The 72,089-nt window shown below is 34.9% G+C and overlaps 6 protein-coding genes, 3 non-coding genes and 1 pseudogene across 9 annotated transcripts; 3 read left to right on the plus strand and 7 right to left on the minus strand.

Annotated features, from left to right (window-relative positions):
- Window positions 1-11,286: 11,286 nt before the first annotated feature.
- On the minus strand, window positions 11,287-12,203 carry LOC140007285 (uncharacterized). Its single transcript, XM_072049999.1, has 3 exons — window positions 12,199-12,203; window positions 11,821-12,106; window positions 11,287-11,664 (listed from the first exon to the last, which is right to left on the minus strand). Exons 1-3 carry the CDS (start codon window positions 12,201-12,203, stop codon window positions 11,287-11,289), a joined length of 669 nt encoding a protein of 222 aa, XP_071906100.1.
- Window positions 12,204-14,071: 1,868 nt separating this feature from the next.
- On the minus strand, window positions 14,072-15,413 carry LOC140007286 (uncharacterized). Its single transcript, XM_072050000.1, has 2 exons — window positions 14,988-15,413; window positions 14,072-14,581 (listed from the first exon to the last, which is right to left on the minus strand). Exons 1-2 carry the CDS (start codon window positions 15,411-15,413, stop codon window positions 14,072-14,074), a joined length of 936 nt encoding a protein of 311 aa, XP_071906101.1.
- A 3,689-nt stretch (window positions 15,414-19,102) lies between these two features.
- LOC113690380 (probable disease resistance protein At1g61300) lies at window positions 19,103-27,595 on the minus strand (annotated as a pseudogene).
- On the minus strand, window positions 19,752-20,442 carry LOC113690381 (uncharacterized). The gene is made up of 2 exons (XM_027208245.2): window positions 20,397-20,442; window positions 19,752-20,083 (listed from the first exon to the last, which is right to left on the minus strand). Exons 1-2 carry the CDS (start codon window positions 20,440-20,442, stop codon window positions 19,752-19,754), a joined length of 378 nt encoding a protein of 125 aa, XP_027064046.1.
- A 9,881-nt stretch (window positions 27,596-37,476) lies between the features above and the next one.
- LOC140007287 (uncharacterized) lies at window positions 37,477-38,094 on the minus strand. Its single transcript, XM_072050001.1, has one exon. It carries the CDS (start codon window positions 38,092-38,094, stop codon window positions 37,477-37,479), a length of 618 nt encoding a protein of 205 aa, XP_071906102.1.
- Window positions 38,095-38,892: 798 nt separating this feature from the next.
- LOC140007288 (uncharacterized) lies at window positions 38,893-39,565 on the minus strand. Its single transcript, XM_072050002.1, has 2 exons — window positions 39,016-39,565; window positions 38,893-38,918 (listed from the first exon to the last, which is right to left on the minus strand). The coding sequence occupies exons 1-2, from the start codon at window positions 39,563-39,565 to the stop codon at window positions 38,893-38,895; spliced, it is 576 nt and encodes a 191-aa protein (XP_071906103.1).
- A 3,522-nt stretch (window positions 39,566-43,087) lies between these two features.
- On the plus strand, window positions 43,088-43,152 carry LOC113691191 (small nucleolar RNA U49). The gene has a single exon (XR_003448603.1). It is a non-coding gene; the product is annotated as a small nucleolar RNA U49 (small nucleolar RNA).
- Window positions 43,153-43,383: 231 nt separating this feature from the next.
- On the plus strand, window positions 43,384-43,543 carry LOC113691190 (small nucleolar RNA snoR2/U65). The gene has a single exon (XR_003448602.1). It is a non-coding gene; the product is annotated as a small nucleolar RNA snoR2/U65 (small nucleolar RNA).
- A 92-nt stretch (window positions 43,544-43,635) lies between these two features.
- Window positions 43,636-43,721, plus strand: LOC113691181 (small nucleolar RNA snoR77Y). Its single transcript, XR_003448594.1, has one exon. It is a non-coding gene; the product is annotated as a small nucleolar RNA snoR77Y (small nucleolar RNA).
- A 1,865-nt stretch (window positions 43,722-45,586) lies between these two features.
- On the minus strand, window positions 45,587-49,845 carry LOC113689327 (uncharacterized). The gene is made up of 6 exons (XM_072050799.1): window positions 49,682-49,845; window positions 46,727-48,656; window positions 46,442-46,646; window positions 46,199-46,359; window positions 45,980-46,070; window positions 45,587-45,832 (listed from the first exon to the last, which is right to left on the minus strand). Exons 2-6 carry the CDS (start codon window positions 48,318-48,320, stop codon window positions 45,823-45,825), a joined length of 2,061 nt encoding a protein of 686 aa, XP_071906900.1. The 5' UTR covers window positions 48,321-48,656; window positions 49,682-49,845; the 3' UTR covers window positions 45,587-45,822.
- Window positions 49,846-72,089: the final 22,244 nt, after the last annotated feature.

A 72,089-nucleotide genomic window follows, 5' to 3' on the forward strand; every position in this document is an offset into this window, starting at 1 on the left:
ATGATTCTATAATAAATTAGACTAATTGAATATTTATTATGCCATAAAAAATTATGAGACAAAATATTTAAATATATTTAGTGACCCACCTTAGACCACTCACCCACTGGTTAAACCAGTAACCCGTTGACCCACCACTTCCACCGGGTTCCTCCCCGGGCCGGGTTTAATAACTATGATTAGAATAAAAAGATCCAATTCATAATTGTTAATGGGCTAAAGCAAAAATAATTATTTTATTGGCCCATATACAAATATATAACTTAGCCCAATGGATAAAAGATTTAAAAAATTATTTTATCAACTGCAACTACAGAGCGGTTGATTAGACTTGATCTTACTCTTCCTGTATCAACTGCAACTACAAAACGGGCATTTTCAATTATGAAAATAATCAAGACAAAGCTCCGAAACAAGATGGAAGATAATTTCTTGAATGATTGTTTAACTGTGTATATAGAAAAGGAAGTTGCTGAAAAATTTAGCAGTGATTCAATCATAGATGAATTTAGTTCTATGAAAAAGCGTAGAGCTCAATTTACTTCTAAGAAAAGATGTTGAAATTTCAAAGTATGTTAACATGACTTTTATCTTTTTTCAATTGAAAATAGTTACATTTATAGTACATAGTTATATATATATATATATACATAGTTACATTTATATATAGTTACATTTATATATACATAGTTATATATTTATATTGCATAGGTGACATATTGGAGAGCATCTTCTCATAATGTGCAAATTGGATGGTTTGTGATGTTATAAGATATTTAATCAAAGGTTAACTTTTTTGTTAATTTTTGTTATGACTGTATCGCATATTTATGAATAGACATACATTTATAATTAAATTTAATATCTGATATTTTTAGATGTCATATATTTAAATAGAAAAAATTTATTTTGAATATAATATATGAAGATAATTTTATTAGGAAAAAATTCCCCACCCTCCCAAAAAAAATCCTAGCTCCGTCACTGAATTCTAGGTGGAACTCAAGTCACTGGAAGCTTACCATACTTCAACTGTAGTGCCTCATTTGTGTTACGGAACTTAGATCTCACTTGCACAAAATTTTCTGGACAACTTCCCAACACCTTTGACTGCTTGAAGTCCTTGAACGTCTTGTTGCTCGATGGACGTCAGTTCACTGGTCGCCTTCCTGAGTCAATTGGAAACTTTTTTGTGCTCCATACAATGTCTCTGACTCAAAAGAAAACAGTTTCAAGGGCCCTCTTCCATCCCTGATCTCAAATCTTGGCCAACTGGAACTTTTAGACCTTACAACCAACCAAGTGCAAGGCCAAATACCAGATTGTTTCACATTGTAGGCAATGGAATTTCAATTAAATTGGAAAATTACCATTAGTCTATAAATTATTTGTATGATTTATTTCTATCCAACAGGATGTTGCCATATGTCATACACAATTGGAAAATTGGTTGTTAAATGGCCAATTATACTCCACCACATGTCAAGTTGAGGTGTCTCGACTAATTAAAATTACTGAAATGTCTCTGTCAATCAAATTATGTCATGTCACATGTCTCTATGGCTTGGCAAAATTATGGATAAATATTTAAATATTTATTTCTTATTATAGAGGTAATATTTAGAGTTATTTGATCCATATATATGTCTTATATACTGCAAAGGTTCGTCTAATTAAATGGTGCCACGTCATATATCCTTATAAGTTTGGCCAATCAAGGAAATATTCATTAATATTATCTCTTTATTAATAAATATAAAATGAAGAGACAATATTTAAAGTGATGCAATCTTTATATGACTGCATGTCCTGTAAGACAAGTAAAGTGTTATATATGTCTTCAGATTCTACCGTATTCTATAGCATAAATAGGGAGTTTTTCCTCCAAAATCCAGACACCATATATCTCATACGCTCAAGTCTTCCGAGACTCCAAATTACAAAGGCTCTACATCTTCAAATTCTTCAAATCTTCCTCATATCAAGAATTGAATCTTCAAATATTCGAGTTTATCAAGTTCTTCAAATCTTCTATATCAAAATTTAAAGGAATCGACGATCGATCCAAGAAGAAGCTGTGAATTCCTTGGATTAGCGTTTGAAGAGAAGAATCGAAGGAATCTCCCTACAAATTTAAGAAAATCCTGGAAATTGTACTCATATCTTTCTCAAATTTATATATTGCATATTTATCATATGTTTTTCTTGTTTTTTTGCAAACTTAAAATTTTATCGCGTACACACGTGTAAAAATTGACTCAATTGTCATTACCAGACAACAGCTTGGTTGGCCCTTTCCCACCTGCCATTGCGAACCTTACCAATCTCGAAACATCACATTTACAATCCAATTCAATAACTGGTCCTATTCCATCAAATGTGAGTGCCCTTCACGGAATGCCTTTTTTGTTGTTGTCAAAACACTTACTCCATGGCACAATTACCAGTACAGTTATACAGGCAGTCACAATACAAATGAAAGAGCTCAATAGAATGTTTGTGACGAAATTGATTTGTGTAATTACCAATTACATGGTCAAATTCCTAATCAATTTCATCAGTGCTGTACTGGACTTGAATTTCATCCGTTTCATCGGACAAATCCCTGCTGGGATGTCACATCTGGTGCAACTCCATAACTTGGATCTTTCCCACTATCAACTTGGATGCCACATTCCAGATGATTCTTTCTCTAACCTCAAAAGATTGAATCATTTGTTACTGTTATATAATATTTTGTGTATGCAGTTGGTTGAATAGCTCTATGACAAGTGGTAGAATCCCGTGGTAACATCTGGCATTCCAGCTCAAACAGGCGTAAAACGTAAGTTGACATATGGAGCTTCAGCGCATGGACGCTTAATGACATGCAATAACAAGAGTTAGAAACATTTTTCAATGGCAACATAAGTTGATTCAATTAATAAGAACGGATCACTTTCTGTGTGTTCGAATTCCACAATCAATGTAAGGGTTGCATTAATGGATAATTTGTAAGAACCTTTATAGGCAACCTATGATCCTGAAAATATGTCTTAGGGTTTGTTTGATAACATAAAAAAATGCCGAATCTGAATTTTTTTAGACATTCAGATGTTTTGAGTGTTTGATAAATGAAAATCTATTGGCTGAACTTGTTAAGCAGTGCTAAACTTTTGTGTATTTTTTTCAGCACAAGAATCCTAACTGAATGTTTAATTCTGATAAAAATCAATAGAATTACTTCAACTACCTTATCTTATCTACCAAATCTACTATTGTTTGTTAATTATGTTCAAAATTCTTATCTAATTAAACAACCTAATATTCTCTATCTAACGATTTTTAGTTTCTCTTTTCTCCCTTTTTAATAACTTTCACATCTTCTTCATACTCCTCATATAATATATTTCATCTTTTATATTAATTTGATTTAACAATAAATATTGTCATTTTCATACCTTACAATTTTAAACTAATTAAATCATAATTCTATTTCTTTTTTGAATGAAAGGATATAAGGGCAAAATTTTCAAATTAAACTTATTAAGCATTTAGCTATAAATATTTATCAAACAGTATAAATAGGTTTAGCATTAAAATTCAGACATTCATATATTTTTTTCAGTGCTTAAAATTTAGCAAATTAATTGTTTCAGTAGTCAGATTTCAGAATTCAGATTTAGTTTTATCAAACGAAACCTTAACCCGTAGTGGTGATTGGAAACGAATCCACCCAAACTTTTTATTACCAAAACAAAAAGGAAATATTTTTCAGTGGGAGTAATAATAACATTATAAGATTAACTCGTGCTTACATTACATGACAAGTAATAAGAACAATATATGAATCTGGTAAATACAATAATACAACTAATACAATTAAATTCATTCATAAACTTTTTTTCCGTTATAATTGCTTATAGGGACTCTTTAACTCTACGTTAGATAATCTAAATTAGTCTCCAAGAAATTTTCTTATGGTTGTTTTTGTCATCACCAAAATTTTTGGCTTGCTTAATATTAGATGTCTCCTTTTTGTTTTTATCTTCCTCTACAACATGTAATTAATTGAATAGATGCTAAACAAGTTAGACAAATAAATAGAAAACTATATCAAGCAACCTATATAGAAAACTAAATACTAACAGGGTATCTACTTTTTCACAATTAAATCAATTGAAACTTTCTAATCATTAATTTTTTAAATGACAAAAACAAAAATTAAGTTCTTATCACAAAACTATTATAAATTCCAGATATTACAAACAATAACAAAAGAAGTTTAAAACAATTTTAATATTAAACTATAATAAACTCGAACTTGATTTGGTATTGATAACTCAGGGTCAATTAAGAAATGTAATTATGGGCCGCAAAATGAAAGTTTGCTTGCCACTGGAAATCTAGATATCTAATACATTTCTTCATGCATTGTTTTATCTACTTTTGTCTAATCAGGATAATAGCCATAGCACATACAACTTGTCACATAATCTCAGGAGAGGCACAAGTAGTAATTTCTAAGAAATCACAACTGGGTTTTGTATTTATATGCTACAGTGAGTCAGTCTGAAATATTAGGCCAGCAAAGGATGAAACATGGACGGACAAATATGGATCAAGACTTCTACAATGGCTATTAGCAATTTCACTGTAGATACTGTCAACAGGTATCTTGGGAGGAAAACATCTAGTCACCATATTATGAGTGACCAACTAGTATTTATAGGAGTACAACCCTAATAAACTATTTACAAAAATACCCTTACTAATTTATTATCTACAAGAATACTTATATTCTCTTAACACTCCCCCTCAAGTTGGAGCATATATATCATAAGCACCCAACTTGTTACAAAGGTATTTCACCCTAGAGCCCCCTAAGCTCTTGGTAAACACATCAGCCAATTGATCTACAGACGATACATGAGATGTCTTGATGACCCCGTCAAGCAATTTCTCTCGAATGAAATGACAATCAACTTCAATATGTTTTGTCCTTTCATGAAACACTGGATTAGACGCAATATGAACAGCCGCCTGATTATCACACACTAAATTCATAGGCTGTTTATGCTCAAACCCAAGTTCAAGTAACATGCTCTTCAACCAAACCAACTCACACACAGTGTGAGCCATAGCGCGGTATTCAGATTCTGCACTTGATCTGGATACAACTGTTTGCTTCTTACTCTTCCACGACACTAAATTACCACCGACAAACACACAATATCCTGTAGTCGATCTTCGATCTGAGGCAGAACCAGCCCAATCTGCATCACTATATCCTTCAATATCAGTGTGTCCATGATTTTGATACAGCAACCCTTTTCCAGGAGCACTCTTAAGATACCTGAGAATCCGTATAACAGCATCCCAATGACTAGTACGAGGGGTATCAAGAAATTGACTCACAACACTCACTGCAAACGAAATGTCAGGTCTCGTTACAGTGAGATAATTTAATTTACCCACAAGTCTTCGATATTGCTTAGGATCATCAAGTAATGCACCTTGATCTCCTGCTAATTTCACATTGGGATCCATAGGAGTATCCACAGGTCGGCAACCTAACATCCCAACTTCACTCAACATATCGAGTACATATTTCCTTTGACATAAATAAATCCCATATTTAGACCGAGCTACCTCAATACCCAGAAAATACTGTAGATGACCTAAATCCTTTGTCTGAAAGTTTGCCTGCATATTGGATTTAAGCTTCTGGATCCCCACAACATCATCACCTGTAATCACAATGTCATCCACATAAACAACTAATAAAATTTTACCAGCATTAGAATGCCGATAAAATACAGAATGATCTACTCCACATCTTGTCAGACCGAACTCCATGACAACACTACTAAACCGGCCAAACCAAGCTCTCGGAGACTGTTTCAATCCATATAAGGATTTTTTCAAACGACAAACCAACCGCGGATTCTCCCCCTGAACAACAAATCCAGGAGGTTGTTCCATATATACCTCTTCTTCCAAATCTCCATGCAGAAATGCATTTTTCACATCCAACTGATGCAATGGCCAATTATAAGTGGCTGCCAAAGAGATAAGAAGACGAACAGAGGTAATCTTTGCAACAGGAGAAAATGTTTCTAAGTAGTCCACTCCATACACCTGAGTAAATCCTCTAGCTACCAGACGAGCCTTTAATCTATCAATAGAACCATTAGGCTGCACTTTTATAGTGTACACCCATTTACAACCAACAACAGGCTTACCTGAAGGACAAGGGACAAGATCCCAAGTACCATTTTGTTCCAAAGCAGACATCTCTTCTTGCATGGCTAATCTCCAACCAGGATGATTAAGAGCATAGGTAATAGACTTAGGAATGGAGATAGAATCAAGGGAAGCAACAAAAGAAGAATATGACATAGAGAGATGAGAATAAGAAATAAAATTAGAAATAGGATGAGAAGTACAATGTCTCTTACCTTTGCGTAAAGCAATAGGAAGATCTAACTCAGAGGAGGGCGTCATACCTGGATTTGAAGAGTGAGAGTTAATTGGTGAAGTGCGTGGCATATCAGGAACTTTCTCAACCATGGAACGACGAGAGTAAACTTGAAGATGAGGACGAGATAATCGAGCTATGGAATCTGGTGGATTAGATAACTCAGGTAATAAAGGGGAAGGGACTGGTAAAACAGGAGAGGAAAAAGAGTGACACTGGTCTAACTCACAAGACATACTTTGTTTGAGAAAATATGGAGTGGATTCAAAGAAAGAAACATCAGCACAAGTAAAAAATCGATTTAAAACTGGACTGTAACATCTATACCCTTTTTGCGCTCGTGCGTATCCTAAGAAAATACACTTAATAGCACGAGAATCTAATTTATCCACCCCGGGAGCAAGCTGATGAACAAAGCACACACATCCAAAAATACGAGGAGGCAATTTAAACACAGGTTCATGAGGAAAAAGAATGGAGTGAGGTAATTGGCCTCCAAGAATAGTAGATGGCATGCGATTAATTAAATAACATGCAGTTAGAACTGCATCACTCCAAAATTGTTTGGGTACATTCATGTGCAACATAAGTGTCCGAGCAATCTCGATTAAGTGTCCAATCTTTCTTTCAGCAACTCCATTCTGTTGTGGAGTGTGAGGACAAGAGGACTGATGAATAATACCGGACTTAGTCATGAAGGTATTAAAAGGAGTGGAAAAATATACTTTCGCATTATCACTGCGAAGTATACGTACAGATACACCAAATTGATTCTTTATTTCTGTAACAAATGCACAAAAAATGGAATATAGTTCTGAACGATCTTTCATTAAATAAAGCCATGTAACTCTTGAAAAATCATCAACAAAGATTACAAAATATTTAAAACCTAACTTTGAAGTGACTCGACTAGGACCCCAAACATCAGAATAAACTAACAAAAAGGGTTCCGAAACCCGTTTATTGACCCTAGGAGCAAAAGAAACACGATGATGCTTTCCTAATTGACAAGACTCACATTCTAATGAAGACAACTGACTCAAGGTAGGAACCAACTTCTTCAAATTTTGTAGAGACGGATGACCCAAACGACAGTGAATTTCAAGAGGAGAAACAGTAGCAGGACATGCAATCGGACCATTAGAGTTGAGAAAATAAAGACCATTATGCTCGCGTCCTCCACCAATCGTCCTCTTTGTCTTCAAATCCTGAATAACAACAAAATCAGGAGAAAAAATAACTGAACACTGTAGAAATTTGGTAAGCTTACTAACGGACATTAGATTAAAAGGTAAATTTGGTACGTAAAGAACAGAAGGCAGCGGAAGAGATGGGTTAATTTCTACAGTGCCTAGTCCTTTAACTTTAGTTGTAGATCCATCAGCTAAAGTAACATGAGGGAAGGAAGTAGACTCTTGAAAATTAGAAAAATTTCTAGAGGTACCTGACATATGATCAGTAGCTCCGGAATCAATGATCCATGTGTCAAAATTTTTGGAAGTGGAGAGACAAGCCATAGCATTACCTTTTTGTGCTAAAGAAGCAGAGGGAAGCGATGCTTGATTTGCAGTTTGGTACTGCAGAAATTTGACATAATCTTCCTCGGATATGGTAAAAGTTTTCTGGGACCCTTGTGCTGAAGAACTTGATTCAGCTTGGTCAATGGTAACCGCATTAGCAAACCGAGGTGGTTTTCCATGTAAATCCCAACAAGTATCATGAGTGTGATTCTTCAAACCACAATGAGTGCACTCACGGGTGCCTCGACCTCCACGACCCCCACGACCTCCTCTACTTCTTCCTCCACGAGAGCCACGTCCCAAGTTGAGTTGCTCTATCCGACCATTTTTAGCAACTAAAGCAGATTTGTCATTAATTAGAGTACCATCACCATGTGTAGTGTCCTTAGATGCAGAACGTAAGACCCGAGCATACGCCTCTGCAAAAGATGGTAATTGTTCACCTGCTAAAATTTGAGATTTGATTGGTTCAAATTCTGGCTTGAGACCGGCCAAGAATTTGAGCACAAGCATTTGTTCTCTTTGCCTCTGCATAACTGTAATATCACTTGAGAGAGGCATTACAGCATTTAATTCTTCTGAAACTCACTTAAGATCAGCAAAGTATTCAGTTACTGTCTTGTTTTCTTGTTGCAACTGAAAATACTCCAAAGAAATATCATACATCCGTGAAAGATTACTACAGTATAATAACCGGACATAATCCCAAACTTCTTTTGTTGTCTCACAATGAGAACACATGTAAGCAATTCGTGGCTCCATAGAATTCCATATTGCTCCAAGAATTTGGGCATCCTCTTGAATCCACATTAGTTTCTTGTTGTCCTCCGTAGGAGAGTCATCTGTGAGATATCGTTGCTTTCCTAAGCCTGTCAGATAAATCTTAACGGCTTTTGACCACTGTTGATAATTAGTGTCATTCAACTTCCAATTTGTGATTTGAGGCATCACCATTGGCATAATATTAGTAGACGTTACAATACCTTTTGATAGACTTTCAGCCATAACGAATAGCACTCCAAACCAAACGAAGGGTCAAAACTGAACCGCGCGTGAACAGTGCCGTGAACAGTAACGGCGACGCGTGAACAGTGCCGTGAACAGTAACGGCGTCTCGTGAACAGTGCCGTGAACAGTAACGGCGCCCCCGTGAACAGTGTCGCGTGAACAGTCGCGATGACCAAAACTTTTGCTAGATGTTTAACCCTAACCCTAGGACTTTTGCTCTGATACCATGTCAACAGGTATCTTGGGAGGAAAACATCTAGTCACCATATTATGAGTGACCAACTAGTATTTATAGGAGTACAACCCTATTAAACTATTTACAAAAATACCCTTACTAATTTATTATCTACAAGAATACTTATATTCTCTTAACAGATACTAATAGAAGAAATGTATACACTAAAAGCACAAAAAGTAGACATTAAACACAATAACATGCAAAAAGACACAAATTTTCTTAGGGTCTGTTTGATAACATCAAAAAGTGCTGAATTTGAACTTTTTCAAACATTCAGATATTTTGAGTGTTTGATAAATGAAAATCCATTTGTTGAACTTGTTAAATAGCGTTGAACTTCTATGTATTTTTTTCAGCACAAGAATCCTAACTAAATGCTTAATTTTGATAAGAATGAATAGAATTACTTTAACTACCTTATCTTATCTACCAAATCTACCCTTGTTTGTTAATTATGTTCAAAATTCTTATCTAATTAAACAACCTAATATTCTCTATCTAATGATTTTATATTTCTTTTTTCTCCCTTTTTAATGACTTTCACATCTTCTCCATACTCGTCATATAATATATTTCATCTTTTATATTAATTTGATTTAAAAATAAATATTATCATTTTCATACCTAACAATTTTAAACTAATTAAATCACAGGTTCTATTTCTTTTTGGATGAAAAGATATAAAGGCAAAATTATCAAATTTAACTTATTAAGCATTCGGTTATAAATGTTTATTAAACTGTATAAATAGGTTTAGTATTAAAACTCAGACATTCATATATTTCTTTTCGATGCTTAAAATTCAACAAATTAATTGTTTCAGTATTCAGATTTCAGGATTCAGATTCAGTTTTATTAAACGGAACCTTACTTGTAAAAGCTTGTACTAAACATTGTATTAGTGTCTAAAACTTACTGTTTTAATGTCTACATTTGTTCTGATAATCTCGACACTGTACGGTCCAATTGCTATTAACAATTGTAGAGGTCCTTGATCCTATAAACAGAAAAACCGGGAATGGAAAGAGAGATTTGATGTAGATAATACGAATATCAATTTTCTCCCATCTCTTTAACCTATTTAAATCTGGGGATCAAGCACCGCGCTAATTATTGTTGTAGAATTAAACCTCTTTTATTGTGATGATCGCTCAGGTCTGCAATCAACATCGTTCAAATTGCAACATCCCACTAACAATTTAATGGCAACTTCCCACAAACTCTCACTTGTCAATTGTGAACTTCACAGCATTTGAGAAATTAAATATACTAGATCAGTGGCAATTTTATCATTCAAGACTGGTGCCCTGACCAATAATCAACTATATAGTTCAATTCCTAAGTCAATCTCGACCTTTCTAAACCTAAGTGGGCTCTTGCGTTAACTGTTTGTGTCGCATAGTTGGGCAAACATGTTTTCCAATTCGATAGATATTCACTTCGATTAGAGATTATTAGACTCATTTGTCTTTCATGGAATTGTGTTTTGGATACTAAGATCTATTATTTTCTAGACTAACTTATTGTAAAAGATGAAAGAAAAGTCAACACAAAAACTTCCTGTAAAGGCAATGGTCGTCTAAATTTAAGTCTTAATGAATGACATTCACTTCAATTAGGGATTGTTGGGTAAGAAAAGTAGGATCCTTGATTTTCTTTCAGCAACAGAGCCTTTGGATTGCTACCAAAGAAAATTATTCATAATTTTACTACATCATCAGTTATGCACAAGATTGATTATATAATAGTTAATTTTAAAATTTATTTATTTTTATATTACTTAACCTTTTTCTCTTGCAAACCCTTTTTATTGCTCAATTGTGCCGATAAATCTTTTATTTATTAACATTTGTAACAACATTATCTAACACGTACTTTAACGTGTTGTGATAATTTTTGTTTAATAAAGGACCATTTAAGAAATATTTCAAGTAATTGCTATCTGGTTGATTTCCAGAAAAAGAAATAGTTCAAAAAAGTTTTTATTAAATCGATTCAAGCATCTCACTATTCTTTTTTTTTTTCCAAACGATAACAGATTCATTAATCATGAACAAAGATTACAAAGCTGGAGCACATGCTCCTACATCATTTCTAGCTAAACTCTTCAGCCATTCAGGAAAAGATTCCTGCAACTCCAAGTCGTTCATCAGGTTAATGGCAAATTTTGCCAAGTGGTGAGCTACAAAGTTACCTTCTCTTTTGATAAAGGAGAAGGAACATTCCGTGAAAACTTGTCTGAGTTTCAAGATATAAAAAAGAATGACTCCAATATTTGGATCCTCTGCCTTTCTCGCATTAATTTTGTCAATTATACCTTTGCAATCAGATTGTATCAGGACCTTTCTCCAACCCTTTTGCTTTGCAAAGTTCAAAGCCTGCCTGATAGCTAGAGCTTCCTCCACAGCCGGTTCCCCCAGTTTGTCATCACTATCTGCCTATGCCCCAATCAAACCTTTATCATCCTTTCTGGCCACAATCCCCCTCCCCACTCTCTATTTTTGTATGTTCAGACTGGCATCAGTATTCATGATTATAAAGCCTTTAGGTGCTAATGACCACCTACCACCTTTCATAGCTTTGTCCCCCCCTACTTTTCTGTTAAAGTCATCCTCACTCCCTATGTTCTTATACTCTAACCATTCCAGCATTGCCTTATTCACAGTCTCTCCAGGACACCTTCCCTCTCTGTTAAACTGGATACTATTCCTGGACTTCCACACCTGCCAAAGAATATTTATAGTAAGAACTATGTGATCCCTCCCCTCAACTCTCTCTTTGGCTTCCATAAGACTATTCCACCAAAGCCAAAAGTTGTGTCTGAAGTCCAACAATCCATCCCATCTAACAGGAGCAGCTTTCCAGATCAATTCTGCATGTCTGCAAAAAAATAACATATGTTCCAGAGTTTCTATATTCTTTCCACAGCAAACACATCTGTCATCTCCTTTTCCAGTACTCCTCTTCAGCACCTCATTTACTGGCAGTATTCTTTGTAAACATTTCCATATAAAATGTTTCAGTTTATGTTTGGTGTTTAGACTCCATAAGAATTTCCATGCTCCAAAGTTTCCTTCATTTCTGCTGCGATTCCCTTTCCCATACTTAGTCTGCTCCTGCCTGTTCTTATCTCCTTAGCCATTACATAACCAATTTTAACTGTGTATTGTCCAGAGATAGACCTTGGCCAAACCAGTCTATCCTTGCTTCCACATGTACTCAGTGGGATACTCCCTATTCTAGCACAATCTTCCTCACTAAACAATGTCTGCATCAAATCCTTTCTCCATCTACCATTGCTGATCAATTCCTGCACCTTTGAAGTCTGGCATCCTTCTGGTTTCTTGGATTGAACCATTCCATTTCCACTATTCATTATCCATTTGTCCTTCCAAATATTAATAGTGCTTCCATCACCAACTCTCTTCCTTACTCCTTTTTCTAGTAGGTCCCTAGAACTAAGGATACTATTCCACATCCAGGAATCTCCACCTCTTTCCTTTGTCTTCCAGATAGAGGTTCCTTTAAAATATCTACCCTTGATAACCCTGCTAACTAGAAGACTTGGATTTGTCAACACTCTTCAAAGCTGTTTAGCTAACATAGCCTTATTAAAGCACTGAAGATCCCTGAACCCCAAACCCCCTTTCCCTTTCACTTCAGACAACTTATCCCAGCCAATCCAGTGTATTCTCTTTGCCTCCTCACTATCCCCCCACCAGAACTTTGCCATTTGTCTACATATATCCTTACATAAAGTTTTGGGCAATTTGCAGCAGCTCATTGCATAGGTAGGAAGTGCCAAAATAACTGACTTCAACATGATTTCTTTCCCAGCCTGACTTAGAACTTTCTCCTTCCATCCTCCCAATCTGCTGACAACTTTTTCCTTGATATAACTAAACACCTGTCTCTTAGATCTTCTTATGACCATTGGGAGACCCAAATATCTGCTTTGTTTTACTAGTTTCATCCCCCCTAACATACCCAGTATCTCTTGTTTCCTACCCTCTGCTGTATTCCTACCAAAAAAGACCGAAGATTTCTCCACATTAACAATCTGACCAGAAGCTTCCCCATATTGTTTGAGTATCTGCATTACTTCTCCAGCCTCTTCCTTATTAGCTTTACAAAAAATGAGTGTGTCATCTGCAAAAAAATAGGTGAGATAGAGCAGGACAAGAATGTGCTACTTTGAGCCCAGTCAACCTGTGTCCCTACATTGCTTTTCTCAACAAGTTAGAGAATCCTTCAGTAACCAGAAGAAAAAGGTAAGGAGATAAGGGATCTCCTTGCCTAAGTCCTCTGGAAGGTTTAACAAAGTCTCTCCTCTCACCATTAATGTTAAAAGAATAAGCCACAGAAGACATGCATGTTAAGATCCACTTGATCCAAGTTTGGCAGAACCCCATCTTATCCATCATTTTCACCACAAATTGCCATTCCACTCTATCGTAAGCCTTGGACATATCCAACTTTTAATTTAGAGCCATAAAAGCATTCGGACCTCTCCTCATATTATTCAAACAATGAATTGACTCATGTGCAACTATGATGTTATCAATAATCTGTCTTCCAGGAATAAAGGCAGATTGGTTCATACTAATGCAAGACTTTAACAAAGGTTTTAGCCTATTAACTAGAATTTTCGAAATGATCCTATAAACGACATTACATAGGCTGATTGGTCTGAATTGGGACACATAGACAGGGTGGTCAATTTTAGGGATGAGAGTTATCATCGTATCATTTATAGCACTTAACAGGTTCCCTGAGTGAAAGAAACTGGAAATGGCATTAAGAAGATCATCTTTGATGATCATCTGGTCCAGGTGCTTTATAAGGTTATAAGGAGAACACAGCTTTTCTGATTTCCACTTCAGACACAGGCCTCACGAGCTTTGCATTCATCTGCCCTGTAATCACTTGAGGGATTCCATCCAAAATGGAGTCAAAGTTCTGAGGATTAGAAGAAGTGAAAAGTTCCTTAAAATACCCCTCAATCTCACCCTCCACCTCCTCCATAGAATTGCACCAGTTTCCATCACTTTTCTGCAAGTTTGAGATAGTATTCCTTCTCCTTCTCCCCTCAACAATGGCATGAAAATACTTTGTATTTTTATCGCCTTCTTTTAGCCAACTGCTTCTAGCCTTTTGAGCCCAGTACACTTCCTCTTTTCTGTATGCATCAGCCAAATCCTTTCTCAATGCAGCTCTTCTTTCACCCTTATTTGCCAGATTACTCTTTTGCAGATCCACCAGCTCCTGTTTTACCCTTTGGATTTGCCTCTTAGCATTTTTATTTTTCTGTCTATTCCATTCCAATAAAGCTATCCTGCACTCTTTGATCTTATGCTGAAGTTTATAAAATCTTGAACCATTCTGCTCTTTACTCCAAGCCTTGCTGATTATGTCCCCCACATCTGGACTTTTGAGCTAGTTTCTGTCAAAATAAAATCTTTTCTTCCATTTTTTACATCTCGGTTCAGTATCAAGCAACAACATGCAATGGTCAGATGCTTCATTCTGTATGTGTAAACATTTTGCCTTTCTGTATTCTTTTCTCCATCCTCTACTCCCCAGGATTCTATCTAGTCTCTCTTTAATCTCCCCTTCCTCCTTCCAGTTATTACACCAGGTCCAAGGAGCCCTCTCAAAGCTAAGTCTATCAGCTCATTAATTCTAATAAAGTCCCTGAATTTCCTGAAGCTACTCTCAAGTCTCCTAACACCCCCCCCCCCCACTTCTCATCATTATTTACCAAATCATTCATATCCCCAGCCAACACCCAATTCCTTCCCCATAAAACCTTTCTTTCTGAGATGATTTTCCATTGTTTTTCTCGTGCTGCCTCATTACTACTGGCATAAACACATATGAGCCACCACTGAGCCTTCCCACCTGTCCCATTGATCTGCAATTCTATAGTAAATTCAGTAAATGAAACTTTTCCTACTGCAAGCTCTTGCTTCCACATAACTGTCAACCCTCCTGATTTACCAATTGGATCCACAACAAAAAGCTTATCATACCTCAGTTTCATCATTACTTTGTTCATAAAGCATTTCCTATTTTTAGTTTCTGACAGAAAAACCACCTCTGGGAAGTGAAGATTTATAATCTCCTTGAGTTGAGGAACTGTCAAGGGGCTCCCAACACCTCGACAATTCCACACCAGAGCCTTCATAAAGACTTTGGAGCTCCATTTAGGTTGGGTTCCATCACCTTCAACATTGTAATATCCTCAGATTCCATAGCCATTATTTTACCCCTTTTCTGACCACCCTCCAACACCCCCTCATTTTCCTTCCCAGCATTACCTTCTTGCTTCCTCTTAGTAATCCTTTTTTGGAGCTCTCCTCCAGTATTTTGCTCACTGAGAGGCTTCCTTTTGCCTATCTCTTGAACCAAGCTTTTCCAACCTCACTATTCTTATATAGTGAAAGTTTTTATTAAATCGATTTAAGCATCTCACCATTGTTATATAGTACTTGAGAAGCATTTATCTCCATAATTCTTTGAACAGTTTCCCCGAAATTGGGAGACAAATGAAAGGATAGTTTCGATATTGTGCATATTATATACATCTTTTTAGCTTTTGAATTGTACTTCTCAATTGCTCTAATCTGGACAAGAGAACAAGAATAGCAAGTCTTGAAGAAACAATGGCTCAAACACTCTGCAAAAGTGTTTAAGTCATCGTTATTTTATCATTATCTAGAAAAGTAAGGAGGATAAATTGAAATCGACCACTTTTTATCTAATAATTGACTCCATTTTGTGAAGAGTCGAGACAACGCTATGACAAGTTCAATTGCTCACCTATAAATACTCAACAAATATTTTGTATTATATGATACATATTTAAGCAATTTTTATCAAACAAACATGCACATAGAAATTTTTTTGATAGCACTTTACTTTTCCTCTTTGTGTCGAAACTTCAGTTTCTTTGAAGAACACTTGTCCCATCATGAAAGGCCAATGCAGCAAATTGGTGTTTTCTGTTTTTTGAATTTCAGGGTCAGTTTTCTTATCCAAAGATGTTATCTTGGAAAATTAGTACACATTGTTGCAAGTAGGACTAAAACAATTGAATTTCCTGTCAGTTTTAGGGAATCTTGTATACGGTTTTAACAGAAAAGATTTTGTAAGGAGATTTATTTTTCTTTGACTAAAAAGGTACCGAGACTCTGAGCAAAAGGGATTCGTCAGCTTGAGGTAGGCTACAGATTTTTGGACAATAAAGCGTCTTCAAATAGTGATTAAGCCCAGAATTATGCAAACACAAATTTGCAAAATCACTGCTTACATAATCCGATTGACTTCAACATTCAAGCTCAAACATGAATCAACGTTTGAGAGCCATATGACATATTTATGTAAGAAAAAATCTTTTATGTAAGACAAGCACATCAGACTCACCAATGTCCAAAGTCGGTCTTACCGGAAACATGGTAGAATTTTGAGATAATAAAAAAATTAAAAAGACTAGCGGGTCATTCACTAAATTGGTTGAAACTGGTGTGAAATTAAGCTGTATAAAAGATTTGTTTTCGCACTTCTAAATCTGATCAAACAAACCAAAATGGAGAAGCCATATTGGATCTTGGAACCACAGTACAGATTGTTGTTTTGCTTGGGATGGAGTCACATGCCATGAGATTAATACTCACGTAATCTTGGGTGCCACCGGGCTAGCTCAAGGGGTAAGACTTTGTCTCACATTCCAAGCATCCTGCCATTGGCACAACTGATGTGGGATAAATTAAACGTATAATTGGTTTAGACCTCAATTACAGCTTACTGTTTGGATTGTTGTTTTCTAAAGTTTTTATAGAAAAATGTTCTATAGCGATTTGATTTGATGCATATAAGATAAAGAGATGATTGGGAAATGTATTTATAAAAAACGTAAAAATCTTTTGAAGAAAAATGGCGATACAAAAAAGGCAGTTAACCATTCATGAATTTCTAGACCGCAAAGTGGATTAACACAACTAACACGCCTCAAACTCTCAAGTACAAATTTTAGTAGCCAATTTGCATCTGAAAATTTTCGCTTGTCCAAGTTAGTTTTTGCTCTCTCTCTCTCTCTCAACATAATCCAAGCTTTTCACAAGTTTATAATACAATAAGTTAATCTACACGAACAAAAGTTACACATACATCGAAGTTAAAGTGACATACAACAAATCCTATATGAACTAAAACTAAAACAACTGCACAATTGCACCAAAATCTAAACTTGACTATCTCCAAACCCATAATTGATATCTTGAACAATTAATATATTATTCAAATTTATAGTTTAGTTTTTGACAGTAATAATGTGATAGGCATGTTTTAAGAGGCAAGATCTGGATCATAGGCCTCCATTGTTACACCTGCAATAGCAAAGTGCAGTTAATTGTTCACATAGAGCCAGCCCAACTTGGTCAGATTCAATTTAATTTTTTTATTTTAAAAATCAAATGGGGTTGACACAGCCTTCCACATTCCACGAGAACTTGATCAACTAGCTTTGAGCAAGTATAGTATGAAAACATTGGCAATCCCATCCTGCCTGATGACTCAGCTATCATGAGGAACAGTCCCAATATTGTGAATTACAAGAGATGCATCTTCTGCTGCTATCTGCCTATATGGCTTTCCTGGTAAACTTTGATAATTCATCCAAATGCCATAAAAAGTTACATGAGCAGAGCTTTATTGCAGTAATACATCTTGATGCAAAACCATGGAAAGAATATGGAGCTCAACTGAACAATAATACATCTTGATCCACTGCCATGGAAAGTCACATGATCAGAGCTTTATTACAAACTTGAAGGCTGTAAACTGAGCTTCCTTGCTTGGTATGAAGGCGCAGAGCGCTGACATATCCATCAATGCGTATAACATCTGTCATATCATGCTGAAGGACTTGTCACCTCAAAGTCCACATTCAAAGTAGATTTATTGCCGAATTCTTAAGTTTCCTTGAGAAAATGTCAGAAAAAAAAGTCCACGTTCACTTGTATCTCTTAATATTTGCCACTTTAGGTTACTTTTCCTAACATTACTGATTGCAATTTTTTCATTTCATATATTTGTTAATCATCATGTGTGCTGTCTGCTGAGAACCGATTTCATTCACCAATTGACTCAAAAGGTGATCATTTGAACAGATACTGCATGGTTGTAAAATTTATTTTTTTATCTTTTTTTTTATCTGATGATCTATTCCCTCTGTAAGACGTCATTTCTACAGGAATACACGCGCATGCGCGCGCACACACACACAGAAACAGAAACAAATACCTCAACTAGTTATAGTTGACAGGATAACCAAGTCTTGAATAGCTCGAGGAGTTAGAAAGTTTACAGTCTCTACAGAATTTGGCTTTTTTCCCCCTTTTGTAAGTGCCCTTATTTTATTGATATCAGAAGTAGGCGTACACAATTGCAGGAAATGTTAAGAAAAACAGTCTGTACAAGTGCCAGAGTATATATTCCATTAACAAACATGGACTGTGGCCGAGCATAATGCAGTCATTAGAATTAGCCTTTGAAATCTCCCATCCAGCCCCCATATCAGCCATAATTCTTTCAGTAATCATAGCAGGTGGGAATAGGATATTCAGGAATACCTTTAAATTCCTATAATGCCACAGCTCATAAACAACAGCAGCAAAAGCTATTTTTCTCACTGAACATTCATAGGATTCATCTGAACCATTTCTAACCATCCACTGTGGATGATACTATCAACCTTAGCTTGCTGGATACAGCTAAATAACTGCACGATACACATGGAATAAGTCAGTAAGAGAAGCCCCTAAGGATTCCACCAATCATGCCACAAGTACATATTTCTTCCATTGCCAACAATCATTTGTATACACTGTCTAGCTACAGGTCTTAACTTCAGCAGTTCGGTCCAATTCCAAAAGCCACAAGCCTAAGCGTCAATAGCCCAAAAAGAATAATCCCTCAGCATGCATGTATATGAACCAACCTTATCCCTAGGGAATCTTTCTTGTGAAAGATATCCCAATTGTGCCTGAGCACCAAGGCTTTATTCCAAACCACCTTCTTCAATGGTAGACAGGATTCCCTCCAGCCAACTTTAGTTTTAGAATGCTTGAGCTCAAAACCTGACCATAAAAAAGAATTCAGCAAGCTCTCTAATTTCTTTACAAAAGCAGAGGATAATATGAATATACTGCCCCAGTTTACAAATATGCTGTTAAGCACAGTTCTAATAAGAGTGAGTCTTCCTCCATAAGATGGCTTCCTGACTGCCCAGTTCTGGATTCTTTCCATCATTTTGTCAAGAAAGGTTGACACTCCTGCATAGTTAATCTAGTAGAAATAAGGGGGACCCCCAATTACTTTACAGCTAGAGTTACAATACGTATAGCCAGATCTTCACCAATCCTCTTCTGAAGCTCCTCCCCCACTCCAGCTAAAAATATTTCAGATTTAGACAGGTTTGGAATAAGGACAGGCATGTCTGAAAATTCTGCTATGGTCTTCTTAATCATTCGAATGATTTAGGAGCAGCAGAGGCCATAACAAATAGATCATCTGCAAAGGAAATATGTGAAATCCCAAGCTCAGCACATCTAGGATAAAAATCACATGCATCTGCAGTGATGTAATCATCAAACAACTGAGAGAACACCTCCATGACAATAAGAAATAGGTAAGGGGAGATGGGATCCCCCGGTCTCAACCCTTTACTGCTTGAAAAATCACCGACCAGAACGCCTTTGAGATTGATTGAAAATTTTGCAGTTGTCACACAGCATCTGGCCCAGCTGATAAACGGAAAATGCAGAACCTCTAGAACGCAGAATAAAGAAGTCCCATCTGACAGAATCATAAGCTTTCACCATGTCAATTTTAACCACACATCAAGCTTTACCCATTTTCAATCATAATTCCTCACCAGTTGATGCATCAAGAGGATATTTTCTGTGATAAATCTCCCTTTGAGATTGGCTTAAATTCTTGCTTTTAGTACTTTGAAATTCTAGGGCTTTGATTCTTGATCCACAATGAACGTCAATTTAGTCTTATCTTTGACTAGTTTACTACTTATGTATTCTCTAGATTCTGCTTTTCTCATGCCTAACTTGCCATTGGGTGTAACATTTGATAAAATTTCAGGCATTGGATTTACCAGCGATCTCAATGACAATGTTGCAGCACCTTGGCCTTCTGGTCATTTTGTTTCTGCTTCTTCATGCAACAAAACTAGATCAATTGCACCATCCACTTCTTCACTTCCTTTGACAGATAATATTACTAAACGTCCTCTAGGCTGTCATCTTGAGACTTCAGCCAGCTATTTTACAAGTTCTGATATTCTTTTCCTGTTTAGGCTCAAATTACACTCAATTGATTATAAGCTGGAAACTAATTACTGATTAGGATAGTTTCTTAACCAAAAGTTACTGACCTCAAATTTTGCTTCTTCGTATATTGCATGACTGTGCATTAGCTAGTTGCCATCTCAAACATACTCTGCTTTTTTGTTACAGAAGTCAACACCATATAAGATGACATACAATTGCATTGTCTTTTGCAAGAGGAAACTCCATCTGAGGTTTTTCTTCCATCCGTTTTTTTAAAAGAAAAATATCATTCCATACAGGTCTGATATGTTCATAGATGACTGCTGCCAAAGAACAGATAGAAAAGCTCAAGTCACATAGAGAAGTTCATGTAAGATTTTGTTATGTCAATTAATTTTAAATCTAAACGCTTAACTCCGGAAAGGATTCAAATGTTATTCTGATCACTCTTCAACATGCATGTACAATCCTATTCCCAATCAAAAGAATTCAGATAATGAATTATCAGTGCAATTGATGTTATAGTTTCTCGAAATGGAAAACCGGAAAAATCTTAGATAATGAAAGGGTTTGAATTGATAGAGTGAAATCACAAAGTTGGAGTAGAATCTAACTCCAAAACTTTTGGCATTATACCCCAAAACAGTTTCACTAATATTCCGGGTATAGTCAGAAGTAGTATGACTACTCCAATTCCAAGCAAGTATAGGAAAAACATCAACTAGCTAGGAATAGAATGCTAGACATGACACAAAACCGCAACTGTAATACAGCTAAGGAAGAAGCATATAATGAAAGTATATTTGATGCTGGTAGATAAGGCTTCAAGTTATACTTTTTTTTTTGGCAACTTCACCTCTATTGCAGCAGCAATTTTTTTTCCTTTCTACCTAGAAATAGCAAGCTTTAACCTACGAAAAATTGACAGTAACAGTTCATTACAACAGTCAGACATACAAAGGAAATTTATACATGGCAGTATCGAAATTATTACAATCATGTAAATTACTTAGCATTCTATTTCCGGCTCGGGCCCCCCAGAAGGAGGCCTTCTTCGCCTTTCTCCGTTGAAAGCTTTCTTCCAACACTCCCTGAACATGTCTAGAACTTCAATCCGCATAGGAAATTAGGAAAAAAGCTAGCCTTTTAACTTATTTGGTTTTCAGTAAAACATTTGGAATACAGGCATTGGTAAACATATATACCTTACAGCTTTATCTGGAAAGCCTCTTCAGAGAAAGGGGAAAACAAGACAACCTTCAATTGCAGGGAATGAAAAAAAAGAAAAGAAAAGAACACAAAATTCAGCTCATTCACTTTACAATTTAATAATGACATTGAATTCAAAAAACAAGAAAAAAAATAATTAGATTCACAGAAATCAAAAGGCATTAAAAAGAGAAGTAAAACAATATACGTAATAAATTACATTACTTAATTTAAAAAAGGGTGTAAGCAGCTAAGCACCTAAAGAAAGGTAGTTGGCAGAGAAAAAGTTGAACTCAATAAGAGAAGAGTTAGCATTGATTCCTAGACAAGCAATTCATTTTGGGGGAGCTAAAAGAAAAGGGGATGCTTTGGTAACACTAGAGGAAGGGGATAAAAACACTTACATGTCAACCAGTGAAGAATTTGATCAAACAGAGGGTCTTCCAATTCATTCTTCATTTTCTTTTGAAAAAATTGGTTTAAGGGAAACTTTGTCATTGGGATTTTCCCAGACTAACGATTGCCACCATCCTTGGTCACAATAGATTTCTATAAGAGGGTTGGAGGAGATGGCAGTGCAGTGGTAGTGGGAAGAAACAAAGGCAGCCTCCTTACCTTCGGACAGTCACGTACATTAATATACTGAAGTGATTTGCAAATCTTGGCTGCATTCCAGATGTGCTTCAGTTCTGGAAGCCGATTCAGATACAAACGCCTTAACTTCAGGAGTATGACAGTGGTGGTGGCTTCACTTTGAATTCCTTCTCCTCCACGTCCTACTCCGTCGTCATCCTCTGCTATCTCTTCCAGTCCTTCACAATCATCAACATATAAGTCATCAAGATTTTGAAGGCCTTGCAGCAACTGCACAGTGAACAGCTGCTTCAACTTGTGACATTTTGAAATCATGATACAGGCAAGGGAAGAAAAGGTGGCAGGTGGCAGAAAAGATGATTCTGATTCCCAATATAAGAGATCAACCAGATTCGGCAAGTCTACGAGTTTTAGCTCTTGTAGATTTTGTAGTGGATTAAAACAGGAGACTACCAACTGATCATGAAGAGGAGGCGGAGGAGAGGGCAACTCGATGTCATCTACATCAATAATGCTCAAATAAGACAAGTCTTTCAAACTTGTAAAGTTCTTAAAAACATCTGACAGGCACCTATTGCCCAAGCTAACACATTTCACAAGTCTTAGATGCTTGACATTATGTGGCAGAAGTAGAACAGGATTATTCGATCCTCTCCAGAAGTGACACTGACGGAAAGCCAACAGCTCTTGAGAATGACCATTAATGTATTCATCATCATGATCAAAGTACCCATCCTCAGGTAAAAACTCATTGAATTCAACAGTATAATGTTTTGGCCACCTAGAGATTTCATAGAAGTCATTAAATGGTAAGCATCCAGTAAATACTTCTAATTGGTTTGACACTTCTGGATCATTGACTTGTACAAAATAGTAGGGATCCAATACTAGCTGTTGGAGACAACTCAATTCAGAAAATGTCCCTTTTGGTATTATCACCCTGTGAAGATTTTGGCATTTGAGCATGTCCAGCCTTTCCAGGTTGACCAATGATTTCAAGCCTTGGGGTAAATCCTCAATTCCAGACCCAGACAGGTCCAATTCCTTCAATTGTGTAAGATTTCCTAATGGTGGCACAGATTGGAGGTGGATACAATTCTGTAACACCAAAGCAGTGAGACTCACCAGGTTTGAAACACAGTCAGGCAGCTCTTTTATTAATCTATTGTGTCTTAGATCTAGAACCTTAAGTCCAGACATGTGCTTAAAGAATGTATTTGGAATTCTTCCTATGTGTAGCGAACGAAGAAGCAAGGTTGAGAGCTTGGGACACTTTGGTGACATGCCTGGTGGAATTTCTATTGCACTTCCAATTGAATAGATGGAAAATGCATGGAGATCTTCTGTCCATTCTTTTTCTTCGAATGCCACTCTGGAATTTCCGATTCGTATGCTCTTCACCAAGAACCTCGGTACATCTCCGCTGATCTTTAGAGTAGAGTTTCCACTGGTGATCCTTAATGCCATACCTCTTATCAAATCATGCATTCTTACACACTCATTGCCCCTGTCATCTGTAGTTTCTTCCAGCAAGCAAACTTTTACTAGTTTGTTTAATATCTTATGACCTTGATCAAATTCTGCTAACCTTGAGCTTCGTTTAGGCATCAACTCTTCCCTAATGAAGAGATTTATTAATCCCTCTCTTGCTATCCTGCAATCTTCTGGATAAAGACAGCAATACAGGAAACATTTCTGTTCATATTTGCTTAATCGGTCAAAACTCCACTCAAGAATGGAAAAAACATCGCGTTGCATCTCATCATGCCCTATTGAACATGAATTCAATTGTTCCAATGCATTTCTCCACTCACATATGTCAGTAACACCTCTCATGCTCCCAGCCACAGTGACGATACCAAGGGGCAAACCGGCACACCTTTTGGCAACAGACTTGGCAATCTCTTCCACATCTATATGAAGCACTTTCTTGTCTCCTAGTGTATACATGAACAATTCCCAAGCTTCATTTGAATCCAGAATTTTCACTTCAAATATTCTCTGACACTGCATCCTGTCACACACTTCTAGTGAGCGAGTAGTCAATATCAACCTGCACTTGTTTGCATCAAGAGAAATCCCTGCCCTGTGTGAACAAAACTATTGCCAAACATCATCCAATATGAGCACTGTTAATTTCTCCAATCTCCTTAATGCCCCATACAATACATATGCCCTTACTACTTCATCGTCCTTATCTGATAAACAAACACCTAAGACATTGGCAATCTTTTCTTGCAAACTCTTAATACTGAACTCTTGAGAAATTGTCACCCAAAGAACTTGATAACCTTTTTGTAGAAGATAGTAATTGATGTGCTTCACCAATGTGGTCTTGCCAACTCCTCCCATCCCATAAATTCCAATGTTTGATATGTCATCGGTCACCAAGCATGGCCAAATTCTCTCCAAATTTTGTTTGACCTTTTCTCCAAACAATTTGGTTGGCAAGCATGACTCCACAATGTTGTCATAAGTATGGAGCACAAGCCCATTGAAGTGACGGCTCTGATCAATAAGTTCTTTCACCTGAAATTGCAGCTTCCGCACAGGATCCTCCTTCAATGGAAGCCTCCAAGATGATCTTCTTGTTTCCAGTGCATCGATTTCAGGATTTAAATATTTAACCTCCTTTAACCAATTGTCAACTTCAATTTTCCTTTTCGTTTTACCTGACATTTCTTCTCTCTTCACTTCCTCTTCGACATCTGATGCTTTGCAGCTCAACTCTTGCCAATTTCTTTTCAGCGTTTGCATGTTGTCCACATTGCTCCCTCCCATGCAATCTTCTACTACAATCTCCATGGTCTTTTTGGCGAGAGCTTTTCCAAATGATTGTATCATCTAGTAGGATTTGAGAATGCAAGAATGTGTCAAGCTTAGATTCACAAGGCAAATTAAAGCATATCCAAATCTTAAAATGGAAGAGGACATCAAAGTTAGCATGAAACTGAACTCAGTCTGCACATTGTTTTGTAAAGTTAATAACACAATCATGATAGATTTAGTAGGAAAATATATGTTCTTCAGTCAATCCAAAATTTATGCACCTATAAGCTTATCTAGAGTTCTTCCAACTGCCAAAAGTAGAATAGGTCATTCAATATTTGAAGAAATGTCAAAACTGTATCAAGATCAATCTTGTAAAACTTAGAAGAACATGAACTGTAAAACACTGAATTAATCAAGCATTTTTAGATCCTTAATTCAACAATTTCACTGAACATGACTTTAATACATTACCCTACTAATCATCCCACACCCTGTCTCCATTTTTCTCTTTATCTTTGTAAACTAGTTTTTCTTTTGATTTGATTAATGCCAAACATAATCAGAATCTGAAGAACAGTCAATGCAAATAAAGAAATCTCTGAGAAGCACTGGTTTTGTACTTGGTAGTGTAAATTTAATCCAATTGATGTAGCTAACTGTTGTCATTTTTCTTAAATGCAATGCGATGAAAATTTCATCAATCAAATATAAGTTCTTTCTTTCTCCCCCAAAAAAAATTTCTTTGCACGAGAACCACCTCTATCAGTCTTTCAGATAGACACTTTTTGTAGTATTCCTAAATATTACTAGGAAAAAGCACGTGTGATGCATGTGCATCTGGTGGTGAGCTATCAAAAAATTTTCAATTGAGAGGTCATGCATTTGAACTAATTTAGTCATCAAGAACCAAAAATCACATTCAACTTGTGGAAGATGGAAGACGTGAGGCCCCAAGGGCTGCAAATTAAGGCGGGGCTGAAATTTCTATCCAATTACACAAACGACATCCTGCAACCACAATTGAATAACAAGAACAGAATATCAGATGGAAAAGGATTTAAAAGTCCAATTCACATCTTTCTTCTCAAACTCAATTCAACCTCCTTGGCTCCAAAACAAAAATCATATTTGAGAAAGGTTCAGCACTTTAGTAATGTCAAAACCAGAAAACTTCAGCACTTTAATACAATAATTCAGACAAAAAATGTTCTTTGGTGAGATTTTTCATGTCGGCAAATCAATCTGTAACAATAATTCAGACAAAAAATGTTCTTTGATGAGATGTTTATGTCAGCAAACCAATCTGTACTGTGATTTTAATTTGATACGAATTTTCTTTACAACACCACTCAACTTGCACATAATCGTGAATGATGAACTAAACCCAACATGTCCAAAATCATTCCACATCATTCTTCAACTCCCAAACAACTTGAAAATCGCTTCTCTTCCTTTCTTTTCTCTCATAATTTAAACTTTCTCTACAAACTCCCAAACTAAGCCTTAGCTTATTCTCCTAATCCCATATGTACATACAGTGATCTAATACATTCTAGTTTGGGCAGATCTATGTAAAATGTCAATCATGTGAAAAGCTTAAAAAGAGCACTCCCAGTTGAAAGATAAAAGAATTGATGAAGATCTTTGTGCCTCGTAAAGCTAAAGTCACCACGAAGACAATATGAAACAACTAAAAAACTTGCAAAATTAAGTTCGAGTTTGACATAATTGTAGCTTGAAATCTTGGACAAGCAAAATTTTCAAGCCAAGAAGTCTTGAAGAAGCTGAGAACCGCAAGACTCAGCCAATAGACAAAAGTGTGTTCTATATTTTCGTTTAGCTTTCACTACTACAAGAAGCATGATTTTTGAGTGTTGGTGAACGGATGATTATCGAATTAAGATATCCTTGACACGTAAAGCTATTATAACATGATGAAGCAAGAAACAACTCCAAAAATTACACAATTCAGATGGAGTATGATCTACTTTTACCTTGAAATTGCAAGCAAACTTGAAGAAGCCGAAAACCTTGAGACTCTGCCAAATGTATGTATTTTGTTAATAAGTTCCCTTTTCTATCTTTGAATTTCCACTAATTCTAGGAGTACGATTAGATGGAAACAGTTGAAGTAACGGGACAGCACCATTGAATTACAGGCGAGAAGGAATTGTAATGTCTAAGCAGCCTATATTGATTGGGACAATCATGCGTGGCTCGATTCCTTGCAAACTGTTTTAAATTCAACTCTTTTCAAGCAATGATGGAGATTGGAGAGGGGCAGGGGAGAAGGGGAAACCTTTATGGCCTTTGACCATTCCTGTCGGTCGTAGGCAGCCACTCAGAGCATGCCACTCAGAGCATGACACGTGTTGGAGTTGAACGGAGTATAAACGGAGATGTTAAATTCTGGAAGAGCACGTGAAGAGCAAACATTAAATTTTAGTCTGTGGATACAAGCAAAAAAGCACACGTTCGGACTTCCATTTTCCAATATAGTAGGTTAGGCCAGAAAAGGGTAATTGCAAGTCAGAACCACCGGTATTTATGCATTTGCAAATGTACCCGTTAGCAGCGAAAAAATACTGCAAATGCCTTCGACAAAAAAATATGTGTAAAGAAGGTACTGAAGTTTTAACAATTAATAAATATAAATGTTACACGTGTCGGGGATAATAACTTGAAAGAAGGAAAATTGGAGCAGAGGTAAACATAGTAATTCCACGGCAACGCGAAACACAAAGAGATTGAAACCTTCATTATATTTATATACATATATAAATTTAGTACTCAAGTGTTCAGCTTAAGCATTCGGGAAAATGGTCCCATAACTATCGTTACGGTAAACAAAACAGTTTTAGACATGATATAATAGGTTCTAAAAATTTTAGTGACCATTTGATTACCTGTTAGACCTATCCACTTAAATAGGATTATGGGTAAAAATAAGGAAGTAAATTTCTCATCTAAAATAGTAAATTAACGTAATAAATTAGTAACTTTTGCAGTCCAAAAGGTAAATTGTAAGTAATATGAAATATACTTTTTAAAAAGATAAATTACAATAGTATATCCCAAATATACTTTTGAGAAAATAAGTTTATTTCAAGTAAAAGTATGTTTTTATACATAATTAGTGATTTTTACTTATAACATAGTAAATTTGATTAATAACAAAAACACACTAATTTATGGCCAAAATATTGTATAATGCTTAAAAAACTTATACGAAGCCCATATTTTAGTGTTATTTGAAATAACACTAAAATGTATTGTTAATGATTAAAACTGAGTACGTTACTTAGTAAGTACTGTTAATATACTTGTATTCATACTTGATCGTATGTGAATAAACAAGTATTTTTTAAATTTATAGGGAAATTAATTTTTTCTTTTGCAGTTTAAAAAAAAAAAGTAAGTGAAAATCTTTTTTCTGGGAGTACAAAAAATCACAAGTCAAAGTAGTTGGTCTAAAAGGGAAAGAAACATTTTGAATATCATTGTTTACGGTACTAAGTAAATTAGATGTAAAATGCTCGTTAAAAGCAGGTGTGTTGACATATAATAAAGGAAAGCCATAAAGAGCAGGCCATTTGCGGGAAAAGTTATCATTCATAAAAATAGCAACGCTTCACGGTTTTCTTATCAGTCTTATAACATATGAGCAAAGTGGCAATAATTAAAATAGTATTTTTTTTATTTATACATATTTCATTAATTTTTTTTGCATTTAAAAAAATGAATGAAAATGTTTTATGAGAAAGCACATGAGTCAAAAGGAATGGTCTAAAAGAGAAAAGAATAGCAGATACGTACAGTACTTGTAGTTCATGTTCGAAGGACTATAGGGTTGTTATTGAAAAATATCCCGAAAAATATGTAATCCATACGGAACCGATTCTTTACTATTTAAAATGTCAAATCTGTGATTGTGTTTTAACTGTTATTCATTGGTATCTTAAAGTATCATGATCCCATCAAATGCCACCTCTTTAAAGATGTTTTCCCATAAACAAATTTATTTAGCGGATAAAATACATAAAAATTCGTTTTCAATAAAACACTAACTCTTTATAGCTTTTTTCTATTATAAAAACAGAGTACCCATTTTTCTATAAACAAATTTATTTATCGACTGAAATAAAAATAAATCCATTTTTCAATAAAACACTAACTTTTTATGGTTTTCTTCTATTATAAAAATAGAGTACTCATTTTACCCCCTCTAGAAAAATTTTAGCCCCAGTGTAGAAAAATAATCTTGGCTTTGTCACTGACTGAAATGTTTGTGATTGAGATTTATCCATGGTGAATGTATGATACATAATTTTTTCGCTATATTCAATTTATAGGATGACAAATTAAATGGGTCAATTGGATTAGTGAGCATCAATTTTGTGAATGATTATGAGAATAAACTATATTATGACAATAAAATACATTGAATTGTGAAAATTATAATTTAAACATGCTCCTAAATTTTGGATATGTGACTTTCGTAGTTGCGAATTTCTTAAATTAACAGTTAGTTATTACTATGAGTAATGTGGTAAGTGTGAGATATAAATGTCAGTAATAACTGTTAGTTATTACTATCTGTAAAGTCAGCAGTAAATATGAGACATTAATTGAAATTTGCATATATCATTTCACATAGGTGGTTATTATCTGTTAGTTAAAATTTAGGAGTTTTAATTTTATGGGTTAGTGGGGAAAACGTGAGGGAAATGTGGAAAAAATATGAGCATGAGTATAGGATTTGTACGAGCAGTTAAAGGATTAGTTGTGACATAAACATTTATTAATTTTAGAAATGTAAAATTGTAATAAAATAGTATTCAGACTTTTGACAATTTGGAAAGCTCCTTATCCAAAATTCCATCTGCAATACATATAGATAGATATAGATGTCTTTTTTTTAGTGGTTCAATCTCATATTCGTGAACTATCTACACAAAAAAATAAAATTCTAGACTATACTAATTTTGTTATACCAACTCTATTATTCTTATTATTGTATTAATTGTTATGATATTTCTCTCATTTTGTTAGGTCTACATTAATACAAGTTTAATTCTTATTATATCTCGTGTTCCAGAAAATACAAATTATCCTATTTAGGTGGATATATCCAATAGATAATCAAATTGATGCTAAAAATTTAGAATGAATAAGTTGCTTTTGCATAACGGTTGTAAAGGTTTCTTGAGATTTTATGAATTAGGTGTATTGCATTTGCAAAAAGAATTTCTAGCATATTTTTGTAATGGAAATGGACTTAAAACTTGCTATAGGTTATTTTCCTGTATTTCAATTTTATCGTAAAAAGTAATTTGCTGTCAACCTAATTTTATTCTAATTTTATCCAACTAATAAATTAACTTATGAAAATAGATAATTTATGGAGGAAAGCCATAAGTAGCTGGTGCTTTATTGAAAAATGAATTATTTTTATTTTATCCAATAAATAAATTTGTTTATAAAAAATGGGTACTCTGTTCTTATAATGTAGGAAAGCCATAAAGAGTTAGCGTTTTATAGAAAAACGGGTTTATTTTATTTTGTCCGACAAATAAATTTTTTAATGAAAAAATGGGTACTCTGTTGTTATAATGGAGAAAAGTCATAAAAAGCTAGTGTTTTATTGAAAAACGGGTTTCTTTTTATTTTTATTTTATCCGATAAATAAATTCTTTTATGAAAAAATGGGTACTCTGTTCTTATAATGGAGAAAAGTCATAAAGAGCTAGTGTTTTATGAGAAAATTGATTTATTTTTATTTTATCCGATAAATAAATTGGTTTATGGAAATACGGGTACTGTGTTCTTATAATTAGGCCTGTCAATGGGTCAGGTCCGGGCCGAAATTCATTATTCCAGACCCGGACCCGGCACACTATCGGATCCGGATCCAACCCGTTTACCCGACGGGTCTTTTACTTTATGTTCCGGATCCGGATCCGACGGGTCCCAGATCTGGATTCAGGTCTATATAAAAAAAAACTAACAAAATTTATAATTCCTGAGAAAAAAACATATATTTATAAACTAATTTCTAACTAATACAAAAAAAAAATCAAATAAGAAAAGAAATCAAATTAACCTTATTCAAATACATCACCCTAATCAAATTATATTGATTAGGATCTGGGTCCAATTATATTGATTACTTAAATACATCATCCTAATCAAATTATATTAATAAATATTTTTTTTTTAAATTATTAATCCATTTATATTCGGATCCAGGTCCAATACGGGCCGGAATACTATATTCCTACCCGACCCGTTTTTTTGTTTGACAAAACGGATCCGGATCTGTTTCCGGGTAACGGAACTAAATCCCTACCCATGTCCGGATAAATTTGACGGATCCGGGCCCTACTTATAATGGAGAAAAGCCATAAAGAATTAGTGTTTTATTGAAAAATGGGTTTATTTTTATTTTATCCGATAAATAAATTCTTTTATAAAAAAATGGGTAATCTGTTCTTATAATGGAGGAAAGTCATAAAGAACTAGTGTTTTATTCGAAAATGGATTTATTTTTATTTTATCCGATAAATAAATTGGTTTATGAAAATATGGGTACTCTGTTCTTATAATACAGGAAAGCCATAAAGATGTAGTGTTTTATTGAAAAACAAATTTATTTTTATTTTATTCGATAAATACATTTTTCTATGCAAAAATGGATACTCTGTTCTTATAATGCAGGAAAGCCATAAAGAGTTAGTATTTTATTGGAAAACGAATTTATTTTTATTTTATCAGATAAATAAATTTTTTAATGAAAAAATGGGTACTCTATTCTTATAATGGAGGGAAACTATAAAGAGCTAGTATTTTATTACAAAACCGGTTTATTTTTATTTTATCCAATAAATAAATTTTTTACGGGAAAATGGGTGTTAAAGAGGTGGTATTTGATGGAAACATGATACTTTAGAATACCAATGGATAACAGTTAAAACACAATCACAGATTTGGTATTTTAAATAATAAAGAATCGGTTCCGCTTGGATTACATATTTTTCGAGGTATTTTTCAAAAATAGCACTGTAGTACATATTTGCTATTCCTTTCCCTTATAGACAAATTCATTTGACTTATGTGCTTTTGATAAAAAATTTTCATTATTTTTTTTAAAATGCAAGAAACAATTTAATTCTGTATAAATCGAAAAATTTACTATGTCAACTATTGGTACTTTGCTCATTCTTTGGAGGTCTTGTAAGAAAGCCGTGAAGAGTTGGTATTTTTATTAATGAGAACTTTTTCCATAAATAGCCTGCTTTTTATGACTTTCCTTTATTATATGTCAAAGTACCAGTTTTTAACCAATATTTTACATCTATTTGTTTAGCACTTTAAACAATGATATTCAGCTATATCTTTCCCTTTCAAACCAACTATTTTGACTTGTGGATTTTTGTGTTCTGCGTAAAAAAAATTTCGCTTACTTTTTTTAAAACTGCAACACAAAAAATTTAATTATGTATAAATTTCAAAAATATTAATTTATTCACATATGATCAAGTATTTATACAAGTATATAAATAGTACTTACCAAGTAAGGTACTCAGTTTTAATCATTAATAAAACATTTTAGTGTTATTTCAAATAACAATAAAATATGGCCTTGGCATAAGTTTTTTAAGCATAATAGAATATTTTTGCCACAAATTAGCATGTTTTTGTCATTAATCAAATTTACTATGTTATAAGTAAAAATGATTATTTATGTATAAAAACATACTATTACTTTGAATAAACTTACTCCCTCAAAACTATATTCAGGATAAAAATTGTAATTTATCTTTTTAAAAAGTATGTTTCATAATACTTTCAATTCACCTTTTGGGCTGCAAAAGTTACTAGTTTATTACGTTAACTTTCTATTTTAGATGACAAACTTACTTCCTTATTTTTACGCATAATCCTATTCAAGTGAATAAGTTCAACAGGTAATCAAATGGTTGATAAAATTATTATAACCTATTATATCATGTCTAAAACTATTTTTTTACCATAACGCTAGTTACTACTCCATTTTCCCACATGCTTAAGCTCAACACTTGGTACTAAATTTATATATGTATATAAATTTAATGAAGGCTTGAATCCTTTCATTTATCTCCACCTTTCCTTCTTCCAAATTATTATCCCCCACGCGTGTGCGATAATCATTTATTATTTTTTAAAATTTCGATACCTTCTTTACACACATTTTTTGTCCAAGGCATTTGCAGCATTTTTCCATTGGTAATGGGTACATTTGCAAATATATAAATGCCTCTGGTTTTAACTTGCAATAACATTTCCTGGCCCAACTCGTACGGAAGTCAGTGTGCTTTTTGGTTGTATCCACAAACGATTCTATCTAATTTCCTCTTCACGCGCTATGCAACAATTTAACGTCTCCGTTTAGACTGTATGCACCCCAACACGTGTCGCTCTTTGCCGGCCTTCCTACCATAGGTAGGTTCCTACCATAAAGGTATCCCTGTTTTCTCCTAATTGCTAAGCAGATCATACGAGAAAAAGGGTTTTTCAATTGCTTTCTTACTCAAATTGGTCAATACAATTGGAAAAGCAACTTGCAATGTCAACAACGGTAGCTTTTGTCTCCTGATTGCTTTACAAAGCTCAGGCTTACGAAATTCCAAAGAATAACGACAAAAAAGAAAAAACTCTGTCAAACGAAATTCTCCTCCAAAACAAGTAGTCCTCATGGGAGTCTTTTTTTTTTTTTCCCGAAACGTTAGCATTTTATATATATCTCCTTAACCTGTACAGTGTTTGGACAACGGTCCAAAGAAAAGGAACAAACTGTCCCAGCAACTTACTGATGCACTAGCATCTAAGATTGGGATTCACCAATTCTTCATCTATCCAGATGTTTAGAGCATGCAAGCTCAACTTAATACATTCTACTTTCCTTGAAATAGCAAAAGAGATAGAGCACTTTTGAAACAAATTACAAATGGACCTTATATCCTCTATTAGAATAGCCATCAGATGATTGTGGTGTCTTGGTTTCTTTATGGCATCTACCAGCTTTCGGTTGTCCAGTTCCACTTGAATGTTCCTCCATCCTTGATTACCAGCTTTCAGTAGAGCTAATCTGACTGCTGCAGCTTGGTCTTGTAGTAAATCTCATGATGTCCTTTCTGTTAGTGCCCAAACTGCTTGCAATTGTCCCATATAGTCTGTTGCTGAGATTCCAATCCCCACAGTTGGTTGATCTTTACTTTGGTGGGTATGAATCTTTAACAGCAGTCCAGTATGGCACTCCATTTGCTCTTGATCTGCCCTTTGCTGTTCCTCTGTTTCCAGAGTGCTATTCCCAGCATCCTTCCATTTGTTAGCTTCTTCAAATTCTGTCCATTCCTTTAGAGCCTTCTCTATTATCTTAAAAGGCTCCTTCTCCTTATGGTTAAACTCTCTATTGTTCCTTGCCTTCCAGATCTGCCAGAGTATATTGATGGTAAGGTTGACCTGATCCTACCCTCTTCTGCTCACTTGAGCTTCATGTATTGCAGACCACCATTTGGTGAAGCAATTTGACAGGTGTTCTATTCCATCCCACTTCACTGGCGCCATTTCCCAGATTTCCTTGACTTTATGGCATTGGAGTAGCATATGTTCAATTGTTTCTTCATTTGCCCCACATCCAGCACATATCGGGGTTCCTTGCCTAGTCCTTGAGTAGATGACTTCTCTAACTGGTAGTCCCCTGTGCAAGCACTTCCATATGAAAATTTTCATCTTTTGACTTACGTTCTGCTCCCACAGTGACCTCCATATTTGAGAGATGGTTCCATCCAGGCTAGTTCCAGCTTCGTCCCTCCTTCCAGATATCTCCATTTCCTTTTTCTTCACCCAAGCCTTGTATCCAGACTGAACTGTATATTGTCCATTTTGATTATGCGCCCAGTAGTAGCTGCCTTCTATTCTTGTCACACTTATTGGTATAGTCAGGATTCTTGCAGCATCTTGATGGTTGAAAGTTTTGAAGATAAGGGCTCTATTCCATCTATTGTTCCTAATCAGTTCAGAAACCAGTTTTAGTTGGCACCCCTGGGGCTTAACAGATGTTGGTTTCCCTCCTGGCGTCTCTGGGATCCAATTATCTTCCCAAATTCTTGTCCCCTTCCCATTACCTATTCTCCTCCTGATTCCTTACTGCAATTTCTTACCCCAGATAGGCTCCTCCAGATCCACGATGCATTCTGAGGCACCTTGCTATTGAAAACTGATAGCTTAGGATAGTACTTCTCCTTTAACACTTTACTGACTAGCAAGTTTGGTTGTGTAATTAACTTCCAGACTTGTTTAGCCAGCAGAGCTTTGTTGAACAGTTGCAGATCCTTAAATCCTAATCCCCCCTTGCTTCTTTTCGCTGCCATTTTTTTCCATCCTATCCAGTGTATTTTTTTCTTCCCATCATTGTCACCCCACCAGTAATCTGCCATTTTAGAACTCAACTCCCTGCATATGTAGTTTAAAGCAAGACATAGTATAGGTAGGCATGGCCATTGCTACCGCTTTAAGCATTATCTCCTTCCCTCCTTGACTTAGCAGCTTGTTTTTCCATCCCTGCAATTTCTTGTCAACAGAATTCCTTATGAATCCAAACACCTGCTCCTTGGATCTCGTGATTATCATAGGTAGTCCAAGATATTTACCTTGTCCTACCTGTTTAATTGATCCCATGGCTTGACAGACCTCACTTCTCACAAATTGCATTGTATTTTTGCTAAAGTATACAGATGACTTTTCCTTATTAATGAGCTGCCCCATAGCCTCTTCATACTGCTTGAGTATCATCATCAGTTTTCCAGCTTCCTGTTTGTTAGCCTTACAGAAGACAAGGGAGTCGTTAGCAAAGAATAGGTGGGTGATTGCAGGCGCCCCTCTACTAATTTTTACTCTAGTCAGCTCCTTCTCCACCTTAGCTTTCTGTAGTAGATTTGATAGTCCTTCTGAACATAGTAAAAACAAGTAGGGAGAGAGTGGATCGCCCTGCCTTATGCCTCTAGTGAGGGTGACAAACTCCTTCTGCTCACCATTGATGTTGAACGAATATGTTACTGAGCTGATGCATGCTGTGATCCATCCTACCCAAGTAGAGCAAAATCCCATTTTCTCCATTATTGCCTTTAGGAACCTCCATTCCACCCTGTTATAGGCTTTCGACATATCCAGTTTCACAGCCATAGAGCCTACTCTACCTTGCCTTTTGTTTTTCAGATAATGCATTAACTCATGGGACAGAATGATATTATCTAAAATTTGCCTACCTGGTACGAATGCAGATTGAGATTTGCTGATGCACCTACTGAGAAAAGGTTTCAGTCTGTTGGCAAGAATTTTAGCTAGAGCTTTGTAGACTACTTGGCAAAGACTTATAGGTCTATACTGGTTAATCTCTATGGGACAATCAATTTTTGGGATCAGGGATATAACTGTGTGGTTTATGGCTTTTAAGATAACACTATGATGGAAAAAACCTTGGATTGCGTTTACCAAATCCTTTTTAATAATGCTCCAGAATTTTTGAAAGAATAGAGGGGACATGCCATCACTCCCAGGAGCCTTATTAGGATCCATAGAGAAGAAAGCAGACTTGATTTCATTTTCATCCACTTTTTTAGTTAGCTCCTTATTCATTTGTTCAGTTATTGTCACTGGAATCCCATTTAATATCTCTTCTAGTTCCCCAGTTACTGAACTCTTAAACAGATCCTTATAGTATTTTGCTACTTCTTTCCCTAGTTCATCTTCATTTGCAGTCCATTCTCCATTAGCCATTCTCAGATTCTGGATTTTGTTCCTTTTCCTCCTTCCTTTAACAGTAGCATGAAAGAATTGAGTATTCTTATCGCCCTCCTTCAACCATCTTAGCCTAGATTTCTGATTCCAGTATGCTTCTTCATCCTCATATGCCTTTTTCAACTGCCATTTCATTTCCTGCACTTGTTGCTTTTTGTTTTCAGTTGTTGAGGTCTTGATGTCATCAATTTGCTTTTTGCACCATTTGATTTTTTAAAGTGAGTTCCCTTTCTTGCTGCTGCTCCACTTTAATAGTTCCACTCTACAGTTCCTAATCTTCTGTTTAACCTTGAACCATCTTGTTCCCTCACAATGGGTGCTCCAAGCCTTTTTAACCACTCCCTCAACATCCTCTTGTTGGATCCATCTTTTATCAAACTGAAATCTTTTTTTCCTATTCTTCCTGACTTTCTGAGTATCAAGCACTAACATACTATGGTCTGAAGCATGGGATTCAATATGTGTACAGTTTGCATCAGCATAACATTGAGACTAGTCCACCATACACAACCCCCTGTCAAGTCTTTCTTTCACTTCTCTAGTCCCATACCAATTGTTGCACCACGTCCATGGCTTCCCCTCATAGCCAATATCTATTAACTTATTGTCATTAATGAATTCCCTAAAATCTTGGAAGTTTTTAGCATCTCTAACCCTTCCCTCCCATTTTTCCTCATTTGAGGTTATATCATTGAAATCCCCCATGATAATCCATTTATCCCCCCAACCTGACTTCCTTCTATTAATCACCTCCCACTGTCCCTTCCTTATATGACTGTCACAGCTGGCATAAACACCTACAAACCACCAGCTTTCCCTTTTCTCCTCATCTTCCACTTTTGCCTCTATAGTAAAGGCCGAAGCTTGTACCTCAGAAATCTTGACCTCATTATTCCACAAAATGGTCATTCCTCCAGTTTTGTTCATAGCTTCAACTATAAAGCTGTTTTCAAACCTCAAGATATTTTTTACTTTTTCCATATACTTTTTCCTGTTTTTAGTTTCGCTTAAGAAAATGATACTTGGGGAGAGGAGTCTATTAACATCCTTCAGATGGGGAACTGTCAAGGGGCTCCCAGCACCTTGGCAATTCCACACCAGAGCTCTCATGACTGATTGAGAGACCAAATAGGGCTGGTCTCTTCCTCTCTTCTGATCTGATTGTTACTTCCCTCCCCGTCCATTGTTCTGTTCCTTTTAGCAGTCTGATCAGCTACTGCCATATCAGCCATTTCCTCATCCACAATGTGAAATTTCCTTTTGGTGTTCTGTCCATTTCCAACTTCCAAGTTCTGGATTTCCATCAGAGGTTACCTATTTCTTTCATTGATTTTACTCAACAGTTTTACTCTTCTTCCTCTTCTAGTTCGTACCCCTATATTTTTCTCCACTCCTATCTCATCCATCTGCATTTCTAATTCCATACTTATTCCTACCTCCAGCCTATTTCCATTGATGCTTTCTTCCACCTCTCCGGATACAGGGTGAGTTTCCACTGGAATTATCTCCTTCCCTTTATTTTCTGCTTCCAATGCTGATATCAGACTTCTTTTTTGATTCACCTCCTCTGCCTTCTCTATCCATTCGTCCTCTTGAGCATCTAGTATCTCCTCATGTTCCTGAACTGATTTCTCAGTCCTATCATTTGATCCCTCCTTTTGATCATGCCCCAGCACTTCTGTGTTTACACTTTTAGCCCCTTCTTTGCCATGCTCATGTTCGTAAGGGATTGACTCCTGTATCACTGATTTCCCCCACATCTCTTCATCCATTCTCCATTATGAAATCCCCACACTTGTCTATCTGGGGTGTACGGGCTGACTTTGCTTTCTTTTTGGGGTGATCCTTTCCCAATCTGAGTTCTCAACCAGGGCCCATACTGATTTTCTTGTTGCCCTTTTCTAATAATCACCACATTTTTGCATTTCTTTTCACTGTGCCCAATTATTCCACAATTATAACAAAAATCTGGTACCCTTTCATATCTAAAACTAACCCATTTTTGTACTCCGTTCATCTTAACAGCGGTACCTCTAAGCAGTGGCTGAGTTATATCTGCACTCACTAGCATCTTCATGTGTTTCCCATCTTTTCCCCCTGAATATGGGATTATCACATCCTTTACCTCCTTGAACACCATTCCAATTTTCCTCCCCACATCCTTAGAGATCCAGTGAATAGGGAGGTTCCATACTTGCACCCAGAGTGGGGCAAATTTGAAAGCCTCAGAGTTTTCCTCTATACTTGCTTCCCATTTATTCAGCACAAGAATTTGATTGTCCATCACCCAAGGCCCTCCATTAAGAATCCTTTCCCTGCTCTCCAGCTCTGGAATAAGGAATTGGAAAAGATTCGGCCCCAATTCAATCATTGTGAGTTCTTTTGGGTACCCCCAGGCTACCGTGACAAAATTCTTTACTCCCGTATAGTTTGCCACTTTTTCTCCTCTGATTTTACCAATGAGGCTGCTTTTGCATTCAGAGACTCCTGGATCTACATCATCCAATTCTAACCATGCTCCCTTCTGTTCTAGATTTGAGAGAGCAAATTTTTTCAAGATTTCCTCCAGTTCATCCGCCATGGAACCCAAGAGATCTAAGAGGGATTCCTCTGACTTTAACTTAGCAAATAAAAGAACCTAGCTAAACAGTTAGAAAAGGCAACCAGTCTATTATCTTTTCCAGGTAAATGCACTATCAGATAGGCAAAAATGACCTAACCGTGCAAATGCAAGAAAAAACTGAACTCAGAAGAGTACACAAGACTAGAAAATGCAAGTTAAGGCATGGTAGAGTAGTTAATGACCAGAGATACCTGAACAGTTTATGCCTTAGCTGATAGGTAGCATTTACTTCAGTCTTAATACTGACGACCCCGTCATTTGTTTTTGTCTGCCTTTAACTTCACAAATTCAGTCTTCCAATGGATCTTGTCTTAACTTTAAGGTTTGGGATCTCTTTATGGGATCTAATGCTGTGTTTAAGGTTATTCTTTGTGGTGTTTGAGAGAGCCAAAGTTTTTGGATTTTGAGCGGGGTTTTGGAATTTGAAGATTCAAGTTTCAATTTTCGGTCTCCCACCCAGAGGAGAGAATGCTCTCAATTTTAGAGAGAGAAAGCTCCCCACTAGAGAGAGAGAGCCAATATAAAAGCACCGAAATGTCTCGTCTCTTCTTTTTTTTCTCCTGGGAGTCTACTTCCTCCCTTTTGTTTTTGGTAGTCCCGAAATTCCAGGAAAAAGCTTTCCTCTTATCGGAATTAGCCTTCAAAGAAACAAGACTTTCTAAATAAAATAAAATAAAATCTATTACAATTTGATTTCTTCGCTTCTCAGTGGACCCCACTGTTTGAAGTGCCCACATACGACGAATCTTCTAAATTTTAATTTTAAGCACTTTTCAGCATTAAATCCTGCAATTAGCACCAAAATCATATCTGAGTAAAGTCCACCCAATTAATGCAATATTTAGTCAAATAACTGTGCAATTAGACCCAAAATATCCCACCAAAATGCACCCTATCACGTTCCTTTCTCAGTCCAAAAAGTCCATTTAAGACCAATAGATTTGGACACTTTTCTTCAAATGTCTTTCTGTGGTTGGTTTTCAAATTTTGACAAATTTCATTGCGCCACCCTACATCCAGCTTTTGCCTATGAAAAATGTCACTTTTAGTGCTTTTAAATATTTTGAGATTGCATTTACTTGTAATTTAGAATTTCTAGAATTTTGTTGCATAAACATTTATGACAAAATCACATAAAAGCTAATTTTCATTTTTTATTGTATAAGAAAAATGAGATCGAGAAATGAATACTTTTTATTACTATATCTATATAACATATATTTTATCACAACGCTGTGATCTCCCAAATACAATTTGGTGCTTGCTCTTCCAAGTTGTGACAAAGGAGAATTAGAGAGGACCCATTGTTTAAGAGTAAAAGAATCAAGTGGTTTTTTGAGCAATTATGTTATGCCACCGGAGATACAAGTTGCAAGTTGGCTAACTAATGCAATGTGTGGTCATAAGTTGTCCGTAACTTCCGTGATCGTCATGTTTTCCTTGATTTTATTTGTGTATTTAAAAATCACAATATTTTCTCATTTTCTTACCAATATTGATAATATTTTTTACTTTCTTAATCTCTTGATACTTAATAAATTATAATACAGGTATTCACTCCCGCACATTGCGCAGACTTTGCCCCTAAAGGGGATTAATGAATGATTGTATCTTTACGGCATTCAAAATTTGGAAACTATATAAGTCATATTAAGTCATAACGATAAGAAGGACAAATGTATTTTGAAATTTATACACAATTCCTACGGAAATTATGGAAAAGATATGCGTGGAAAAGGACTAGATTGATTGATGTAACAAAAAGTAAAACAACTCAAAGCTCACCAAATAAATTATGGAATATGTACACGAGACAAAAGATGCGGCATCCACTTGGCAGAATATTGAATAGGACAACTCAACAACCTAGTATATAGGGAAGTACACAGAAAATTAATACACATATTAGACTAGGAAAATCACGCTGTGCAAGGCACAGATTGGGCCCATCTAAAACATTGTTTAAAATATATATACTTATATTTTTATTTAAAAAAATAGTAGCAATATAAGAATTAAATATGTGGCAAATATAGATTCAACATGATAGTGTCTCTATTTAGCATTGCTAATTCGAAACATTAGCCCAAAAATAAGACAGTGCTAAGTTAAAAATTAACTGAAAAAAGAAAGCGTGAAATTTTTTTTGTAAAATTAATTCTAACAAATACATACACCTTCACATGTCCTTAAGTATAAATAGGAATACATTGGCAAAATTTTAGAAAGAAAATTAACAATATGAGCTGTGTTAGTAAATTCGCCTCATTTAGAAAAAAAACATTGAAAGAGAAAGGTATGAAGCGTGGAAGCAGGTAAAGAGGTAAAGGGTGGGACGGGATGAAGCGGCGGTACAGTAGGATTTGCGTAGGTTTTTGTCTTAGTCAAAAGGGAAGGAGAAAATAAGGGAAAAAATAACAAAAAAAAGAAAAAAGAAAAAAGAAAAGAAATTAAATCACCTTCCTTAAAAGGAGTACGCCACTTGTCAAAAAGAAGGGGAGCTATGTGGCAATCACTAGGGCTGCTACGGTAACTCCCCTTCTCTTTTTATAATACTTGAGGGATTAAATTAGATTATATTAGATAGGCTAAAAACTTACCTATCCAATAAGAAAAAAATTTGATTTAGTAATGCTAACCTTTTGTCATTTCTTGTGTATTTTCAAAATTTCTCATTGTTTTGTTAAACTGCCAATTCATGGTAATAGAAGGGCCAATTACAATACATTGATTCTCACTTTACCACCTAATCTTTCACATAATGCCATGTGAGACAAAAGAAATTACATTAATATTAACTGCTACATGGTCATTAAATAATGTGAATTTTCTTTGCTTTTGGTTTTTCGCAAAAAAAAAAAAAAATTAGGCCTAGTCATTGGGAATGAATTTTTTGGTTGGAAGAGAAAGGAGAAAAAGAAAAGGGAAAGTCAAAAAGGAAAGACGAAAGCAATAGAAAATGAAAAATCATATGAGTAAAGGGATAATTTTGTCGCACGAGGCGTTAAGTAGCACGGAGGAAAAATTAGGGGGTAAAAGAGGTTAAGCTGCAACAAGAAATGGCTAGCGGGTAAAGTAAGATGCAGATTAAACCTTACAGGAACTAATTGTAATTAACCCTTAGAAACAATTAACATCAGAAAAAATGCCCAAAGGCAAAGGAAACACAGCTTCAAAGGAGAAAAAAAAAGGGAAAAGAAAGGGCAGAGGAAAGCCCAAATAAATTGGGCCTCAGAAATCCATTTTACCGAACCAACAAAATGAATGCCCAGCCGGCCCGGACACAAATAATTACCACTAGGGTTTTACAAAATAATAAAAAAGAATTAGGTTATTAGGGTTTTCACCTTATAGATACCATACCTCTATATAATCTCCCTCTCCGCCTTGCTTCTCCAGAACAACCATTTCAATTAGCTTCTTCTTCCTCTTTTTTTTTTTTTTTTTTTTCACAATTTTCATATTTGATGCTGAATTGCTGGCCGATGAGGAAGAAATCCCAGGAATAGGAAGTGCCGTATGACACTTTTAAAAAATGCAGCCGATAGAGAGAGCGGCGGGCACGCTTTTCCCATCCACCGATTTCAGGGCAATCTTTGCGTGTGTTGCAATTTTTGTTTTGTTTAATTGGTCGGGTTTTGCAAGTCCGATTTCACCGTCTCCCTCTTTCGCTGCGTGGTTGATTTGAAACGGGTCTCTGAGGTAATTAATTAGCTAGTAATTAGGTTTTAATTTTGATTTTAACTTTTTTTTTTTTTGCTAATTTTAGGAGAAAAGGTTTGATGCCACGTTTCCGGTAGCCGGAAAAAGGCAATGACCGGAAATGCTATGATCAAACCGAAATTAATTTTTTTTTAATATTTCGCATTTTGATAGGAATCTGTGGATTGATTTCTGTTTTATTCATCCACGGAGCCGTTTTGTGCGATTACATTTTACTAGATAAGATTCTTGAAAATTGTTTGCCTTTTTTTTTAAAAATTTTTTTACTGATTTTGGAGGTTTCTTTTTTTTGGGTTAATTAGTTGAAGCCTATGAGGAATTAATTTTATAAATATCTGGAATTACCGGCTGAATCATTACTTGATGTTAGATCGACTATCTGAGGCTTCGTTTGCTCTTTATTTATATTTTTTTGGTTATTTTTTTCGCTGAACTGTCTTTCAATTTCGTTCTCCAAGCTAATTTGAAGTTCAATCAGCTGAGAGATTTTGTAATAGGGATTGTATTTTGGGGTGGAGGATAAAATAGTGGGAGGACTGTAGGAAAAGATTATGTTAATATAATCACATTAATTTAATTAGTTAAATTAATTACTAATTAAATACAAGAATATGTTACAAGAGAGAAGGATCTTAGGAAGAATTCGATGATTCAACCAGCATGTCTTATTATTACATATAAAGTAGATAAACCGCCAATGAAAATGTAGTTGCTATTTGGTTGGTAGTATATTCAATTGCGGATTGTACGAGGGTAGGGTTGCTTGTGCGCATAATAATTTGGCTGTTAAAAGCACGGAAAGAAAGTGCTATTCTCTCTACTCTATATGACATATGTACGATTGAAACAAAGATAAAGACGGTTGACTTTCCTAATTTTAGAAATTCATACTTATTATCTGTTGTTAAATATGTTGATTTTTCAGGTGAACTTTAAAATTTAAAAAGTAAATGTTTTTAAATTCTAATCAGAAAGTGAATCAAAAAAACTTTCGGTTTATGTTTTGAGTAAAACTACAATATTTATTTTAAAAAATAAAAAGATTTAATTGATTCAACCTCAGTTCAAAGGTTTAATAATTTTTTTTATTTATTTTAATATTAAAAATCTTGAATAAAACTAAAATATTTATTTTATAAAATAAAAATTAATAAAAATTGGTTGATCAATTTAATTAATTTTTTGGATTTTTTTGTTGAATTGGACAAAAAACATGACCAGTTCGCGATTCAATTAGCTGAACTGGTTAGTCTGATTCAATTTTCAAAACATTGTTTAAAAGCGTTAGCTAGACATTATGTCAAAAGTTCGAAAGTGAGATTTTTCCAAAGAATTAAAGTCATTTAGAGAAGCACATTATAGTTTTAAAAAGAGTTTGTAACCAAATAACTTTACAACCATGCTAACTTAAAAAAAAAGAAAGGGTAAATTGCAGGTGGACGGAAGTTTTATAGAAAAGCCAAGTGAAATTACATGAATCGTGATCTTAAGCTGATCGCTTTGATAAAGCTAAACTAGGCGCAGAACTTTAACCGGAAGGAAGAGACTGAATCTTGCTCATGTGTGACAGAGGATGAAGTATTTTAAGTCAGCAGGGGAGAAAACAAGCTCATTAAGCGAGATATGGCAGTGGGCGGGCTGACCTGTTAATTTGCGATGAATTTCACTAGTCTCAAGAGGAACATTTCCAGGCTTCCTTCGGTTGTTCTTACCCCCTATGACATATTGACATGGAAGGGAAAAAATCCACCTTTGTATTTTCATGACGTGTCAAACTTGAGATTCTGTGTCAACAACTAGAATTCTCTAAATCAAAGAAGTGGCTAGGCAATGATTTGGGGCTTAGAATAGCATTTGACCAGATGAGCTCAATCTTGATATTGGTAGAAGTCAACTTGGAAATGTCCATTCTTGAGCTGTCATGGTAAGCGGTAACTTGGAAACGTCCATTGTGTGCCAAGGCAAGCAATGTTTTTAAACTCGGACCGGCCAGCGAACCGGAGATAGGGACGGTTCACGAGTCCGACCGGCTGGTTCAACGGTTCAATGTTTTTTTTTTTTTTTTTTGCTTCATAGTTCTTTACTCTACCGTCTACACTGAAACTTAACGGCTAATATACAATCTAATATGATTATTAATAACTTAAATCCCTAAAATACATTTACCAATATAACTTAAAATTAAATTTAAGTTGAGATAATAATAAATTTTCTAAAAGTTATACATGAAACCTGGCATGATAAATATAACTAAAATATCATAATTCATCGCAGGTTTTCATAAATTCATTACAAACATAAATAGATATAGTCCAAATGTTCATCAATTATCACAAACAAAAACACAAAAATAAATAAAATAAATGTTGACATTCTTTCACAATTCTCAAAAAGTCCATAACAGAGTTCAACTCATATTCAAAGCAAACAATTTGAATAACAAATTTCCATCATTGGCATGACAAGGCAACAGCACCTCCTTCACAATTTCATCAATTTAACCTGAAAAATTAAAAAGTTTATTACAAAAAATATAAATCTAATTGGTGGAACTAAAAAAAAGTCAAAAAATTTCTAAAAACAAAGATACAACCAAACACAAAAAGAATCAATTGCTACTAAACATTACTAATTAATATGTTATATTACCAATCATTATCTTCATCATCATCCAAAAGGCGCCTACGCTGAAATGCTTCCAAATCAATATCATTATCTTCCCCAACTTCACTTTCATCATCTATATAAATAAATAAATGAACAATTAAGAATTTATCCATATTTATAATACAATTCAAATTAAAAAATGTACTTTTAGCACCTTATATTACAGGTTAAAAATATATTTATTTTAATATTAAAACCAACCTTCAACTAGTTGAGAATCATCTTTAGGAAGTTCTTCGAGTTCTTCCTCCAATTCATCACAATTAAGCTCGCCATCTTGTTCTTCTTCTATGACCCAAAATTCCGTTTTATCAATAGATTCATAATCAATGGGATCATAAGATCTCTTTCGGTGATCAAACCTACAATAAAATACATTAGTTACAAATCTAATATTACTTTATAAAATAAAATGTAAAGAATAAAGTAAAAAATCAATTATACCTATGTTGCAAACGCAAATTGTAGTGCACATATACAAGATCATTAAGTCTTTGGTGCTCCAACCTATTCCTTTTTTTAGTGTGAATGCGTTCAAAAACGCTCCAATTACGTTCACACCCAGAAGAAGAAGCAGTTTGACTCAAAATTCTAATTGCAAGCTTTTGCAAATTCGGAGTATCACAACCATATAACTTCCACCAATTTTCTGTCACAATCATATTAAAATATTAGATCAAATAAAGAATAAAATCACAATTTTTAGACATTAAAAAAAATATAAATAACCTGGCCGATCAAATTTGCTAGTAAGAATAGCAAGTTTGCGCCCAAAACTCCCTTGTCTTTCCCGATACATTCCAATCTCTTGCGATAATTTTTCAGGGTTGCACCAATCCACTTTTGTTTCAATATAATCAAGCAAGCCATTTATAACCTCTGGATGTGTACAAAATGTGGCACTCTCATATTGAAAAGCAGGATTCAAATAATAAGCGACAGCATGTAGATTTTTTCTCAACATTCTATCCCACCTGTCACTGATGATGTCAATATAAGGCTTGTACAATCTCTCTTTATTTCTAAACAGCCTTTTGATGCCATTTATTGCTCTAAACATGCCTTCATAAACATAACCCAATGAAGGCCTTTCATCAGTGTCACAAATACGCAATAAACGAATGATAGGACCCATTATTCTCACCATAATCAAACAGTTATTCCAAAACCTTTCATCCAAAACGATTTGCTTCACATCTTTTCCTTTTTCTATTCTCAGAAATTGTTTGTAATCCCCACTAGTAACCAAAGATTGCAAACTATCCTTATGATCATGCAAACTTTTTAATGCAATAAAGGTAGTTGCAAATCGAGTTTCACCTGGACGAATAATTTCTTTCCACCCTGTAGTCTTTCTTAACCAATTCAAAGTGAACTTATGATTGTAAATAAAAACAGTCACCGTTGAAGCAAGAGACACTATAGCTTTTACATCATTCATTTCACCAATGTCTTTCAAAATCAAATTGATGCAGTGTGCAGCACACGGTGACCAACAAATGTTCGGATATCTTTCACTTAACAAAGACCCAGCAGCTTTATAATTGCTAGCATTATCAGTAACTAAGTGCACCACATTATTTGAACCAACCATCTCAACAATTTCAGCAAATAAATTGCACAAATTTTCTGCACTTGTTACAATATCAGATGCATCCACAGATTTAATGAACGAAATACCCTTAGGACAATAAACCAAAAAATTAATCAATGGTCTTTGCCTAGTGTCTTTCCATCCATCACCCATTATAGTGCAACCAGTTTCTGTCCAAGTGCTTCTAAAAGAATCAACAACCAATTTCACATCTCTCTTGGCATTTCGCAACAAATTAACTCTCAAAGAATGATAGAATGGACTTTTGTAACCATGACCCATTGATGCTATTTGATCAATAGCTTTTTGAAAAAATGGAGAATTAACAGCATTTATAGGAATGCAAGCATCATAAAACCAAAGAGCAATAGCCATGTCCGTATTTTTCCATTTTTCCTTACTTTGCAAACAAGCTTTAATGGTTGGTTGAGAAGTATCACATCCACCTTTAAAAAAAGCACGAATACCTGTTGATGCAGTGACCTTTCTCTTTCTTTTACTAGATGAACCCATCTTATTTGCTAAAGAAGAAGGAATCTCCAAAACTTCATCGCCATCAAATGAATGAGTAGTGTGGCCGAATGGATTTTCCACCCCAAAATCACCTTTTGTTTCTTTAGATTTCTGCTCCTTCTCCTTCATAGATGCTAAAATAGCATGTCTAACTGTCGGGTCAACCTTTGAACATGGAACAATGCTGCCTTGTTCTCCTGCCAAATGTTGTTTCATTCGATGAATGCCACCACCAGCAATTACTTTAAAACAATACCCACATGTCAAAGTTCTTCTTCCTTGACTATTCACACCTACTGAACAATATTTCCACTGCCTTGTTCTCCTGCCAAATGTTGTTTCATTCGATGAATGCCACCACCAGCAATTACTTTAAAACAATACCCACATGTCAAAGTTCTTCTTCCTTGACTATTCACACCTACTGAACAATATTTCCATGCTATATCAGACTTTTGTCTATGATTTTGACTGGCTGATTGTTCACTATTGACAGCTCCAGCAGTCGAAGATTGTGAATTACTACCCGTACCAGTACTGGTATCCATTATCCTTCACATAGTTAATTCAAACACATAATTGGTTCATTTGTAAAATATAGTGTACTAACAAGAAAATAAAATTAACAAATTTTCAGTAATATAAGAAGATCAATTAGTCACATGAATAGCTCAACTGTTAGCATTTAATTTTTTCATTTACAAAAAAAAAGATATAGTTATCACAGTAGAGGGATTTTAATGGTTCTTAGTAGCACAAAACTCATGGCTATTAATGGTTCTTAGTAGCACAAAACTAGTTAATTTAATCTTACTTTTTGTTTTCCTAAGAAACAAAGAAATAACAAGAAGGATATATACTAATAGTGAGACAATTACGTACCTAGTCAATTTATATACAGCGTGTGTTATACTGTTATTGTCTAGGTAATTTGAACAAACAATAGATAAAGGAAACAGAAAAGTTAGCAAAGACGTAAATTGCTCAAACAAGTTGCCATAGGCAATTTTTCTTGGGTTTGACAATTAAAATGATTTCTACTAATTCGTTAAAGAACACAGATTCGAAGAAAATGACTCCTAAAAGTAGTGAATTTTTCTATATTCAACCGAAGAAGGAAATCAACTGTAAAAAATGCTATCATTTATAAGTCATAAACAAATGCAGCTCTTACAAAAACTGAAATGTTTCTTCTTGAATAACATGTCTCTGGATACGTGGCAATGGGTAAAAAATGTCATGATTATTTCAAAGTCAGACATATCTCTGTATTTTCAAGAAAATTATTCGTTAATTAATATGAAATATTAATCCCAAATTATTAATAAATCTCATTTTTATCCTCAAATTATAATAATTTTAATTTTAGAATCAACCCAATCAAGTAGGGGTAAGGGCTAAATTCTTGGTTGCTATCAACAATTTGTAGCAACAAAAAATTTACACCCTCAAACTATGAATAATTTGATGAAACAATTGATCAATATAAGAATAGTAAGAAGAAACAATCGGCATCACAGAAATAATCCAACATACATGTTCTATGAAAAACAATAAATGGTAAAAATTAAACTTACCAAGATGGAAAAGCTCTGGAGTTTGGTCCACAGAAAATAGCGTGATGATCTTGTCTTGAATATTTGGATGTGAAAGGATTATGAAGAAAAAATTTTAAAAAAAATCAAGATGAGAACTGGGGGAGCCGAAAGGGAGAAACGGAGGAAGTGAAATTGAAATGAAATGTGCCTGTGCCGTCTGCACTTTCTTAATGCTAGGGTTTTTTTTATTTTATTTGATTTTAGTTTTTAGTTAAGTAAAATTTCACGCAACAATAGCTTGTCCTTCGGCTGTGGTTCAGTGGTTTGCGTGCCTTATTCTGGTCTCGGTCACCTGTGTTCGAATCTCAGCAGCCTCCACTCTTGCTATTATTTTGAATTTGAGGGAAAATCTGAGAACCGCCGGTTCGCTGTTTATGCGGGTTTTAACGGTTCGTATGGTTCTGCCGGTTCATAGCGGTTTTCCATTACCTTCCGGGTTTGATATTAGACCGGACCGGTGACATGACCGATTCGCGGTCGGACCGGTCGAACCGGCCGGTCCGGTCTGATTCTGAAAACATTGAAGGCAAGGGGTGTTATGTAGCACTGTTCGAATCTCAGCAGCCTCCACTCTTGCTATTATTTTGAATTTGAGGGAAAATCTGAGAACCGCCGGTTCGCGGTTTATGCAGGTTTTAACGGTTCGTATGGTTCTGCCGGTTCATAGCGGTTTTCCATTACCTTCCGGGTTTGATATTAGACCGGACCGGTGACATGACCGATTCGCGGTCGGACCGGTCGAACCGGCCGGTCCGGTCCGATTCTGAAAACATTGAAGGCAAGGGGTGTTATGTAGCACTTTTAGTGCAGTGCAACATATTTAGGGCACGGATGGCAAGCCTCCACTCTTGCTATTATTTTGAATTTGAGGGAAAATCTGAGAACCGCCGGTTCGCGGTTTATGCGGGTTTTAATGGTTCGGCCGGTTCATAGCGGTTTTCCATTACCTTCCGGGTTTGATATTAGACCGGACCGGTGACATGATCGATTCGCGGTCGGACCGGTCGAACCGGCCGGTCCGGTCCGGTTCTGAAAACATTGAAGGCAAGGGGTGTTATGTAGCACTTTTAGTGCAGTGCAACATATTTAGGGCACGGATGGCAACCGTTTAAAACAATGTAACACTTTTTGAATACCTTGTAACTCTACGTGAAATGAATTACTTGTAAAATTTCATAATAGATACATAATTATTATGCATGGCATTCATTTGAACAGTAACAGAATATTACAACTCTTGCTGTAAATGTGTACAAGTAATTAAAAAGTATTTATAACTTGTATAAAAAGTGTTACACTATTTTGAATGATTGTCACGAGTGTCAGTGCATCGCGTCTCTCGGGCAGGCGGCACATCTAGGGCAAAACCAATCATCTTTCTTGTACTTGTTGATGACTTTATTAAGAAAAGCAAAGCTAGTGCCAAAGGTGGAGATCATCCATATTCTGAAATAAGAAAGCAAAGCTGAAGAGATTTCAAGCAGAAACTGTCACATACCATTTGATGATCATACAAACTGACAAATTGTTCACCCATAGTTTATCAGGTGGCCATGTATGACTGTGACTAAATGTTCACATACCATATAAACGCTCATAAGAACAGAAAAGGTGTTCACATATAATGTAATAAGTTTGACCTTTTGTAAGTGCTAGAGCAATAGAAGCTTTGTAGCATCAACACGAGTGCACCTGAAAACAATAGTCTGAACTGGTTTGTTGCTATTACTTGCAGCATAAAAATCCAAAGCAGTCCCCTGTTAAACAAGATTAAGAAAGGCAAATATTCAGCTTTCTGTTGAGTTCCTCAAATATGTACTTAACTCTTTATTAATTTCAGTGGAACGGAGGAAAGTTCCAAATTATACATGCCTCGCGATGCCACCATCTTCTATGCTAGCTAAAGGTTTGTATGAATATTTACAATTTCCACCTTTGTTGGTTGCATACAAATAGCTGCTCTATACCTTGATATTACTGGCCAATATCTAGGTCCAATGGCTAGGAGTATATAACACGAGGGAAATGGGAAATTATGCATCACAAACAAAATTTGCATATGCAGGATATAATTATCTGAGTAGCATAATTGCTGCAGCTATAGATATCATGGAACATCTGATTGCCAGGAGATCCATGAGACATCCATCTCCAAGACCATTGTTGGAGTATCCTTGATAAAAGGGACATGCGAGGGTTGCTCTATTGACAACGAGTTGATCCCAAACTATGAAATATGATTACTAAAAAAATGATACAGAAGAAAATTTAATAATCAAATTCTATATCTCGAGTTTTTTGTTGAAACAGTTGCCATAATATTAATTCTAAGCAGCACGTTTGTGAGGTATTCCGCCATTGATCTTGGTCGGGACAAGTTTTGGGCAGCGATACAAACATCAGTGAAATTCCCTTTTTTTCCTAGGGCGTATAAAGAGAATTTAATCAGTACAAGGTTTTTCATATTACCCCAGGAACTTTGAATGCATGAGTTTTGTCCCTTATGTATGAGAATTTTCCCCTTTAGCAGCACAGATAGTAGAAATTGAGCAGGAACAGGAAGCTTGAACATAATCTGTTCCAATATCCTGTTAGGTTGTTCTGCAGGGTTCAACCTTTGTTGGTTTTGAACTTCTTCTTCTATCAGTAAGCTTGGTTGTCAATATGCTGAATAAAAAAGGTTGCAGGACATGTTTATGACGGATTAAAGTGATGGGACGCCAGAATGCCTTTTAACATACAATGCCTCTTGATTCCTCCACAGTAGATAAGCTCCCTAACCTTCCGTCTTGGTAGGATGTACTAGATTCTTTACAAGAAGAAAAATGTATTAGTAACTACTTCAGAAATAAACTTCTACCGTTCTAGATAAAAACACAAAAAAAAAAAAAAAGAAAAGAAAAGAATAAGAACATGATGAATTAGCATCACCTAATCTACCTTCTTTTTCTGTCCTGCTTTCACATCCCAATTCCCACGGTAAAAGTAATTTTGCTCAGAGGGGAAAGAAGGTAATGAGATCAAAGACAGAAATGTCATTTCCCTAAGGCAGCACCATTTAGATTTAGCTATCCTGATCCTTGCATTTGCAACTTGCAAGAGCCACATGTTCTAAGTTTATGGTTTTAACATGTACAAAAATGATAATACCTTGTTGAAGTTAGACCTTGGCCATTCTATGGGAAGCAATCCTCATTGTTAACAAACTTTAACTATATCTTGCAAGTATAACTGAAAAAAGACTACACATGAAATCAAGCATATCATAATTCACACAACGGAATTATTTAAACAAAAATGAAACATCACCTTTGGTGCCTTGAGGACAAGGCCATCAACCTGAGTAAGCTGTTTCGAGATGCAGATACCAAAAGCAGAGTGGATAGGATCATCAACATTCTGCTACAGGATCATCAACATACTGTTATTTTTCTTTAGCCTCAAAAGTTTCAAGGAAGATGTTAACTGGCAATAATAAGGAAGCAATAAACCAGCATCAGGTTACATTGGTAACACTCAATTCCTCTTTGAAGGCTTCTGCCTCGACTTTTCAACAAGAGATGCCCTTTGCATTGATGATAAAGTCTTTTGTGTATCCTTGAAGAGAGACAAGAGAACACAGCTGTAATCAAGAAAAGGTATTTAAACAAGTTCTTTAGGGAGATTAGGAAAGGCATACATCTACTGAAAGGATGGTAAAGGGATGTTGGAAGAGAAATCAGGAAAAAGAAAATCCATATACCCACTAAAGGTAGATAGTTTGATTCTTTAGGCTTCTCAAAATAAAGGCATGCCATGTATGCAGACAAATAAAGGTTAGTGTTTTATGAAATATTCATCAACAGTTACCTCTACAGTCCACCCTCCATCATGTTGACCAGTTTCACTTTTCACTTTCATATAAAAGTCAAACCATAGAAGTATCATGATCAGAAGTTTTGCCTGCTAAGGATGAAAAGTAAGTGCTTCTTTGTGTATAGATACGTTTCATACTGAAATATGTGGATGTGATTCAAGTATAAATGCATTCAGCTCTGTGGTAAAAATTTACCATTGCTAATTTCAAGGCTTTTTCACATCAAGTTATGATCTTGAATTCCATGTTCCTATATGTTGCCTTTACCAGTTTACCCTGACGCTCTTTAACATGTTTTTTGTCTATAGATTTTTAGTTGCAATACAATTACATCCAAAAAGACTATGATATGATATGTGATTGGAATGCTCTACCACCAAATCAATAAAACAAATTTCTTTTGCATTTAGGTCTGCTAGTAGAAGCTAAATAACAGGCCTTGGTGTCAAGATCGTGACTGATGAACACATAAAAGCCTTTTAATGAAGCTTGTAGAGGTACATCTATGGGCCAAGTTGAGTTATATGCATATTCAAGGATGAGCCTTCATGAGTAGGCCAAAACTTTGAGTAGAATCCTCGAGAACAAGTAACTAACATCCCCTCCAACATCAATAAAGAACCACAAATCATGATGAAAGAATGACTGCTTGACTGCAAGGCAACCCCAGCGCCGATGCCCTAAATTGTTGAGTTTTGATGAAAGAGCAACTTCTTAAGCTAAGCGAAACAAAGAAGTTTCCGTTATTACAAATTGGCAGCTGGTAGTCTGAACACAATATGCATCTTAAACCTTTTTGGTTCAGCTCCTTAAAGGGCAAGAGAAATGGAATTCAAGGGTATTTTGGCAGCATGACTGATCCCTACATTAAGAGGTCTTCACTGTAGAGACTATTTTGCTCTTTTACCTGATTCACTAGAACCCCCTGTCTCGAAAGGACTACTCATCAAAGTCCAAAGTTGCTTCTATTAAGAGTGAATTCATATAATGAATCTTGTCAAGTGAAAATACACTCAACTAAAATACCACGCAAGGTTTTACCTTGGACTTCGTGAGAACCATGTGAACACTTAGTTGATGTTAAGCAGGGGCCCTAAATAATACAGAGCATTTATCTCCATCATTTTGGTATCTTTTTCCAGCTTACTCAGAGGAACAGGTCTGGTAAAGTTTATTCACAAAATTTTCCCCTAATTTCTTCTTGTCTTTCCCTTCCTATAACTAATGAAAAGCTGCATAGAATGTCACACAATGAACTTGATGCAGAAGAAAATAGGCGTAGAAAGTAAATGTTATCACAGAAAATGAAAGCCATCCGTTTGGATGCTTGAGAGAAACTCTGAAGTAGTTCGTGGGCTGAGCGATCGGTCACCCAGATTTTTCAAATCCTGGCAATCTGATTATGGTACAGTTAGGCCTATCTGCCTTCTCAGGCATTATATTTGGTGGTAAAATAGGTGGTGGAGGGGACAAAGGTTGATAATCGCCAGCATTGTTGCCTCCTTTTTCCATCTTTTGTACCAAATTAAGACCTGAAACATATGAACAGGAGATACATTCAAAGTGTTCCTAAGATCAGTGCAGTAGAGATACATGGATTAGGCATGAGTATTTCTACCTGCGCAGAAAATTCTTGTAACATGAATCTATGTTCAGATAAGTCCAGCACATTCGCACAAAAGAAGGGAAGAGATATTAAAAATTAAAAAAATAAAAATACTAGAGAACAGTATCAAAAAACCAAAATTTGGGGGGGGGGGGGGGGGGGGGTGACAAATGTTATAACCGTAACAGCTTGTATGTAATAATAGGCACACAAAAATCAAAATTCATTAATACAAACTTATAACTTTTTTTTCCCCACAATTGTTGGTAAAGTCCCTAATATCAACGACTTAATTAGTAACTTTTAGCATGTTTTAAGGTTATCCTTTCATACAATAGTAATAATTGCCTTCATAATACTATTCTTGCAATCATATCCTACTTTTTTCTTTTCTAAAGTAAATTCCACGTTTTACCTAACACTTATGCTGCATCAAGCATCTTCTAAAAGATGTTCATAGTATGGAACAGTATTCCTGCATGAGTTAACCAAAAAAAATCTCATCATTAATATTCAAAAAAAAAAAAAGGGAAAGATCATCCGATGAGCCATAAAAGTAGCACAACTACATCAGATCATACAATAATCAAGACTTGAGTAGGATTTTACAGATGTCAAAACATTAGACTTTTCAAAGAAATATTCAAACTTTGTAAAAAAGCTGATTATTACATAATGCAAAATTAAAATCTCACACACCACATATTAGATGGGCCCCAAAAAAAAAAAAAATCTCTTAACACATGAAAATTTTTTATGGAGTATTAAAAGGCTTTTATAAATTAAGAGAGTATAAAATTGAAATCTTTTGAAAGATAAAATATAAATTAAATAGTTAAGCAGCACTACAAAGAAAATTATTTCTATTGTGTGAAAGTATAAATTTGGAATAAAGAAAAGTTAGAAGGAAACACGTTAAAGACAAGAAACCTGGCATGTAATTAGACAAGATCGCCACACCTCTTTTATCTTGTTTTGCCAAATTATCAACTTAAAAGCTGCAAATGAGGAGTGCCCTTGATGAACCCTTGTCTTCACAACCCTGAGTTTGATCATTCTGCTGCTCTGTTATCAATCTCATGACCAAACAACCAGAGAAATGGAGCTTCTTCCAGAGGACGTCCTGGTGCAGGTCTTGGCGAGATTACCCGTGAAATGTTTGTTACGTTTCAGATGCGTTAGCAAAGCTTGGTGCTCTTTGATCAAAAGCCCCCATTTCCGTATTTAACTGACTACAAGATATTTTTAATCGGCATATGTAATGGCATAATTTGTCTTTTAAATAGTGATTTTTACGAGATTTATTTGTATAATCCTGTGACTCGAGAGTTTCGTACCCTCCCTCATCGTCCCTTTGGTTGCCCACAAGGGTTTTTGCGCTGGATCAGTGATTTGGGGATTGGGTTTGATCCAACTAGTGACGATTACAAGATTATCAGCATTATATATCGCCCTGTTGAATCTCACCCCTATTTTGTGTACAAAGCTGAAATATGCAGTCTCAGTACTAATTCTTGGAGAGAACTCGATGCAGACAACGCCCTGCTGCACCTTGTATATTTCCCATGCTACTCTGTTTCATTTAATGGATGCTTCCATTGGTGCAAACTGTCAACTGATTCTTTTGGCTTCAAGATCCTTTCTTTTGACATGAGCACTGAGCAATTTCGAGATATACAATATCCTAATGGAATAGTAGACCCCGAAACAGGCATTGGTTGTCAGAAACTTTTGTTTTAGACAATTTACTTGCCTTGATATGCTATACTGATCCAGAGAAGCAAATTTCGCACCAACATATTGACATATGGTTGATGATGGAATACGGCGTCTTGGATTAAAAAGTTTTCCATAGGACCACTCTCAGGAACCTGGTGCCCGATATCATCATGGAACAATGATAAACTCCTTCTGGAAATGAGTAATGGACAGTTGGCTTCATGTGCTGTCATAGGTGATAATCAAGGAGGTCTTACGAAATACAACCTTCATGAGTTTCCAACTTCTCTGGAAGCTGATATTTTTCATGCAAGTCTGGTTTCTCTTGGTGAACATGGTTAGCAATATCGGCCGATACCGATACGTGTCAGCAGAGTCGTAACCGGAAAGGAGGGAGCCGATACCGATACGTGTCAGCAGAGTCGTAACCGGAAAGGAGGGAGCCGGTACGATACCGATCCTAAAATCATGGATATACTCACTCTGACTCAGCCAATACTAGTCGATTCGAATCTGTGATACATAGTATCAGTCGATATATTCAAATCAACTCAGAGTCAACTCAAATATGTTTTCAAATTGTATCTCTTTTGGTATCTTTTAATTTTAGTAATTTTTTCAAATTTTTTGAAAATTTTCATGTGGTATAATGTGCGTGTCATCCGATATTCAACCGATATGCCACGACAGATGTGGAACAACTAAGACCACAATGCGACCGCGACCCGCGATGACAAACTATGTTGGTGAAAGATGCGATTGTCGAATGAATTGAAGCGGAGAAACATTGAAATATGAGTTCAGATGATCCGCTGACAGTTGTAGATCATATGGGGACTTGGAAGAATTGTGCTGGTTAGATATGATTTATATTTTCCCATTGTTTTGGTTTGATATCTTAGCTTTTTCAAAAAGTCTTCTCATTCAAATTATGTGTGAGAAATTTGAACTTTATGGTTGCCATTAGGTGCATGCTTGATCTCTGAGCCTTCTTTGTTCTTGTTATATCAAAGTCAAAGAGGAGAAGAACGAGTTCCCCATGGTTTCTCAGTACCTAGAAATTTTAATTGGATGCTAGAAGATTCAACTCCCGAACCACTATTCCGTCCTAATTGCTGGTGATGACTTTTTATTTTTGAAAGAAATTGGAGTCGTAGCATTGGAATGAGATATTTATCCCATTACATGAGCTTTGGAATACTTCAGTGACCATAATTTGCAACTGGCAAAATGGAGCAGGGTGGAGAATCAAGTAATTTGCACTTATCTTAAATGATTTATGGGCTAAATTGTATGGACAATGAAAATGGGCTTTAGCATATAAGTACAACTTCAAAAAAGTAACTGATATTTCACCTTGGTTTTTCAGCTTTCTTGAGCCAGCAGTATGATGCCTGTTGGACTGTTAGTGTTAGCAACCCACCTAAAGTTCTATTGATTTTTCCAAGAACAATGAGTTTCAACTTCTGCTGCTTTACGATTCTGCTATGCAATTGACACCATAGAACTATTCTAGGTGGGAGCAGTTAGAATCAAAAAGAGATTTTGCGTTAATTTTTTCTCACGGATAGGCTCTGTGTTAACTTCCTCCCTTTTGTATGTGTTCTGCAAAGCAAAAGGTTTCCTTTGTAAATCATGGACCAAATTCCCCCCTCTTTGCTTCGTGTCAACTTCCTTCCTTCTGTATCCATTCTGCTAAGCAAAAGATTTCGTTTGTAAAATACTACACAATTCACATAATATGATATGTTTTGCAGATCCAAAAGTCTTCATGATGTTCTGCTATGAAATTCAGGAAAACCAAAAGCGGCTGTATGCAGGCAAAACCATGGTTATTAGAATTATTACAGAATATGTCGTCCTGAATAAAGGGATTTTCCCAGTCCAAGTAGTGTCTAGGAACCATCCTTTCATTACAGTTCAAACAATCCCATTGAACCATAACTGGCACTGTCAGTTTGCACTTAATGGTCTTTATTTCTCGGGTAACCAACTTACAGGTATTCTGAATTGATTATTTCATCCGAGACTACCTTCAAAATACTTGACAGATATTCATCCTATAATTTGGTAGAAGAGATCAGCATGGTTAGCGAATTGGAGGAGTTTAGGATCTGAACCTCATAAGTTGAATTGTTGTCCAGTTTAGACCAGTTGTGAAATCTTTTATAACATCTGGTGTAAATTACCCCGTGATGGTACTTGAGTTTGTAACTTATATAAATACGGTTGTGCAAAATCACGATTACACTGAAACTGTACGAATTAACACCTCATGTTCTAAGATTTATGTAGTGTAAAATCACAAATACACCGAAACTGTACTGAGTTAACACCTCATGTTCTAGGATTTACGAACCGGTTTGAACAGGAACTTGCAAGTGCCCCCAAATCCAAGAGTTTAAGCTTATTTGATAATTGCTTAAATGGCTCCATAACAAATGGAATCTTCAACCTCTCAACATCGAGGATAAATTTCACTTGAAGGAAATCGGCTCATAGACAACCTTCCTTCAAATATGGGACGCGGATTGCCCAACCTACAATAACTTCATCTGCATGAAAGTAATCTTGAGGGAGCTTTACCTGCATGAATTGCCAATTTCTCTATATTAATTGGTCTGTCTCTTTATAAGACCAATTCACTGGTTCAGTACCTGGCTCCCTTGGGGATCTTAGCCACCTAGAAATTCTAATTCTAAATACCAACTGATTGTATGTCTTTTTCGGTTCCCTACCTATTTTCCAGACACTCCCAAGACTTTCACTCCATGCCGAAATTCTTAAATCCAATGGTTGAGGATCATAGTTTTTTTTCCCCACAACTATGTAATCAAATCACACTATAATGGAGCCATACTACTTACTCAAATGAACATGCCAAACATGTAGCAATAGATTGCCTAAACCTTCTTAGTAGGAACATGATAATTTATGGGATAATTTCAGAAACTTCCCTCGAGGTTTCTAATAATTTCATTTAGCTCTCTCGAGATTTTGAAAATTACACATACCTCTATTGCAATGTAAAATGACAATACTGCTCTTAAATATTTTAATGAAATTCCCTTGTTTAATATGCTTATATTTAGAATGAGTTTTAAAATTAATTTTTCGTTCTTTTTCCTTCTTATTCCTTTTTTTTTTTTTTTTTTGGCAATAAAACAATAGAACTACCACTATTGTCTCTAATTTCTATTGTAACCAAATATCGAACTAGTGATTTTTTTGACGAGTTAGCTTCATATGTAATCAATATTTTTGCTGATCTTTATTTTCTATTTTTTGGTAACAAAATTAACAAAAATGAAAACAAAATAGCCCAAAACCACTACTAAATTATGTTAATCCCACTACTTGAAAATTTTGCAAACTCTAAAAGAATTATTTTAACATTTTCTTTTCTATCTTGTCAATCTAAATCCATAATAAAATACTATCAAAATATCCTATCACAGTGATAAAATTATTATTATTATTATAATTGTTTATCAAATAATAAATATGAACATGAAAAATTTGGCACATTTTTCTTATAATTATACTAGATAATTTTATAATTGCATAAGAAAGCAAATTAAAACTCATTACACAAGGACATTTTGGGTACTCATTTAAAAATTTGACTAAGTTAATATTATTTTAAGGTTTGGTTACTAAAACTATAAAATCAAGGAAAGTAGGTGTAATTTTGCAAATCTTAAGAGAGTTTAGTGAAATTGTCAGAAACCTCAGGGATAAAATTATCCCATAATTTATATGAGTTGTAATTTGTTTGATTCTCTAGCCTAAGTTCTTGGGCGCTAAAGGAGACATAGTGACTTAGCACATAAGCGACATGGCTCATACATGGCACCTTTTTCCTTGTCCTTTTTATTTTAATTAAACAAGTCACATGTTGTATACTTGGCCATGGAAAAAGAAAGCATCTTGACTAAAAATTGTTGCTTGCCTAAAATTAAACCAGGTAGAAATACTATTACACCTTTTACTTTCTCACTCAATAATAGAAATCAATTTATCAAACTATCACAAATTTTTTAGTCTTATGAAATGGTGGATTAGCTATTAAAAATTCTTGAGCATCAAATGTATATCTGCAAATAGTTCATATATGACTTGATGCTTTTTCTTTTTCATTTTATTATTATTATTATTATTATTATTGTTATTATTATTATTATTATTATTATACCTTTCTCCTGTCAATTTATGCCATGGAAATCCCTCCCAAATAAGATCACTCTGTGGACCAATAACATCAGTATATTCAGTATTACCTTTGAACTTTACATCAGCCAAAAAGACCTCAAATTCCAACAAACTGCAGTGGTCCTTCTAAAAGTACGAACCCAAATACAAAAACACAATGCTATCAAAGACTTTGATGTTCTAGTAAAAAGATGATTGTAGAGTTCTAGCCAAGTATAATTATTCATCAACTCCATTGGTCCTTGAGTGGATGTGGTAAGTATAATGTTACATCATAACATCACTTTTGAGTCCATACATGCACATCATATTCGAGCTTTGAATGTTACATACTACCAAATGCATAAAAGTGCAGTGATTCCCGTAAGCGTATCAAGCTAAAAGCTAATTGACTTTGCTACTGAAGACTAAATTTTTCATCTTAATTCTCAACTGACCATCACAACAAAGAATTGATTAGTTCATCATAAGTATTTGCATTTTAACATGGTGACATAAACATCATGCATGCATGATCTGATCCGCTATAAATAGCTTCTTTACAATCAATTCAAACCACCCTTGCAATTCAATATATTCCATTGAAACATTTGATATTACAATCTTCTCAACAAGTGCACAATGGCCATGAAGCCCACAATCTTTCATATGTTTCTTTTTGTGATGATATTATCCTCGCCAACTATTTACTCTGCCTTTGAGTATCTTCAAATGGTCCATAAATGGCCTGCTGGTTTTTGTTCCAACAATAATTGTACTAGAAATCCCCGTCCGAATAATTCCACAATTCGTGGCTTATGGCCTATCAACTTCAGTATGACATTGGAGTCTTGTGTCAGGCCCCCTATGTTGTCCTGGTGATCTTCGTACTCATTAATGTGTTCTTTAGAAGTTGAGTACCTTTTTATTCTTGATTTTAACATAACGTTCTTTTGTACAGTGTTCTCCAAGTTGACTGGCTTACACGAGATGCATCTTGGCCAGACCTTACGGTGCAATACCCAACAATTTCCCAGTCTTTTTGGTAACATTAATGGAAAAAGCATGGGACTTGTTCCCTGAACATGTACAGCCAAAGTTCATACTCCGATCTTGCAACCTGCTTGAAGAATGATGTCTACCTTTTGAGCATTCTTAGCAATAGCAGTATAATTCAAAACGGAATGACTACACTTGGGGCGATTAACTCATCAATAGTTGGGGCCATTCAAAAGGTGCCAGACGCGAGGTGCGTACGCTCTAATGGTTTTCTGGAAGAAATCAGCATTTGTTATGATATCACTGGTCAAACACGTATCAACTGTCCGGCTATAATATATTACAAGAGTAGGCAGAGGTTTATGCGATCCGGAACTTGTCTAGGACATAACGCCATACGCATATGATGTTAGCAGATTACCATTTTCCACCCTACATATACTACTACTAAATAAGATTGTGGAAAATTTTATTTGTGAATCAATTGCTCTTTTTGTGAATCGATTGAATTGAAATGAATGATTTACAACAGCATTAAGCTTTCTGCATTGCTACAACTGTTAGCTAAATTGTCGTTTTAAGTAAATAGGTGTTCTTCCAATCAAAATGTCTTTCATGTCTCCCATGTGAGAGAGACCAAATCTGATCATTTCCCATTGGAGGAAACACTTTCTCTAGTTTTTAGTTTCTCTTGTTTGAAAAAAAATTTCCTAGGGTTTTCTAGCGAACGATTTTTCTCCCTTAGAATCTCGGATCTCCTAGTGAGAATTTCTTCTTTCCTAGATTGTTCTAGTAAGAGTTTTATTCTTTCTTGAGTTTCTTATGAGAGTTTTTAAGCTTTTATCTTTTTTTTTTTTGTAAAATTTGAGATTTTGTAAATTTAGAATCTAATTTTTCAGATTTGTAATCTCTATATTATTATCATATCTAAATTTGTTTTTGGAATTGAACCAGTTTTAATAAGATCTGACTATCAAAAAATGTGCACAGATGTATTGGGTTACATGATTTATCCGAATAGAAGATATGTAAGAGAATCAATATTATTTTTATTTGTATTGATTTTTTAAATCCATTGTATCTATTGATTTCAAATCTATATGTATTTGTATCACATTTATTTGACTAGTGTGCTAAGATTTGTAATCAGTGCAAATAAATGCTGAGTGTACCAAATCAGTTTATTTGCTTGCATGTTTTAGAGTACTGATGATGACAATTGACTCCTTTTCACAAGAACTAAAGTGTTAATTACTATTAGGATGATAACTACGACACTATTAAGAATAGTGTTCATACAAAATTTTGTAGGTGTAGCATTTAATCCCATCTTTCTAATAGATACAAATTAGTATACAATATTAAGAAGGGTTTTCTTAACGGGTGCCCTATGGGCACTTGTTAACACACCTATATTGCAACCAACTTATCCTATATATACACACACTAACAATTAATACATTCTCTTGTATTTATACACCTTCTCTAATTAATTGTCTTGCATTTATACGCTTTCCATAATTAATCTTATATTTCTAAAAATCTAATATCTGAAATACATATTAAAGAGTACCCTATGAGCACGCATTAAACAGACATTATTAAGAATAATGTTAATACATTGCTTCATATGGTAGGATTTTTGTAAGAGGTGTCCAATAAATACTAGTTAATATTCAATATTTATCATTTCAATGGACATGCTTATATGTCCAACTTTGCATTTGGGTTCTTTCCTCATTTAACTTCATCTTTCGAGAAACTAAATTCTTGGGGAACTTTCAATCAGGTTTATTGAACACTCGAAAAATCTTATAAAAATATAAAATTATAGTATATGTATCACAAATAATAGGGGTGTTCAACTTGATCCGGTGAACTGAAAAAATCCAATGATCTGATCTGGATTTGATACAGTTTTAGGATAGCATCATATGCAGATCGTATCATGTGTGGATTAAGAAGTTATTTGAATCACATTCAAATATCATTTTATATAATCTATGAATATCCGATCCGATCCGATCCTGATAGGTTGTATTTTTGTCGTTAATTTTATAATTATTTTTCTTTTTTATTTTATCAAATATTGCATTAATTGATGGAGTCTACTTATATTTGATAATTTGTATTGATTGTAGGGATTTGGAGCAAAAAGGGATTAAAGACGTAATTTTCATTGAATTTTTATGCTAATCAACGGAGCATGCCAAAATTAAAACTCTACCCGTCCGAAACGCTCGGAAATTGAAGCGTAATCTCCAATCGTGAATTGAAGTTACAAGAGTCTTGAATGTTTCACTAGATGGATAGGATAGTTTGTCTTGTTCGGTTAAGATATGATTTGAAGGAATAATTTGACTTCAATTAGTAGTAGTAGTTTAGTAGTGGCAGGAGACTAGTCAGTAGCTTTTCTTTAGTCATTTCCTTGTCCCTTGGGGATGAAGCGGTAGACTGGTAGTCATGAGATATCTCTTCTTTTTTGCCGCAAGAAACGTGTGGAACGTTTCCTTCTTTTCCTTTTAATTTCTTCGAATAATATACATAACTTTTGGAGAATATTCATGTCGATGAGTTCAACTAATTCACGTGGGATTTTTTCAATAGAGATTAACTAAATTTCTATTTCTAGTCAAAGAACAACGAAGAATTTGGTTCATCTAAAATTGTGAGATCGAATTGATTATATTTATTTCCTTTATTTTACTAGTAATTGTATGTTCTCTGATTTAATTTCTTATGGTTATTATTTTATTTAAATATCAAGGGCGCTCGATATTTAATTTAATCTAATAACCTAAAACTAATTAGAACAGTTAAATCCGTAATTGTTTAATTACTTTAAATTAGTAGTAATTGGCATGATTAGATTTGTGTCAGGAAAACATAGGGGTTAACTTAAAATAACTCTTGTAGCGTGTTATTTGGTTAGAACAGAGCTTCTCTAATTCTTAAAATAATTGGAAAATTGAACTCTAAAGTCGTACCAAGGGCTATTTCTTGATTAGGAAAGTGCTTAACGGTCGTATCTTGGTTACCGATATAGTAACGAGAAGTTGATTGTTATCGCGTGTGTGGCAGTTATAACTTGTTTATCAGCGAGTGAATGTAATTATTATTGCATCCATGATCAATTGAGTGAACCATCTCTAAAGTTATTTTTTGGCTAGAGTTTATTTATTATTGTTTTATTTTTAGTAAATTATTAGTTTGGCCTTTTTATTTGAGTTGTTTAATTATTCGCACTTTTTATAAAAACCCCCCTTACTCTGGACTCTAGAAGAAATAAATTTTTCCCAATCCCTATGGATTCGACCCTACCCACCACTGTATACAAAATTTGTATTTTAATTGAGTAGATATTTATTATTGCACAGGTTCGATACCTATCAGATCCACATAATACCTTTTTTTTTATAAAACTTTTTACATTAAATTTTAATATTGAATTCACTAATCAATATTAATATTAGTTCTTGTTTCTTACTTTTATGTCTATGTTTAAATAAAAATATATATATTCTCTCTGCATGTCATTTCAAGTTTTTCAATGTACTATAATATAAATTATGGGTGATGAATTAAATCTTATTGTTTTTAATTGGAGTAATAAAAAGAATGACGAAAATAGTTTAAATTGCAACAAAAGAAGTACTGATCAAGGATTAGAAACTGATATGATACTTTTGAGAACCTTATACCTTTTTAATTTTATTTTTGGGATAGTTCCGACAACCTCACCTAAGGTTTCTCATAATGTCACTAACATCCCTAAGGATTTTAAAATCACACTTACCTCCTCTATCAACTTGACAAGACCAGATGTACTCATTAAAGGTCACGAGTTGACAATATTACCCTATTACTCTTATAATTACTTAACCAAAAAACCAAAATAAAAAGAGAATTTTTAAACCAAAAAATATAGACCAAAAGGAAAAACAAATGTCTATCCAATATTTGTCAAATATTTCTGAGTATCCAGATTGTGGTGGGGCAAAAGAGAAGGCGAGTAAATTAAGTCAGTCAGCCACTTACAAAGATTTTGGTAAGTGATTAGTAAGTTGAGAAATTCTGTGGAACGGATAGATAGTTCACTATTCTAAGAAGCTTAAAATACCAACCTAAGATATAGAAGAATATTATGAAGCCTGCAGAAATTTGAACAACTCTATGACTTCCAACTCGAGTGAGTCCAAGGGTCCTACGTTTTCCCTGAAATATGTTGTGAAAGTTTCAGTCAAGAAAATGAAGATAAATACACAGCAATCACTAATCATACTGACGTACAAGTTAAAAATTCGAAATACACCCGTTTCACTGCAAGTATACAGGTCAACTAGTAGTTTAGGGTATATATCGGGTCGATCCCACGAAAAAAATTGAACAATTACCGGCACTACTAAAACTTCTCTATTATTTAGACTACTCTCTGAATTATAACAAATAAAACCTACTGAACTTACACAAGAAAATAACAAATGAAGGCTCCTTAGGTTATGGTATCCCTAACTACTCATGCAAGTGCTATATTTGGATCAGTGAATGCTACTATCTAGACTAGTTATGGTGTAATTTCCTTATGCATATGAATCCTACTTTCGTAGTGAATCAATTATACTCATAATTAATTCATACCTATTCTCATGGTTATGAAATTAGCTACAAGTTCATTTCTTCAATGAAATTACATGAAATGAATCACTAAAATCACATAGATGCACCTCTACTCTCGTGAGTGTACTCCCTATGTTTAGCACTTCTTGAACCAGTGTTAAATCTCAATTTTCATTGCAGAAACAACACCTTAAATAATCACAATCAATGGTACCAAATTAATCATGATTTCAAAGAGCTAAAGTGCTAAATAACTTGTTCAAAATAATGGCATCAATTAACCAAATAATAAATACTAGCAATTATAGAAAGTTCAACCAAACCCAAGGCATAAACTTTAGAAACACATAATAACATATAAATCCATAACTTGCATATTAACTAAACTTGGAATCAAGTACAAAAGATAAAGAGTTGGAAAGGAATGTAACCCTTGTCACGTGAGTTCATCTCCTTGCCTTCTTCATCCTCCAACCTCTTCTTCATCTAGCTAATAAACAAGATGGATGAACTACTACTCTATACTAAACTCATCTAACACTCAGAAAATGGAAGAGCTACATTTCTGCAGACTCCAAGCTTTCTCCCATATGTCTCTCCCTTGAATCTTGCAAGATTTTGGCTATATAAAGGTAAAAGGTGATCAAGGAATGAGGCTTACACTTACTTTTTACAGCTGCAAAGTGTTTGTCACATGTCTAGCATTGCATGTGACTTGTTGGAGGTGCAAAACAAGTTTTCCGTGTAGAGAGCAGCCTTTTCTGGCCATAATCCGGCCAGAAATCCGGCCAATTTCTGGTTGGATTGCTACAGTGACTTTTTGTGCAATTTCTATTCATTCTTCACTGCTGCTCCGATTTTGCCTCAAATTCAGCTGAACTTTTCTTGATGATAGAAGCTGATTTAACTCTTGACCAAAACATAAAACTTGTAGTCCTTTGAGTAGCTTTCCAATGCATCAAGAATCACCTCATTTAGATTTGTGTAGTCTAAGAAATGATTGAAATACCCTTGACTGCTCAATGCTTTGTTTCTGCTTTGACCAATAGAAATTAGCTACTATAATTCAATTTTTTGACCAAGAAAATCTCAGAACTGGATTTTGATGTTTCACCAAAGTGTAGATCTATTTCTTATCTTCAAATTGGTTCAAGAATCGTCTCAATCCGATCACTGTAGCTCAAGTTATAGCCAAAATACGAAAATGTGTCAAAACTGTCAAAAATTCACAAAATGCAAGTAAAAAGTGATAAAAACTTCATTTAATCACTTAAGACATTTTTTCCCAATTATAGCCAAAATGATTTATTTTCTTCCAATAATATAACCAAAGGGACTAAAAATAGCATAAAATACCATTCAATTATTACGTAAATTAGTCACTTAGAACATACTATACATTTTTTATACGACACAATAGAACTAGTGCCTGTCCTAAAAAGTTCATCGAGCAAAACCCCGACACCCTGCAAAGTGATGCCTATGATTATTGCATGTCTATGATTGTTTCTCTTCTGAATTATTTTTATCAGTAGATTCAAATGCGTCTATTAATATTTGTTGAATAGAAGGACCAAAACTATCAATCTCAAGCTCCACTTGCTTCTACATATTATCATCTGCACGACAAGAACTAGAAGATTTTTTCTTGAAGATAACATAGAAAATTCATCAAAAGTAACATCTCTACTGATTATAAATTTTGAAAATTGAGATCAGGATACCACAATCTGTACCCTTTCACCTCAGAAGCATACCCAAGGAAAAAAATACACTTTTTAGCTCAAAACTCTAATTTTTCATCATTCACATTCATGTATACTGAACACTCAAAAACTTTTAAATTAAAATAATCAACAAGAGTATCTGACCAAACTTGTATGTTTTGAAATCAAAAGTTGCACAAGAAGTACGGTTGATAATATAACAAGCCATAGAGATCGCCTCTGCCCAAAATTCCATTGTCAACCCAACATTAGAGATCATACACCTTGCTCTCTTTAAAAGTGTTCTGTTTATACATTCGGACATGCCATTTTGTTGAGGCGTCATCCTAACAATGTGATACCAAACAATTCCTTCATTCTTACATAATTTATCAAATTCACCTTTACAAAATTTCATGCCATTATCTGTTCTAAGCCGCTTTATCTATCTATCTATCTGTTCTCAATCAAACTTTTCATTACTTGAGAGTGAGGTAGACATCATTCTTATGTTTAAGAAAATAAACCTAAACTTTTCTTGAATAATCATCAATGAAAGTTAACATATACCTGGTACCATCCTTAGATGGAACACGAGATGGACCCTATAAATCTGAATAAATATAATTAAGAGTATCTTTCGTCTTATAAATTGCTCGTGACCTGAAACTTACTCTTTTTTACTTTTCAAAAATACAGTATTCATAGAATTCCAATGATTCAGTACTTTGACCACAAAGAAGTCCCTGTTTACTTAACATGTTCAAGCCATTCTCACCCATATGTCCCAAACGCATATGTCATAATTTGGTGATACCAGAATTAGATAAAGATGATGATGAAACTACAACCGAACCTGTGACAGTAGATCGCTGCAAAATATACAAACTATCAGATCTACAAGCTTTCATAATAACAAGAGCACCTTTTGAAACTTTCATAATACCATTTTCAGTTGTGCATTTGCACCCAAGAGTCTCCAGCATGCCCAAATAGATGAGATTCTTTATCGAATCAAGAACATGTCTAACATTAGTGAGATTCTTTTTCCAATCAAGAACATGTCTAACATTAGTGAGCGTTCTCACAATATCAACATACATTTTAATTCAGACTGTACCCTTACCAACAACACAAATGGCATTATTGCCCATCCAAACAATTCATCATTACAAGGTTTATAAGTGGAAAACAAATCCTTATTGGGACACATGTGATAAGAACACCCCGAATTTAAAATTGATTTATTTTTAGACCTTGTCCTGTCATCAGTCATCAAAAATATTTTTGTCATTCTCATTAGCTGCAATACAAGATTCGACAATTTTAGTATTTTTCTCACCATATTTTCCCTTTGCTTTAATCTATTTTTCAATTTAAAGCAATTTACCTTAATGTGCCCCATTTTGTGACAGTAATTACACTCCAAATTTCTATTTGGATTTAGATTTAGATTTAGATTTAGATCTATCACTGTCAAATTCTTTTCTTTTGGTTCTGCCCTTAGCAACTAGACCTTCTGCCTAACCTCCATTAATTTTTTGATAATATTCCTGTTTATCTGCTTCTTAGATTTTAATGTAGATTTAATTTTTTGATACGAAATTGTTTCTTTTCCATAAATTATAGTATCATGAAAATATCTAAACGACTGGGGAAGAGAACACAAAAATAATAGGGTCTGATCCTCGTCATCAATTTTTAAATCTATATTCTCCAAATCCATAATAATGGAATCAAATTTATCAAGATGTGAGAATATAGATATACCTTCAGTCGTGCGAAGCATATACGGACTTTACTTTCAATAAAGTCGATTCTTAATTGTTTTTTTCATGTACAAAGCTTTAAATTTGTCCCATATGGCCATTGTCGAAGTCTCAGTGGCTACCTCCCGCAAAACCTTGTTAGAGAGATTTAAGATAATACTGGATCGAGCTTTCTTATCCATCTTAGCAAAATTTGCATCTGTTACACTCTCTAACTTTTTCTCAACTCCTTGTATCACTAAATAATGGCTTCCATCTTGAACCAAAATGGCTTCCATCTTGAGCTGTCACATCCTGAAGTTAACATTCCTATTGAATTTCTCGACAACGGTCTTTGTTATTGTCATTGTTGTCATAAAATCAAAATCCTTTGAAGAAACTTTGATACCAGTTTATTAGGTTTGACCTTAGAAAATTGACGAAATAATTTTGGCAATCCCAAAAGACAAATAACAAAGCAAAAATAAATAAAACAGAAACACAGGAATTTACATGGTTCAGTCAAATTAACCTACCTCCACAGAGGAGGAACAAAATTCTACTATGAAAAAGAGAGTACAAAAATGCCTTAGGAGAGTGTTTTTAGGTTCAAAACACCTAATACTTAAAATACAAAAGAGATCAAAATATTTTACTAAACAAAAATTTTAATGACCCAAAGACCCAAATGGTCTACTAAAGATCTTTTTGGTTTGATGCATTTAATCCCATCACATGCTCACTATATTTATAACAAACTAAGAGAAAGACTCCCTTGTACAAAAAACGATATGGGACAAAGCCACACATGATAATAATTCACCTACTTCATCCCCTTTCTATTAGAGTTAGCACAGCATTCTCGTTTTTTTAAGCAAAATTTCAACTTTATATTAATCAGCATACCTTTCCATATATCAGTACACGAAAGAGAAAGAAACAAAATTGTACCCAACTCCAGTAGCAGCTCCTAATTCTCTTTTGTACGTGAAACTTTAGGCCATGCAGAACAATTTAAAACAAAGATGCGGTAATAAATTACTGGTAATTTGGTCTCATAAACATTGATTTGTTTTGAAGTTTTTGGACCGTTACTCTTTCCTGCTGTATTATGCAAAGCCTATCCAAATTTTCTGTCTTGTTATATAATCGTACTGCATAGGACTTTTATTTAACTTGTGTTTCGATACTTATAAAAAAAATTTATTGTAGAGAGTTTGCATACTTGTTGAGGAGTTTGCTTGTTTAGAATTATTAAATTGATTTTAGATGTAATTCTTGTACAGAATACTATGGATCCATTGAATACGGTAGCTTTATTTGCATTAGAGACTATTGGTTCATCTGATGTCACACCTCTGCCATCAAATATGAAAGTTACGGTAATAAGATGCTCGTAATTTGTTCTTATTAGTATTTGATTTGTTTTGATGCTCACATAGTTTGTTTTGACATTCGCATAGTTACTTAGTTGTTACGTTTGACAAAATATCTCCAAGCGCAGATGCTTTGTTTAAGTGATAAGTTTGGTTTTCCCATTAAGTTTCTTTCTTGTTATTTAATTGTATTGCACGGAGCTCTTATTGGATTGCTTGTATTAAGAGACTTCTGAAATAATGTTTCTTATTGTGGAGTGCTTGCATGATTGGATTGAAGAGTTCTATTTTTTTGACTTCTTGAGCTGATTTTAGATATATTTTTGGTACAGAATATTACTGATTGGTTTAGTCTTGGAACTTCATTTGCATCGGACACTGTTGCTTCATCTGCTCACCCTACCCCTCTGTCGTCAAGTTCTACAGTTACGGTAATGAAGTTTTTGTAACTTGATATTATTATTATTTTTTTTTTTTGTGTTAGAGTTCGTATAGTTTTACTCTGCGTTCCTACATTGTGCAAAACTTCTTAAATACAGCATGCTCTTGCTATTGCTTTGTTCAATTAA

Source organism: Coffea arabica, chromosome 5c, assembly GCF_036785885.1.
Source record: "Coffea arabica cultivar ET-39 chromosome 5c, Coffea Arabica ET-39 HiFi, whole genome shotgun sequence".
NCBI lineage: Eukaryota > Viridiplantae > Streptophyta > Magnoliopsida > Gentianales > Rubiaceae > Coffea > Coffea arabica.

Excerpts from the sequence above, each read along its gene's own strand:
- LOC140007288 (XM_072050002.1), bottom strand. The coding sequence starts at position 39,565 with ATGGCGGATGAACTGGAGGAAATCTTGAAAAAATTTGCTCTCTCAAAT. Across the intron at positions 38,919-39,015 it reads AACTCAGCCACTGCTTAGAG|TGAAAAGAAATGCAAAAATG; the intron begins GTACCGCTGTTA and ends AATTGGGCACAG.
- LOC113690381 (XM_027208245.2), bottom strand. The coding sequence starts at position 20,442 with ATGACCAGAAGGCCAAGGTGCTGCAACATTGTCATTGAGATCGCTG. Across the intron at positions 20,084-20,396 it reads CATTGTCATTGAGATCGCTG|ATGGGACTTCTTTATTCTGC; the intron begins GTAAATCCAATG and ends TGATTCTGTCAG.
- LOC140007285 (XM_072049999.1), bottom strand. Across the intron at positions 11,665-11,820 it reads AGGATGACTTTAACAGAAAA|GCAGATAGTGATGACAAACT; the intron begins GTAGGGGGGGAC and ends ATTGGGGCATAG.
- LOC140007286 (XM_072050000.1), bottom strand. The coding sequence starts at position 15,413 with ATGAAGGCTCTGGTGTGGAATTGTCGAGGTGTTGGGAGCCCCTTGACA. Across the intron at positions 14,582-14,987 it reads CTGGGGATATGAATGATTTG|CATAAGATCAAAGAGTGCAG; the intron begins GTAAATAATGAT and ends TATAAACTTCAG.
- LOC140007287 (XM_072050001.1), bottom strand. The coding sequence starts at position 38,094 with ATGAGAGCTCTGGTGTGGAATTGCCAAGGTGCTGGGAGCCCCTTGACA.
- LOC113689327 (XM_072050799.1), bottom strand. The coding sequence starts at position 48,320 with ATGAAACAACATTTGGCAGGAGAACAAGGCAGCATTGTTCCATGTTCA. Across the intron at positions 46,647-46,726 it reads TAGCAAATTTGATCGGCCAG|AAAATTGGTGGAAGTTATAT; the intron begins GTTATTTATATT and ends TGATTGTGACAG. Across the intron at positions 46,360-46,441 it reads AATTTGCGTTTGCAACATAG|GTTTGATCACCGAAAGAGAT; the intron begins GTATAATTGATT and ends ATTTTATTGTAG.